Here is a 72,089-nt window from a genome sequence, read left to right as displayed (position 1 = left end):
ATTCATTGCACCACCTGGTGGCCTGAGTTTTTGACTTTTGAAAGTCTCCAACCTCAGAAGAATATCCAGTTAAACTATGAGAAAAATTGGTCCACAAATAAGGATTTTATCTCACTTTTACTAATGATTTCCTTTTTCAGATTTTTGCAGAGTTTAAAACCATATCAGCTTTTAGCGCCAACTGATGGCTTCAATTTCTTCTTTGATATTTCCCCATACTTGCTAAGCTTAGAGGAATCCAGTTATAATCTGAACAAAACTGGTTTATAAATTAAGATTTTATCCCACTTTTACGAGCGATTTTTTTAAATTTTACACCTCCTACATTGACTCTTTACATAATCATTTTGCAAGATGGATAATTTACTTGATCATATAGTACTAGGTATGAAAGAACCTGGTGGGTGGGCAGGAAAACATGAATCGCTGAAAAATGGTCATCTTCAACGCAATCACGACACCTGAATTTTAAATACAAAAATATAATTTGGCACCAATGGCACCGTTGCTATGTGACGAATTCTGTTGTGCAAACAGATTCCCCATACAGTAAGCCATTCTGTTGCAAATGCGAATGATTGAAATCGAACCGGTGTAGCTGGAAACTACTGAGCCTCGAGGGCGAACCCCGAGAGCCCTCCACAGCAACACATGAGCTGGAAAGCATTTGTATACAGTATAGGTTTACATCTACATTAATCCATATTAGTCTGTGACAGGACTGGACCTTCTATTTGGAGGAGGAGTCAAAGCCATAAATATTCCTTCCTCATGTCAGCGAGGTACCAATGGGGACGGAATACCGTATGTTAAACATGCACATCTTTGCTGCATGTGACCGAGTATCGTACCGTGCAGGCGAATAGTTGCCAGTATCATACTGTATATTTCGGTCTAATTATATCCTACCTGGTGTCATACATGACAGACTACAGTACAGTACATAGGTAGGTTTAGAAACTTTTAGCCAGCATTCATTGGAATATATTCCGTAACTGCACACGCTTCGCTGCTAGATGGAAAATGCTTTTAATCAACATTTTTTTTGTATTGCCGTTGTACACTGCTCGTCAGACAAAATTGCATTACATTTCAGTTCCATTTGGATGAAACCGAGATCATTTTTCTGCCCCTAGTGGAGGAAATACATTTCCACCTCTTACCTAAACAAATTCAATTCCGCTAAAAGTAATTTCAGTAACACTACGTCTCTTTTTCACACCAGTGCTACTAATCTCTTCCTGCCATTTTATTATTATATTTTTGCTACTGCTGTACTCAAAGGAGTAGTAATAGTTAAAAGACGAGGTAACATTATCTTCCAGTTCTCTCATTCATATCCACACAGCCATTCAACATTCGTCCTCTAGCTGCTGTTTTTTTTATCCTACCCAAACAAGTTCATGCATCCAATACCTCAAACCTGCCTAAAAAAAAATATTGTTGATCTAAAGGCCAAACTCTTACTCACATACGATACTTGCCATACAGTCTTTCAGTAATCCCAGAACTAATTCAACTAGCAGCTGATACACAACCACATACAAGTTAACCATACGCTGTCTTCAACCCCATGCCGGTCTAAGTCCCAGGCAATTGTCAGAATTCAAAACTAGCTATATTCATTACTAATACAGGCAAAAAAAAAAAAAAAAAAAAAAGGATAGGAGAGGCTACATTAACTACAGGTCCTCTCTCCCTCGCTCTCTCTGCACAGAGTTGACACCATATCACATGAAAAAATAACTCTACGAATATTCGGAAATGAAGAACTTCGCTCTATGCCGTTACAATTTTGTAAATTTAAATTCTGCCTCACTCCGAGGCAAGAATATTTTGCACACCTCAGTCAGGTACAGGTGCCCTTGACAGGAGCTGGAAACACTCGTGAGCATTAAATATAAAATGATTATATATAATTCTAGTTGCCTAATGGCAGTAAATAAACTCCGCTTGAAACAAGCGATGAAAATCTAAATAAACCGTTCAGTAACTGTACATAAACGAATCTGTACTAAATTAGTGCCTGATTATAAGTAATTAAAAAAAATTATTTTACAAGCTTATGCATGCAAAGCAATTACGTATAATATGCCCGAGCTTCGATTCGTGAAGAAGGAGAAAAACATAGTCTGTAAGATGAGTGAAATGAATTGTTGTAAAACATGTATATTACGACAACAGAAATAAAGGTAACAAACAAATTTGGATGCAACTAAATATATTAGAGAGTTGATTACCCATTTGTGATAACAGCACAGTCATATTCGTACTGGGTGCCCAGGTACGCAACTGAGATAGTTTTACACACACACACACACACACACACACACACACACACACACACACACACACACTGCATGTTGAAAGTCCAGGATAAGTTTGCAGAAAAAGTCGACTGTGTCAAAGTCATCTAATGCAGTTAGGGATATCAACGTTGCATCAGTTTGTCTGCATCATGCCATACATTTGCTTTCTACATTTTATCCCAATAATTAATACACTAAAATAATCAGAACATTCAGTTTTGTGTTCCTCGTACTGATTCTGACCTCTAACACAATATTTTCTCGGTTACCATGATCAGAGCTGCCGCATCATTATCTCACCATGTTTGTACAGCCTTTTCCACCACCACCACCACCACCATCACTATCACCAAATCAACTCACGAAGTTTGTATTTCCTCCCCCGCCACCTCCACCACAATCATCATCACACCAGCATCTCATCGTGTTTGTATGCCCTCTCTCCCTCATCATCACCACTACGTAAATTTCTCACCGTGTTTGCATTTGCTCCACCACCATCACCATCAACAACAGCAGCAGCAATATCAACTTCTCACCGTGCGCGCATTTCCTCCCCACCACCACAACAATTTTTCACCAAGTCTGTATATTTTCCGTGTCCATCAACACTACCCCTAGTACCTACCCATCAACATCAGCCTCTCACCGTCTTCTTATTTCCTCTTTCACCACCACCACCGCCAACACAACACCTCACCGTGTTTATATTCATGAGCAGACTTACGGTCGACTCACTGGCCACTCAAGAAGCCTCCTCCCGACTCCCAGTATCTGTGTGTTGCAGGAGATGAGGCGCGGGGAACCAGGGAGCCACCTCGCTCATGGAACTACACTCACCTTCTAGGCCGGACCAGGAGCAACATAGCAGCAGGAAGGATAAATTGGAAGATAAAGTGAGGGAGGGCGGCTTAGGAGGGAAAGGGGACACAGAAACTCGCAACAAACAGGGATTATCATTCAGAAAACATAATTTCCATTTCAAATGTACTGATCAGCACAAGCTCTCAACTCATTCCCCTTCTACGAGAACACGTCGACCTAGATAAAAATAAAATGTTTATATAGCACAGAGATACCGTGTCCGAACGTTAAACCTGAACTGTGACCTTTGCTTGACCTGCATTAAAGTAATTAATTTACTATCCCTAACCACAATGCATGTGGCAGTTTGATCCAGATCGGATCAGGATTACATGCTTGAACTTCGACATTGAACTCAGAGAAATGGGTTGCCACTGAGATATCCTATTTCTCCATCTGCTATCTGATCTATGAAGGATGACCTGCCGACATACATAATGCTTTTCGAACGTAGTAATTATATCCCATTTCTCCGTCTGTTGCTTTATCCAGGAAGCTTTCTTTTTTATATCTCCACGTGTCCTTAACATAGTCCTTTTCATTCCCTTCTGAGTACTCCGCAGTGTACTTTCCAAGGATTTTACTGGATTCCACGTTTCAATCCATTAATTAAAAGGGAAATAACACATTGATTATATAACCGTATTTTTACACGATTATAATTATTTATCCTTCATGTAGTTACTTAGTTCACCAAAATTCTCCCATCCCTTCCTATCCACCCCTTGATTTCACTGTCATGAACTGAATGTACTTGAACTGCCTGCTTTGGGTATATGTATTCCTCAGCACGCTGTAGTTCTTCATTACCTGTTTTTTATTGGACGGAATGAGTGTTTGTTATGCATAATTTTGTCTTTTCTACATTAATTTTCAAGCTTACCAATTGATTCTCCCTGTTCAAATGAACTATCATTTCCTGTAGTAGCTTCCCCGAGTCAATGAAGAGGACTATGTTGTCTGCAAAATCTAAGACTGTGAAATCACTCAGCACTGACGCGTATTCTGTTTCCTTTACTATCATATTCTAATATTACCCCATAATATTCTGAAAGCATCCTCTGTGCATACAGCGAATAACTTGGGTGAAAACGTCTCCTTCTCTAATATCTTCCTTTACTGGCTTGTAAAGTTTTATGATGGCGGTATTAGCTTTATGAATACATTTTAATACTATACAAAAACTTTACCTACATCTAATCCTCAAACTGATCTTATCACTGCAGCTGTTTGTGCATTAAACATTTTCCCTAAAGAAACAAATGTCATGCACACAGGTTTTTTATGTTCTGTTCTGGAGTTACTTCAAACACCTGACTGATGAACAAGGTTCGTTGTTAAGTAACCACTGCGAAATGTGGCATGTTCTTTTGGCTGGTTTGCACCTAGGCTACGACTAATTCGAATTGTTAGGACTTTTGTGAAAAGTTTCAATCCAACAGAGAAGTCTAACTGGACGCTGGTTCTTAAGCTTCTGATGAAACTTACTTGTGAAACACGAGAACATATGCATTTTCCCAAGATCTGAGGAATGCTTTGATTACTAAACATTTCTTAAATAGTTTTGCTGGTTCATTTGAAGCACAGTTACCAGAATCAACAATATAATCAATGGTGAAACCTTTATTACTTTCTGCCCTATCCCACTTCATTCACCTCATTTTTTTTCTCCGCTTTATTTAATGCAACACTGGGACTTACTATGCCCACTGTTTCTCCATCCTGAACTGACTCCTCGACTCTTATGTGAACAATTAACTTTTGCTGTTTATTACGTCTTTAAAACGACCGCTTGGTTGCTTTTCGGTTTCCTTCATTCCTCAAAGTTTCTTCTGTTATGTTCATGTTCAGTTTAGGAATTTCTTCATTTTTCATTCTCTTGATAGTTTTCTTTAATTCACCAGCTTCACTATGGTCTCTGCTTGCCCTTAGTCATCCGTTCTTTAGTTTTCTATATCTCATATTTATTCGGAAAGTTGATTATATACCACAAGTAAATCTGGAATTACAAGCAAATGATTAAGAATAAAGCTAAACAGCGATTGCCATTTACATAACCATAACCTTCGTGTTCTGACTGTAATATCTTTCGCATAAATGCCGCAGTGAAGTGGCATTACCAGAAATATATTGCAGACGGCGAGCTGGTCTGCCTCATATAAGGAGTCAAGTGTAGGACGCCGACACCCACTTCATCCACTTAACCTTCCAATATGACGACGTATTATATTATATTCTTGCTATATACAGACGATTTTTATTCGGGTGTGAGGATATGGGCAGGGATTAATGAAGGCTATACCTAACCTCTGCAGTTTGAGATCTCTCATATGCCGAATACGAAAATGTTGTATTAAAAGGATCAAGTAGAAATTCATGGATGAAAAATCTGCAGACTCTAAGGCTGTTACTTAGATTTCTTAATTTGGCAGTAAAACAGTACGTCGTATCTCTCTTACAGTTTCTGTTAAGCTACTGTAGTTTCTATAAATCGTCACATGACCAACCTCGAACAGGGCTGCCTAATAACTTGACTAGAATATTTTTGTTAAACATATTTTATATAATGAACGTTACCAATACTTTATGCACGGTAAACCAAGTGACACGTCAATTTTGGATGGAAGATGGGCTAGTTGGTCAAGCTTTCTATTATGGTTGTTACTTCGAAACATCAAGGTGCTGATGGTGTCACGGAGGGAAGGTGGTGGTATCTTGGTGGGACTGATGGTGGTGTAAGGAAGGTTAGGTCGAGGTGTAAGGAAAGGTAGTGGTGGTGTCAGGGAGGGCATGTGGCGGTGTCAGGGAAGGGATGTTGTGGTGTCAGGTAAGGTTGGTGGTTGTGTAAGCCAGAGGCTGGTGGCGGTGGCAGGAGAGGCAGCTGTGGCCACTGGACGCCGCGTCATTCTTAAAGCTGACCCACTCTATGAAAATATATATTAATTTTACTTCTTTACATATCTTACATAGAAGAAATATAATTTTGAAAGTTACTTGATTTATTCTGCCAGAATACATAATTTCTGACGTACTGAAAAGGTCATAATTATAATAGGTTTAGACTTGTTATTTGGCGTTTGTGCTGGATGTGTGGCAAGTAACTGTCAGTAACAGTTGCTAACGTTAAGGCGTCAAAACGTGTGACTTTCAGATACAATAACAAAAAAATAAAATGCTGGACAAAGAAATGAATGTTTGTTAATGGTGTCAGACTCACAGACCAACAATACCCAGTGCAGACTGTGGAGGATCTCGTTTCACACTATTGATACGGACCACACACACTGTCTGTAACTTCACCTGATATTCATCAAACCATGTGAGGAGCAAGATATGTTGTTTGTGTTGGCAGCGTAAACCGAGGAGAGGCACAACGTATGGTTGAGATTCAGTTTATGGTTATGGCTACATTATGGTAAAATGGAGCAAAGAAAACCGATTAGAGAGGCCTCCTGTTTAAGTTAGCCACGAATAGCTTGTTCATGGTCATGATCATACTATGGAACTGGTCAGGAAAAAGGGTGGAAGGTGCGTCGTGAAGATTAAATTTAAAAAAACAAATGAATTGTTTCTTTATCGAGGCAGCAAACACGAGTGACTTGGATGTAGAGATGGTGTGGATAGAGTGTGAATAAAAAGTGTAGTTATGCATATGACCAGGCATTCCATATTTGTCTTCAATAGCTCTCGCTTCCGAACAACAATTTTTCTCAAAACTCTCCACCATAGTTTATCTTTCAGGAATTGTTCTTTTAAACACACCATAAACCCTCACAACACAAATCACCAGTTCTGGAGACGTGACTCACCACAAACGTAAATAATTATCATTAACAAGAAGTATAATGAGTCGAAGATTAACTACAAATATCGTTAAGAGCATACAAACAGACTAGCTTTATATGTGTAGATAATTCCAAAAGTGTTCAGGTTTATCGTTAAGAGTAACCTATAAGTCAAGTTCCATCAGCCAGTCTAACCACCATCTATCTATCATCCATTTCTTTATTGCCCTATCATGTTCGTAGAGATTCAGGGTTAAGGTACTCAGACAGGACAAGTAAGATAAGAATGACCAGTTGCTCAACGCTGAGAGGTATTATGTAAGGAATAAACCTAAGCCTTTACTGGTCACATCCGGTTGGAGCGAATGAACGCACTAGATCACCAGGAGTTTTATTAATATTATGCTTACTACCCACTTCGAAAACATTTTCATGCATAAAAGGAAACCATATGACTGTTAGTGTAAAGTCATTCGAAGGCAGCAAAATACTGAGTGGGTGTATGGTGAGGCTCTCACTTGCCAGGGTTTGAAAAATTTCTGTGCATGTTACAGTACTATCAAATGCTTTAAAAGCAATTTTTTTCATATCTGCTAGCCTATGCTGATAAATACTTTATCATTTGATATCTAAAATCGGTGTTTTAACGGAGAAATTATAGTACCTTTTAATTTATTTATATTGTCGTTGTTAAATAAATAAGGCATCATAATGATTAAATTGGCATCACCTATTATTTCACTCATTCTGAAGTTGTTTAATAAATATGGTATAATAAGGAATGGGACTTATCAGCCTCAAAAATTATTACTACATAATGCTCCACTAACCACCTGCTCTTTCAGGATCAGTGAGTTATGACCCCAGCGCACACCAGAAGCGAAAATGTTCACATGTAACCTATCATTGTGAGTTCGATGTTGCGAGTTATGTAATATTTTACCATCGCTAGGAAACCTCTGTCCAAAACATATCATCAGCAACAAACTGACATTAATTCGCGCCGCCGTTTAAATCGCTTGGATATGCTGGGAGATAGAGGGAAGGTGATTAGTTAGGGAGGGTGATAGATGTGAATGTGCAGAGAATGGCCAGAGTCAGATCGAGGAAGACGTAAAGTGAGATCTTGCGTGAAGATCTCCAGGATATGGGTTGGACTAGGAAACTTACTGAAGATCGTGACACATGGTATACGTGTCACCAAATAAATAGACCTACACATGCTATCATGATCAGCGTTCTCCAAGCATAAAGTTACATTGTATAAAGTCCACACCATGTATTATGAGGGTGCTTAGTCTCTGACTTACTGTGTATCAAAATATCTCAATGAACATGTTATATGAGTGTAGTTGTTTTTAGCTTAACAATGATGCACAAAAATACTTTCTAGTCTTAAATAATGTTTTAAGAAAGTCTTATTTTGTATCCACATTAACTTATAAGATGTAATAATATGGAATGGTTAAAATAATTCAGGAAAATTCAGCCCTACAGTTTCACCCTCTGGCCATGACGTGGGTTTTCCGTAAATTCCTAAGCACTAAGCGATGTATTCAGCTTTGAAAGTACTGTGCCACCCTACTTGTGCTGTGACCTAGTCAACAGGCTCAGTTATCTCTATGTAGACTATTAAAAAAACGAAAGAGCACTGGAAGTGTGCAGCACCCGTGCTCAGGTGGAGGAAATCTTCAAACGAACGAACGCTCACCAATTGACTTTGACCTCTGACTGATTGTTTTCAAGATTCATCCCTTTGTTCTTACATTACCCTCAACACCTTCAAAAGGCTGGTCTAAATTGGAAAGAAATTGCTCAATCTGACCTTACTAGGTCAAAATTTGACCTAGCTCTGTGACGTTAACCTTTGACTTAATGTTCTAAAAAACAAATGGCTAATGCCGCGGTGCCTCCTCTACCCCTCCACCAAATCTGGTGAAGTTACCTTGCTCACAGAGAGTAACTGACAGAGAGACGGACTCCTCCCCACACACACGTCGAGCACAACACAACATTTGCTCTTGCTTCGTAAGAGAGTGTGTAATAAATATCTGCGGCAGTTGGGAAAATCTGTGCAATGACACCAACTGGAAATAAACTCAATAAATATTTCTTTAAATATACTGTCAAAAAATCCTGCAATGTTTCCTGATGTTGAAGGAAAAATTGCAAAAGCGTTCCCGGGAAATATGAAATGCATACTTTAAATATTTCTCGTTGTAGAATATTCGAAATATTTCTCGTTGTAGAATATTCGGGAGCGGGTGATGGTTGGACCGTTGGAGTCATCACCCTTCACAAAACTGAAGTGCATTTTATACTTCATATTTTTTTAAAAAGAAATTTGCACTTACACTCTCAGATATATACTAATAACATCCATATTAATTTACGATTATAACTTGACGTTACACATAATTTTACGAATTACATACAGTTCTCAATTGCCCAGTCACTCAGTCGCTCGTCCTTCATCCTGGCATCGCAGTCACTCAGTCTTAATTTAAATGAATTAGACCGTACATGTAACCCATGCGACAGGTCTTTATATTCTCCACCCCCACTAGTTAACATCCATTACCTGACCCTTCCCAGACCTGTTACATTTACTGCATCTCTCATACCTCATCATCCGTAATACATCAGTCAACACACGATACTTCCACCGGTCACCACCCTCACTATATCTAAACCTATCTCCATTCTCATTCTACTTACACTCCTCAAGAACCTTTGCTTTAACTACATCCCTCGCAATACATCCTTCATCACACACCGACAACATCCCTCACAACTCTCCTTCCCGAGCCAGTCACCCCACTACAGCAGCCCATCACATGGATGTGGGGTGCGGGCTTACTGCGCCCCGAGAAGTCCATCATCACACAGTACTGAGGAGCTAATATCTGTGCCGCATGAAGTCCTTGCTGTCCTAAATTTATCGTCTTCTTATAAATTATCTGGGTTGCTTTAAAAAGGTCTAGGAAAAAATGTTAATCTTTACAATAACCTCGGATAATCTGGTGTTATAATGACTAATATTTTACACTGCTTTTCAAATACAGAATTTCAACTTTATGGCTTGTCTTCAGTAAGCTACAATACTCTGAATGCTACTGCATTAATGTTAAGCGTACAGCAAGAGACTGGTACGTTAGACTAAGTACAATATTTGTATGCATTTTTTTATTGTCTTCTTTGTACTGCCCATTATATGAATAAATCTGTGGTGTTCTATCCCATTTAATAATTTATTGTCCCATGAAGAGCGTACTGACCCGTGGCTAGATTACTTACTATCCATTTCATGGACCGTGTATCATGGTTTTTCTCAAATATCTTTCAAACTAATCAATTGATCGGTATGATACTTTGACACAGTGTACATGACACCTCCCGCTAATTTTTGGTAATATACGGCATTGCCAAGTGGTGTTAGTGAAGGCGTTTACTCTTGACGTTTAAAGGCAAAGTCGCGTGAGCCCCGCAGGGCTAATCTACACAAACGAACGTCCGCTACCCCCCATCTCCTTCCTCTCCCTCCCTCTCTCCCTCCCTCCCTCTGTCTCACTGTTTCACTCTCTTTCTCTCAGCATTCCCCCCAATACCTGTATGTAACATACAATATGCAATAAAATACCGTTTACCATTATATTATTCAGTAGTAGCAGATAACTGGAAAGTTCTTAATGAAAAGGATATAGCGCAACAAGGGAGGTGTGGGAAGGTGCAGTGAGACGGTCCAGAGCCTTCGAGGATGAGTACTGGTGCACGGATAACATCCATAAGCGTGTAGATCCCGTAATTATCAACATCGAGAGTGATTCCGAGGATGATTTGTTCCTTGATAGTGACGAAGACTGTGAATAAACTTTCTGTAATATGCTCAGTTGTTTGCATCACTTTTCTACCTATTATGATATTTATTATGAGAGAGAGAGAGAGAGAGAGAGAGAGAGAGAGAGAGAGAGAGAGAGAGAGAGAGAGAGAGAGAGAGAGAGAGAATTTCATAAATCCATTACGGCCCTATTATGTTGTGTTGATTATATACCTTACTGTACTGGTTTGTAAGTTAAACTGTGTGATTTAATTTTCGATACCTTATCTTACCTGCTCGTAGTAAACACGTCGATATGGTGGGTAAAGGAATTAAGAGATCGTGATAGTAGGCACATTATACTGGGTGAATAAGGTGACGGTCATACGCTCTTTAGTCAACTCCCGTTTATATAACTTCAGGACATACAATAACAATGATTAAATGAACACAGACTCTACAAACAACAACATACTGTATTTATGATACCCGATACTAATCATTATAACATGATAGAGTGGACAGAGGGGGGGGGGCACGGGAAGGCCAGCAGGAATGAGGGTTGAGGGGGGAAGTGAGGAGGGGGAGGGGGGAAATGAGGAGGGGGAAGGGAGAGGGGGGAGAGGGAGGGAGGTAGGGAGGGAGAGGAAGGGGATGGGGGGTAGCGGACGTTCGATTGTGTTGATTAGTCTGGCGACTTACGCGACTTTGCCTTTAAACGTCAAGAGTAAACGCCTTCAGTAACACCACTTGGCAATGCCGTATATTACCAAAAATTAGCGGGAGGTGTCATGTACACTGTGTCAAAGTATCATACCGATCAATTGATTAGTTTGAAAGATATTTGAGAAAAACCATGATACACGGTCCATGAAATGGATAGTAGTCCTGGCTGAACGTGAGGGCGATCAAGGACCCCTCCCCGGAGTGGCATTATATGAACAATAAACTCCAACCCTCCCTAAGTAGTCCTATACTGTTATGGGTTACATCCGGCTGGGTTAATGTAGCTCACTAGACCAGCAGGCAGTCTGCTTCGTTATGTGGCTGCTACACAACCTAGTAAATGTTCCTAGGCTACATGCAACAGTTTGATTTGGCATGAAATGTCGAGCTACCTGAAGACTTTAACGAGTGAGTGCAAGATTGGCACCCTCGCCGATTTCACTAGTTTTGTTCAGTGAATTAATCACTTACCAGAACTACTAAAATACCAAATAATACTAACGTTGACACTGGTGTTGTACCTTAAGTATAAAGAAAAAAGAAAAAGAAGAAAAGCTCACAACAACAACAAAACAACAGATTGCGACCCTGCAGTGTAGCTCTCCGTGCCATCATGTCTTCCTGCCTTGTGTTGGTACAGGTATTATTGTCACATAATAGATATGTATACAGTATATATACCCGACTGAGATCACTGTCTTCTGTGATCTGTGATCCCTTTGTTCCCTGTCCTTGATCTTACCCAGTATGGTCAGACATGACGTAGATGTGTGTGTGTGTGTGTGTGTGTGTGTGTGTGTGTGTGTGTGTGTGTGAAAGGAGGACAGTACGAAGAGGCAGGAACTAATATTCACGCCAAGATGGAATATTAATGACATGAAGGGCAAATTAATTATTCCACGCTGAAAAGGAGGAGGAGATGGAGGAGTAGATGGAAGAGGAGGAGGAGGAGGAGGAAGGCAGCAGGGCAGTAGGGGGTGAAAGGAGAAAATAAGGTCTGGCTCCTTCTTGTATATTTTTCGGTGTATCATAGTTCGTACAAAGTATAGATAATATATTCATGATACCTCTGATAGTTCAATGGCGAATCAGTCTTGCCATTCACATAAGCTTAATCCATTCCAACAGGGGTGAGTTTATACCCCTGAATGAACTGAAATATGGTAGCCTAGTCTGGGGCTCCTACATCTCAAAGTTGACAATATAGGAAGGGCTGATCCTTGTTACCTTACAGAGGGCAAAGAAAATGGTGAACATCAAATGAATCAAACTCAGGCTAATTAAAAAGGATAAATGTCAATGTTGCTTAATGGAAACAAGGCATAAACTTGACTAATTACTTCTATTTACTAACTGACTGACCTATCAATTTATGTATTCAGTATTTACTATTCAATATTAAAATAATTTTATTTATATTTTAAGATTTGCATGATGTGTCCCCTTGTTGCACACCTGTACTTCATTTTATAATACAGTAAGTTATCTTATTCCTACACGGTGCGCGCGCCCGCCAGTGTGTGTGTGTGTGTGTGTGTGTGTGTGTGTGTGTGTGTGTGTGTGTGTGTGTGTGTGTGTGTGTGTGTGTGTGTGTGTGTTCTTCAGATCAGCGAATTAATGACCAGAGTATATTGTACAAATGCACACTCCTATCATTTATTCGCTAGCTTCTGCAGCGCGCGCGCACACACACACACACACACACACACACACACACACACACACACACACACACACACACACACAATGCAGAAATGATAACTTACAGTGTAATAAGAAGTAAATCCATTGCTAGGGGGCAGATCATGGAAAGAATCTTAAAATAATGAACTAATGAAAATAACTTGATAATAGATAAGTAAATAAATATCTAGTACGGTACCGAACACATTGGCGGTGGCTCAATCGGTAGAGAGGTGGCCTGTAGTCCTAACGGACCCAGGTTCGAATCCCGGCTGGGGCAGGGAACAGTTTAAGGATTTTAATTTCATTAAAATCAGGCTTTACTGATCTACCAGAAGACCCGCCGACATGTCGTAAAAATACCCCCGCTAATACCAATACACCAGTCCTGTATGAGACAGCCCTAGCATGTATTCAATATGGACGGTGGGTGTTAGCGCCGAAGTGGTGACATGTAGAGGTGTATGGTATGTAGGAGGACTGCTGGGCCTTGAGAGCAGGCTGTGAAGCCTATGCCCAGAGTCGGACACATAAAAAAAAAAAAAAAAAAAAAAAAACATAAATTAACTGGCCAGTCAATAAATAAATGGAAGGACATAGCACTGGGCTGGAATCCTGGAGAAAGCATATTAGGTTCGAAGGTTAACCGAAAGGATGTTTATGCAGATAAATATGATGACTACTGTTGTGGAGGTAAATAACAAAGGTAAGGATAGGCAGGGTAAGGCAAGGAGAGGCAGGGTAGGGTAAGGAAAGGAAGAGTAGTGTAAGGAGAGGCAGGATAGGTCAAGGAGATGCAGTGTAGGGTAAAGAGTTGCTTAGGTGGCTTGGCGCGCTACCTGCCCGGTTGGCCACGGGAGAAAAAAAGAGATACCTAGGAGAAACAGGCCAGTGTCGTGCCTCTACGTGTATGGTGGCTGGAGGGTGACTGTGATGTTTTACGTTCAGCCAGGATGGGGGGAAGGGGGGGAACCAATGTGAGCCATCCATCGAGCATGATCTAGCCCTAGGTGGCAATAAGTGAGCGTGAAAAATACAAAATGTCCCGTGCGCTTTCGAAGAACTGTTGCAACTGCCTTGACAGTCCTTCTGGAAGGACCATCACAGTTTAAAGGCTAGTGGGGCCTGTTAGCGGCAGTCAGACTTGAAGCACTCTCCCCAGCCAGTGAAGGCAAGACAGCCCAACTCGGTGCCGGTTCCAAGCCCAGATAAATGGGGAGGGTTGGGTCAGGAAGAGCATGCGGCTGTAAAAACTGGCCAAAACCCAAGTACTGATCCATATGACGATGATTAGTCAAACATATCGACGCTATATACAGTAGATATGGGAAACGATGGTCAATAAAGACAAAGAAGTATAGTCGTATTTAAAAAAGCGACTTACAATCATGAAAGGGAAAAAAAAGAAAAAAGAAAGAACAGTATGTGAATATCTAGTATTTTTGGGAAAGAGTGGCCAGGAGTAGAAATAGTCAAATCGGTTATGAGGTAGTAAGATCCCAACGATTGACAGTGAAATAGAGAGCTCGCAGGGACACGATTCGCAGAAAATGACAAGACAGAAAATAAACTTTCGACTGACGGAACCGAGAAGAGTTTATCGACTTACTGTATTTATAACTAACTCACTCTCTCTCTCTCTCTCTCTCTCTCTCTCTCTCTCTCTCTCTCTCTCTCTCTCTATATATATATATATATATATATATGGTATACTGGAATTACAAGGGAGTCCAGTGGCCAGTAAGTCCTGAGAGTGTATTAGTTTACCTTCACTCTCGTTTTGGCCAACATAGCAGGAAAGGCAAAGTCATTAGAAGCAACATAGAACTTTTAGGCCGGTAATAACATTAGTTGGGTTACGTTTTTAGCTGCCTCTACCCGGGGTAACCTGAGTTGGATGATGTAATAAGGTGGAGTAGGGACAGGGGTAATGGGGAGGGGTAGAGACCATTAGAAAAGAGACTGGCCAACCTCCATCTTGTGAAACAATGCAGGTAATCAAATAATTTGGATGCTAGACATCACTAGAATGAATTATCACTGTTCATTGCAGTTATGTTTTCTGGTCCTGGGATTGTCATATTAGGGGTCCTAGGATTGTCATATTAGGGGTTCTGGAACTGTCATATTAGGGGTCCTGGGATTGTCATATTACGGGTCCTGGGACTGTCATATTACGGGTCCTGGGAGGGGCATATTAAAAGGTCCTGGGAGGGGCATATTACGGGTCCTAGGAAGGGCATATTACGGGTCCTGGAAAGGGCATATTACGGGTCCTGGGAGGGGCATCTTACGGGTCCTGGGAGGGGCATATTACGGTCCTAGCGGTTCACATTACGGGTCCCCTCAGCTAACTGACTTTTCACAGCTGATGAGAACAGGGGTGTGAGGGGTTTCTTAATTTAATCTCAACTTTAATTGAATTTCTACCGGAGTCAAGGGTGTGTGATGACGCCAAGAGGGGAGAGGAAGGGGAAATGGAAGAAGTAAGGGAGCGAGGAGATAATATGTAAGACAAGAGGTGGTCTGAGGGGCGAGTGAGAGTGGGGAGGGGAGAGATGTAGAGGGTGAGGAAAGATTAGGGGAGAGATGGATGGCGGGAGAATTGAAGTGTGTAGAAAATATTTAGAGAAGGAAAGGTCGGAATGAAGCACTAGAAAGGAAGACGATATCAATGGTAGTTGAATAATAAGCAGATAAGTATATAAAAATTTACACTGTGGAGGGGGGGGGACACTGAGCGGAGTGACATATATAAAATTACTGCAAACATGAGTAAGGAATGTAAATAGCTAGGTAAACAGAAAGAGAGAGAGAGAGAGAGAGAGAGAGAGAGAGAGAGAGAGAGAGAGAGAGAGAGAGAGAGAGAGAGAGAGAGAGAGAGAGAGAAATTACAACTTCAACACAAAGGAACACACAGAGATAGCAACACCTACGCCTTGCATTAGTCAAAAGCCCAAACATTGATTAAACTTAAAACCGAATTCATTTTTGATCCACCCTCACTTTTTTCCAACAAACTTAATCCAAACCGGGTCAGAACTCTCATGAATTGACCTTTCTCAGTGACCATGACCTTTGACATAATCTTTAAATCGATCACTTCATCCCGGGCCAACCTTCAACATCTGCACCAAGTTAGGTTCAGACTGATTGAAAACTGATTGATTTATAGGGTCAAACATTTCACCTTGACCTATGAAATTGACCCTTAACTGATTGTTATCAGTATTGGAACACTTATTCCTTGCCTTGTTGTAAGCCACTGCAACTTATTTGGTTTTAATGGGATCAAAGCTGTTCAACCTCCCCTATGACCTTTCCACTGGACATATGGTCCTCGAAACGATAGGTCCAATCTTGGGAAGACCCCAACCCTTCCACAGAGTTTTGGTGGAAAACTAAAATTCACAGTAATATAACAAAAACATATGATTTTTTCGACAAACTGTGCCATTAAAACTGCTCTCTAAGAACAATGAAATCACAGAACGAGATACATAAGTAAAGGTGACTACAAAGGTAAGAGGAAGAACACCGTATGGCTAGCAGAACTAAATATATCAAACTCCAAGATTACGAAAAATACTTTTGAAGAACGTTAGAAACCAGTTCCTGCTTTGGCTCTGGGTGAGTCAGTGGGTGGATCTGGAGGACTTAGAGGGAGAAGGAAAAAGAAGTAGCGAGGGATAGCGCAGGATGAGTGAGGACTGGGCAATACATCTCGTGTGATCAATCAATCAATCAATTATTTCCTGTGGCACCCCACGGGATGCATAGGGCCTCAATGAACTCTCTCCACCAATATTTGTCTCTTGCCATCTCCTTCAGGTCCCACCAATACTCCTCTCCTGCTTCTTTTTTCATTGTCCTCAACCAGGTTTCCCTCGGCCTACCTCTACCTCTTCTTCCTCTAGCAGTCCACTCTGGCACATCCTGTATTAAACAACCTTCTTTTCTGTATATGTGCCCCAGCCATTTCCAGCGAGACAGTCTCACATATTCATTAACTGGTTCCACTCTCGTAATATCCCTTACTCTTTCATTTGTAACTCTGTCTTGCCACTTTACCCCAAGAATCCTTCTCAGTATTTTATTCTCAAATCCTAATACTTTCTGATCTGTTGCAATTGTACTGTACCATGACTCATGCCCGTAAATTAAAATTGGTCTAACCATGGACTTGTAAATTTTCACTTTAGTGTGTACCGAAAGCATATTATTATTCCAAACAGATTTCAACATTCCAACAGCTCGCCAAGCCTGTCTAATCCTCTCCTCAATTTCATTGTTTAATGATCCATTAGATGATACAATCGTTCCCAGATATTTAAAGTTTTCTACATCTCGTGTGAAGTAAAAAAAAAAAAAAAAAGATAAAACAGGAGTGGAGAGATAAATGAAATGGGAAAGAAAAGCTTCTGGGAAATGAGAATGGGAGAAACTGAGGAAAAAAAATAATATCGTAAGCCAGGAGGAAGAACTAGGGAACAAAAAATTGTTAAGCAAGAACGCAGCGAAAGTCAATCGAGAAGGAAACAAGAAGCAAAAGGGACGGACATGGTGATAAATGAAAAACAAAAAAACAAAAAATGAGGTTAGGAAAAGGATATGGTCAACATGGACAGTGTTATGCACCGTATGAAAATGAAATAAAAAAAATAAACGGAAAAGTAGTAAACTGGAAACGCAGAACAATGAAAAAAGTCATGATATTTGTACAAAGAAGGAAATCAAGTAATTACAGCTAAAAGAAAAGATAAAAGAGGGAAAAGGTGGATGCGGGGAAAAAATTATTATACTCTCAAATCATAGCAATTACTGGTTATATATCTGTCTTTGTGTGAATATATCTTTATCAATACCCATATCTGTCTATCACTCTGGTTTTCTATCTGTCTATCTATCTATGTACTTATAATCTCTCTCTCTCTCTCTCTCTCTCTCTCTTGGTGAAACGGAAAATTAAAAAAAGCAAAATCGCCGTCGGAGAAGATATAAAACTGGAGAGGATCGCCGGGACTGGAGGAGAAGCCAAATGAGATAAAGATAAAAAGTTATCGATGTCATTATTATGGCTCTTTCTTTTGTCGAATCTGGCACGGAACGAGGTCATTTCCACTGAGGGCGCGAGGGTGAGCAAGAAGCATTAGATTTCAGGACATGAGGGAAGAAGTTTCAGATGTTGCCAAGGTATGGAAAGCACAATATTTGCAGACAGTGTCAATTGGTTATAATTTAAGAGTATGTTATTAGACAAATCTTAACTGACTTCATAAAGTAAAAGGGAAGCACAGGTAATGAGGTTAGGTATCCGAGTATGTAATGAGAGAAAAAGAATGTTAAAATATGAGTTTGGAAAGATATAAAAAAGATAGGTTGGATTATGAAAACGAATGCTTGTGAAAGGACTGCCATGTTCTATGCTGGGAACCGCATAGAAATGAACATATTTAATTTGGTCGACGTCACCAAAGAATAAGAGTTACTCACATGCTTGAGGACTGTCAGTGTGCTATAATCACATGAAGGGATGACGGATGGAACAAAACTAATCAGGGAAACCAGAAGACAGTGCGGATATTACGTTAAGGCATTCTTCAAATGTCCTGCTCCTATGTGTCCAGAGGCAGCATCAAAATGGGGGTCCTTGGCAAGAAAGAAGATAGATTTTCTACCCGGCCACCCGTTGACCCAATTCCCATCAAAGCGACGCTGTGAACCAGCAGTTTCTAGAGTTCACGAAGTTAGTTTCGTTTCGAATTCATGTAAATCTGTATACAAGCACTGACTTATATTGCCAGCTGACAAAGTTTTGGCTAGTGAAGAGGAATATAAGGTTAATGTTGTGAACTGTACATGAGTTCGTACTGTTTACATCACTAAATGCAATTAAACTGAGAAACATCAATGTATTTTTCAGATTGTAAGTCAGTTACTCGTTCTTCCATTATTCCTTGAGTCCCATCTGAGGTGTCAGGGGCATAAAGCTCACGAGAGATTTCCTTTACGGAGAGGATAGGTTGACCTGTCCATAATGAAAAGAACTGTAGATCTAGGCAAGTTGGAGAAAAGACAAGGAAATAGAAGAAAATGCGGCCTTGAGAAAACAATGAACAAAAAGAACAATCAAAACCAAATGGAAGGGCAGTAACAGAGTGCGAGAAGGAAAAAAAAAAAAGCAGAGCAAACCGTCAGCTTCTCATCATCCTGCTCACATATTTGATACACACCGATACCCAGCACACTCTGGCTCGCTCCTCCCTTGCCTTGTCTGTGCTCCTGCCGTTGTAGTGACACCACTTCCTGTGCAGGTTCACGCACTCTGAAAGAGGCAACCACTCCAGCCAATCATGAATATCAGTCCTTACATCAAACTGGGGCACCATCATATTAATCGACTTTTCATGTATGTCATGGAGCCAACACTAAAGCATTTTACTTTTTCAAGATCTTTGCCATGAACCTTTCCTCGCCACGACGAGATGTGGCGTTGAGCTATTGCCATAGTTCACGACCTAGCAGGGCTGACACTTTACCTGGATTCATTCTCCCCTGATAATTCTTGTATACTCTTTGTTATTTATGCACGAAGGCATTACATGTATATATTTTTTCCTGTTCACCCTCTTCGACTTATTTCTGTAATTTTTCATTCCAGAATCTGTCTTCAAAATATGTGACATGATTCTTTCTCTATATGAGAATGTAACACACTCTACTTATTGTAAGTTCGTCTTACAGACTTCTTCCTCCGTTTTACTGAACTTCATGTCGTCCAGTTCTTCCCTTATATTTTACCTGTATTCTTTTCTTGGCTTGCTGCTTACTTATATGCCGTCTGCAAGAATAAATTCTTTATAATTTTTTCGTCATAAATTTTTTTGCATGTCATGTCTCAACTTCTGCGTCTCTCCCCCCGTTTCTTCCTCACTCTATCTTTCTCACGCATAACTTGACCTCTTTCCACCCCGTCGTGCCACGCAATCCCATCATATATATTCTTGTGCGTCCTCGTTTCATCAAACCCCCGTCTCTTTACTGTCCGTCACTCACCCAGGTGGAAGTGACTGAAATTTCCACTTCATTCTCTAACTTTGGTTTTCCTCCATCGCTTCTTTATTAGCCAGTTGTCATGAAATATTTATTATGAACGCCAAAAACAGTCACTGATGGGAACCAAGAGCTACAGCAATGATACGTTTCCTCTTTTAGGTTCGTGAAGAAGTACACTCATTTAATAAAGAAAAAGATGCATATTCCACGAGAAACAGTCTGACACTACAGAAGATGGATAATGAATTTACCTTTCATTTCTACCCCATCTTAATAACCCAGACTTCATGAGGATGAACTGTATTGCATCGTTTGCTGTGACATCTCTATCCTTACCCACTATGTGCACAGTAACATGAAAATACTGTACATTATTTTTTCTTAAATATCAAAAGTTGTATTGATTACTTCGGATATCACTGAGGCTCCTCCATGATCTTTTTTAATATTGTGTACGTGAGGAAGGATGACTTCAAGTGGTCGTAAGGAACGGTGACGAAATACGTATGAAAGGTCAGAATGCATTCTATTTGCCGCCATTTTAATATCTGTGATGAGGAGTCCAGTACCAGAGATATTATAAAAATTATGTACCGGTAGTGACGAAAAAGTAACTGAATCAGGGTCATAAAAGAACTCACAGTTGTCGTGGTTCGGTGGTTGGCTAATTAATTTCGTGATACATAAGCACAAAGTCGGGAGTTTGAGCCCATAACGTGGCCTACATAGAAAATTAGTTCTGCCAGTATGTCCTTTAATTTGCATGTGTAAGTTTCATTTTGGTTACTGTGAACTTGAACGGAAAAAAAATGTCATCATCAATATCGAACTGATTTTTTTCCCACCTAAAGACAGGGTAAGGTAATGGTAGAAATATATGTTACAGTTGTGATGACAGCAATTTGAGTCAAAAAGTTATGAAAGAACTAAATGGTCAACATAACCGCAACAGAAAAGATCTGGCATTGGTGGCCTAGTGATGATACGTAGACGGCAGTGACATATGCTCCTGTGAGGTACCAGTGTCAAGCCTCAGGAATGGACTGACTATTCATATGCAAAATAGAATAAATTAAATAAAGAAAAAGAAACACCTTGTTAAAACAAAAGTACCTAATAATACGTCGAACGTATGAGTGGCAGCACTGGCTGGGGTGGAGTGGCAAGGACCAGACCCACGGCGGCAAGCAAATTGGATAATTCAGAACTGATATTCATGTCTGCTTTTACTCCTGCATCTCACGGGACACTGTCGCCCTCCTGCATCCTATATGTCTTCATCACGTACTGCGCACCACAGAAAATGGATAACACTTCAAAAATGGCGTGAAACCCAAGGCGACTATGTCCGCCATCTGATGTGCCCCGAACACCTGTTTTGGGACGGACAGTAGTGTCATCCAGGATTCATTTAGGATTTAAGGGAAATAACCAACGCTAGACACTCTTTCTACACCTGCGGTGCATATAAAATGCATGCATTTTCCATGTTTCCCTCAAAGACTATTTGTAATAATATTTTTGTTATTGTGGGTTTGTCTGCTAGCATTCACATTTTGGTAAACGGGTAAGGAAGGCAGGAGGAAAGGGAAGAGTAATTTAGAGCATACTATATAATTATCAAATTAAGTACAGAATAGTAAATTGTCTAAATATCGGTACTACAAGCGACAAGTTTCTTGAATATGAGAAAAAAGATAAATTCATACAAATGTAGTGCAGAGAAATGACTGAAAAAAACATCGATAAGAAAAGAAAGTGATTGTTACTGAGCAAACTGCTGGTAGAAACAAAGTACACTGAAAGATCAAGAAAAATATTTTCGATAATGACAAAAAATTTCATAAAAGATAGATAACAGACAAAAAGTAATGGTAAACTGTATTGGTGAAAGACATTCCTAGTATTAAATGAGGCCGGAGAAGCCGCCTTCAACAAATCTGCAAAGAAATACTACTGAATGGCCACATCAAAGAAACGGCAATAATAACGAGAACGATAGAAGGACAATGGAAAAAATGCGTAGATTCAGGGAGGCGGACGCTACATTAAAAGAGAGAGAGAGAGAGAGAGAGAACAAGCGACTTTGTTCATTATTATATGTGGACCAGACACACACACACACACACACACACACACACACACGTCACGGAGCATCGGTAATAAAATCACTGCCGTTTGTGATATGCAAGATGTCACATTCAGTTGTGATGTTTTCGTGTTACTGAAGATTTGTGTATGACACCTCGACAGGGCCATACAGAAGAGACGTGAACAAGGTATTGTTCTCGGCAACAGCTGAGATCAAATTCGCAACCAGTCGCCAGTCCCTTACTGTATCCATTTCACCACCTCCTCCCACATCTATTCTACTTCCTTCTCCAACATTCATTACACCACCTTCTCCATCATCCACTCGACCATTACCTTCACCATCCACTCAACCATTACCTTCCCCATCCTCTCCATCACCTCCTCCCATATACCTTCAACATTATCTTCTTCATGCACTCCTTTTCTTTACCCTACCCACACTACTACCACCACCCTCTCCCCCAGACACACAATTTTTCGATCACGAAAAATGTTGCACATATTTTCTGGTATCGAAAAATGCCGCATGAATTAAATGAGTGAAATCCAATAATTTGTTTAATAAAGCATCAGCTGGCGTGTTAGGCTGCTATTCATTCCACATGAAATGATGAAAGTTTGGTAAATCTGCTGGGTCATAGCACAGCGGGTAGTAGTGGTAGTGTTGGTGTCAGGAAGTCATGATGTTGGTAACAGTGATGGTTTCAGAGGTGACGATGCTGTTAATAGTGTTGATGGTGTCACTGATAGTGGGATCATGGTGGTGGTGTCAGTGATTTTTTCACAGACCACAGTTATGCTGTCACATGCCATGATGGTGCAGTCACTGCAGTGTCAGTGGTAACGCTGGTAATGTTCGTTTTGTGTAACTGAGTACAGATGTTGTGTCAGCAATTACCTTTGTGTGTCAAAATGGCCTAGTGCCAGGGAACACGGTAGTGACATGGGCCACGGTGTTGAGGCCAGTGAACACTGTCAGCAACTTATTGTGTTGTAAGTCTACTTGTCTGAAAACTATAATAATTTTGGCTTCCATCTGCATACTATAATGTCTCTCACGTTGTTGGGTCCTTGTTGACTACCTTAGGACTACCATACTCGCCAGACCAGCTGTGATCACGCAGACAGGTTCATTATCTGGTCTTTTCCTTTACCACCACCACACAGCCCCCCACCAAAACGCAGCATTCCTCTGTCTTACTGCTCCCTGTACCACGCAGCTCCCCTTCACCTTACTGTCCCCTCCACCATAAATCATCCTTGTGTCAAGCAGCCTCCCTCCACCACACTCCCGCGTCCACAACACTGCCTCCTTTTCCCATACACTTCTCTGTGCCACGTTTTCTCCATAATCACAATGAATTTTGACTGCGGATCGACGGACTTGTTTTCCTCTACAACTTTTGCGCAAAACAAGCTCATCAGCTTTACATCCGCGTTTATTGGCATTTGGATGCGGATTTGGGAATTCAACAAACTACTGAATACCTATTTTAATGATATTGATTCATTACCTGGGTAATCCAACAGGTTACCAGATATTCCAGAGAAATATACGGGAGTGTGGTCTGGTCCTTTTTACCTCCGCCAAGGAAGTTATGTTTTTGCCCGCGTCGTTTATTTGTTTGTTTGTTTGTCTGTCTGTTAGCAGGCTTACTCAAAAAAGTTATGAACGGATTTTGATGAAATTTTGTGGAAGGGTGGGCCATGGGCCAAGGAAGAAATGATTAAATTTGGGGGCTCACCGGGGTCTGGATCCGAAGTATCCCGCACAATATCTCCAAAAGTTCTCAGTGAATTTCAATGAAATGTTGTGGAAAGATGAAACATGGACTAAGAAAGAATTGATTAAATTTTGGGGCGGATACGGATCCGGATCTTATATCCACGGATTCAGATCTGGATCCTTTTTAATTGCAATGGGATTGGTGGAGGTATGCGCTGTATGCGTGCTTTCTAGTGTTGGTTTCTGATTAGTACTGAATGACCTTCATGCTGTCTGACTTTCTTCATACTTTAAAAAGACGTTCACAATAATTTAGGTGGGATTCCAAAAAAAACTTGATTTAACTGTGTGCAGTGAACAGATTTTCTTGACAAGGTAACCAAAGTTACTGAAGTTTAAAAATTTGTTTTCTGTGTTCATTTGCAAAGGGCTCGACCAAGTGAATAGCACCCTGTTCTGCAGGCTAATATTCTAGTCTCATGGAGCACAGTGCAGTGTGCAAGGAGTCGCAGCCTGATGACAGATTCTATTAAGGATGTAAAAAATATCTGTCATCTCCATACAACCCATTATCCACTTTCCACGACACACCACCAGACTTCATTTATTCTCTGACCTTCTGCTTCGTTTTTGTTCTACCCTTTCCTCATCCTCTTCCAAACACCCTGTTCTACCAAACACTCACTGCACTCCATTTCCATAAGAACCAAACCGCCTTTAAATATTCCTCTCAATGTCTCCCTCCAAATTAATCCCCAAACCATGTCACATAATTAATAGCATCTTTAATTTGCTGTTTTCTGTCTTCACAGAGAGTCAGCTCCGAAAATAGATGAGAATGCAATCAGTATAGTACGACTGTGAAAAAATGATCAGTAATTCATCTCACACACCAGCATCATTAAAAAACCCAATGTTCAGTTTGTATGCATGGGTCTCGGTGTACTTGCAGCGTGTTCTATTGTATTTGAATAAAACTGTACAAATTAACGCCTGATAAATTAGTTCAGACTTTATCATGGCCCCCTTTTAAGCAGGATAATCGTCTACATTAATGGCTGTATGTGTGTGTGTGTGTGTGTGTGTGTGTGTGTGTGTGTGTGTGTGTGTGTGTGTGTGTGTGAGAGAGAGAGAGAGAGAGAGAGAGAGAGAGAGAGAGAGAGAGAGAGAGAGAGAGAGACCTTATTCCCCCCACCAACATCATGTAAGGTATTAGATAGCTCTCGTAAGTACATTAGAGCTAAGTGACCCATATATCTCCTTACTAAGACCTCGCCGTCACCTAAATTACAACAGATGGTAGTTCGTGCCTCACAGGGTAGAACTTAATTAGGGAAGCAATTAAGGACTATGCTATGTATATTAAAATCCTGTGCAGCTCTTCATCTACCGCAAATTAATCATGATGACCGGTATAATTAGTAATAAAGAATCTACCTGAACATAGCACTGCTGTCAAGTGTGTGTGTGTGTGTGTGTGTGTGTGTGTGTGTGTGTGTGTGTGTGTGTGTGTGTGTGTGTGTGTGTGTGTGTGTGTGTGTGTGTGTGTGTGTGTGTGTTTGTGAGAGAGAGAGAGAGAGAGAGAGATGAACCAGTCTGGCAACGAAAATATCCGTCTTCCATCAAGAACACAGTCAACAGTGTGGTCTGGTAATTAAGCCTGAATATGTGGAGAGAAAATCAGGGAGAACTACAGACTAATACTCTTTTACTGTCTCCAGCCCGAGGACGTATCGTAATTTGTATTTTATTCTCGTTTACACAAGACATTTTATTCAGTTTTGAGAGAAAGCCCTTGGGGTTAAGGTGTCAGCAAGTCTTCATAAGTCTTTTCAGGTTGAATATGTGGTTTGTGTATTATTCTGGTTTCTGCCAGGTGATTTTATTCAGAACAAGGTCCTTACATATAATAAGTTAACATGGTGACTGATAAACAAGGTAACTGTGGTTGAGCAGAATAATAACTTGTGTCCTATGAGGTACAAGGTGAGAGAAGACGAACAAAATATTACTAAGTATTAGCTATGGAACAATGTAAGAGATACTGAACAAATATTAACACCTTTATTATGTGATGGACAGAATAACTGATTAAAGTGGTCAGAGTACAGGGTATGCGTCAGATGAAGCGCACGCTGAGAGGCAGCGAATTGAACAAAGTTTTTCCATGTGTTAGCTAAAGTACGAGTTGAGAGAAGTTGTACCGAATATCAGCATCCTTTTCAAGTGTCAGTTTTGGAACACTGTGAGTTAAGATGAAGCAAATCATTCAATATTTCACTATTAATAAAATATACGGTGAATGTATGTACAGTACCTCAAAAAAGTATCAGAACAACTATGTGGTAAACAAACTGAAAATCCTACGATGTGATCCGAAACACACCTGAGGTGAACGTATGATTTCAAAACTATCTGCCCCTACGTACGGATACTTTCTTGAGGCACTGTACATGCTGAGACAACGGACAATAGCTAACGCATGTGGTAAGGTGATAAAGCCAGTCGAGGACCCCGTTCAGTGTCATGAAAGTTCGCCAAACCCAGCCCTAAACTATCTCAACAGGTCCGGAACAGCGGGAGAACGACATAGCAACGGCAGAAGGACATGGCGGTGACAGGGAAACATGATAGCTGCAGGGGAGACAGAGAGGTGGCAGGGGACAAGGCGATGGCAGGGGAACATGACAGTGGCAGATGGACTGGGCAATGGTAGGGGGACATTGCGATGGCAGGGGACAAAGTGATGGCAGAGGGACAAAGTGGTGTCACGGGACATGGCAGTGACAGGGGAACATAAGAATGGCAGGGGAACATGACAGTCGCAGGTGGCTGAGGGAGTGGCAAGGAAACATAACAGTGGCGGGGGAACAAAGTGGAAGCAAGGGGACATAACAGTGGCAGGCGGACTGGGCAGTGGCTACGGGGATATAGTGGTGGCAGGGTACAAAGTTATGGCGGGGGAACAAAGTGTCAGGGGACGTGGCAGGGGAAGGGGAAATTGACAATGGCAGGGGAACACGACAATAGAAGGTAGACTGGGCAGTGGCAGGGGAATATAGCAATGACGGGGTTATAAAGTGGTAGCAAGGGGACAAGACAGTGGCACTGGGCAGTTGCTAGGGGACATGGCGGTAGCAAGGGGACATTACGCTGGCAGGGGAACAGTGTGGTGGCAAGGGGACATGATAGTGGCAGGGAGAAATGAAGGTGACAGAGGGACAAGGTGGAGGCATAGAAACAGTACAATGTTGTAATCTAATCTGATCCTTGGCTGTAACGCTACTAGATAATTATCTTCAGTCAGTTTCATCACTGGGCAACGAGGTGAGAGGCCGGCTGGGGCGTTGATTATGGGAGGAGGTGGAGCTGGTGGGAATGAGTTGAGGGGATGTTAATGGTATTGGTGTCTGCAGAATGTGATGGCGTGGGTAATATTGGTGGATGTGGGTTATTAGGGTGTCAGTGGTACCGGTGTATGTGTGTTGGATGTAGGTGTATGGGTGGTACCGTTGTGGTGGAGCTTGCCGTAACAGTATTAGAATAAAAAAAATAATAATAATAACAATGATAATAATAATAATAATATTAAAAACACTGCTGCATGGAAAACTATTCAGGATAAATAAATTCCGCTTACATAACTCTCTCTCTCTCTTAGTGTCAACCTTTCTCCAGCTCAAGTTTCCTCCCTGGGGTGGAATCTCCCTTTGCCCACTACAGGACTATAGACAAAGAGGCTTCACTCTCGTGTCACTATTTTTCCAATACAACAGACCCTAAAGAGAACACTAATAGCACGTGGGAAAGGAGACGGCTCAGAGGGAAACTTGTTCAACAACGAAAAATGAACGAAAAATTTTGGAAGAAAGACTTGAGGAAGCTTACGCCCAGTTTTTACAATAGTGACAGCTAAGAAAATAAAAGTGTGCACAAGGAATCACTCCATGTGTTTATGCAAGGAAAAATGAACTAAGGTTATTTACAGAAACCTGCGCTTGATAAACGTAGTAGGTAGCTATTAATTATGAACTTAATCTTTTTCTCATTTCTTTTAAAGGCACTCCCTTATATCATTTCATGCAGAGTGATACCCTTTAATTTCATTTAAGAAGACAGCAAATCCTTCCTGTAGTTGTTTATTACTCTTCTTTCCACTTCAGATGGCTCTACTCTGAGTGACATGCCTGTTGTTTTCCCGTAATCCAGGTATGTTGAGTGATAACCATACAGCCAGATAACGGGCTGACGTGAAGCTTACTATGGTGCCACTGTTAACTGGATGAAGATACGCAAATGCGGCGTCCACCCACGAACCAAACTTGCATGCTACAGTAACCCCGGCGCCTCGCTTTCATGAGCCACTGTCAGCCCCATGGGAATGTTGGTTCACAGCACTGGACGTCCCTGCAGGGGCCGCTGCTTATCTGCGATGATGGGTCTGCTTCATCAGACAGACAGGAGTAGCACATCAAAAAAGTAACGTATTACGCTGATATATATATATATATATATATATATATATATATATATATATATATATATATATATATATATATACAATATATATATATATATATATATATATATATATATATATATATATATATATATAATATACATATATATATATATATATATATATATATATATATATATATATATATATATACGCTCCTGACCAGCAATCGAACTCGTGACTTCTAGATAGAAATCAGGCACTGATGCCACTACACCACGGCGTGAAAAAAGCTGAGCCAGCTGAATTCTTTGACGAACCAGGTAAATCCATTATGGGAGGATATATTTCAGTCCCAACACATTAGGATTATTTCTCTGCCCCACGCAACTCAGCAAGTGACAAAGCAGCTTAATCTATCCCAGACACAACACGAGCGTCTTTATATGTTGGAGAGACACATTACACGCGTATGTTCAAATGTTTGTCTTTTCACGCTCCTGACCGGGAATCAAACCTCAGACTTCTAGATAGAAGTCAGACACTGATGTCATTACACCACAGCATGACAAAAGCCGAGCCATTTGAATTTTCTGACGAACCAGGTAAATCTATTATGGGAGGACATACGAGTATTTTAATTACAACACATTAGGATCTTTGTTCAACACCACCCAACTCGGCAAGTGACAGAGCAGTTTAATCTATCTCTGACACAACACGAGCATCTTTATATGCTGGAGACACACATTACAAGCGTATACATACATACATGATATATATATATATATATATATATATATATATATATATATATATATATATATATATATATATATATATATATATATATATATACAGTAAACTCTCAATTATCAATCATCACAATATCTGGCCCAATGTAATATCCAGTGCTGCTGGCTTGGCTCTATTAAAGCAAAATCCGGCGAAATTATGAAATATCCGGCGCTGAGACAGGACGTAACCGGTGGTTCTATGCAATATCCAGAGCTAAGGCGTGTCAACCGGCTTGAAAGCGGTAGCCAACAGGCGTTCTACAACTGTTTTGCTGTACTGTATTATTTCTTTACTACATTGTGTCTAATTTTCAACTTTTACTTATGGGAAAGTTTTTAGGACTGAGGGTCGAGATGGACAGTATCACAATATCCGGCTTCATGCTGAATATTGAGCCGATGGGGGTACCATGCAATGTCTGGCGTTTTGCTTTATTTGGCGGAGGACTTGGCTGTATTACGATGGATAATTTATATATATATATATATATATATATATATATATATATATATATATATATATATATATATATATATATATAGTTCTCGGACCGAAGTTGTTCGGATGGGTTACGTTCCTGTTAAATAAGAGACTGGAAAATTGTAAATTTAAGAGAAAAAAACATTTTCCATTACAGGCAAGGAGAAATGGTGTGAGGAAAATTAGGTGAATCAAGGAGACATGAAATCAGAAAGAGGCGAAAGGTGCAGGCGCTGTGAGAAACAGAATACATGAGGAGATATGAGGAAGGAGGAAAGGGAAAGAGAAGGGAAGAGAAGAAGGAAAGAAGCAATGAATATTCAAGGCGACAAATGTGGCGAGATGGGGAAATTCTGTGATATACGCTACTGGCCTGAGAGGGAAGGCTGGGAGGGAGGAAGGGAGGGTGGGATAAGAGTGGGCGGGAACATCGTGCAAATTCATGAGAGTTGACTTAATAAGAGGGAGTGAAGGGCGTCAGGAAACCAGAGGGGATGATATAGCAAATATGACACTGCTAAATTTGGAAAAAAAAAAAAAAAAAAAAAAAAGATGGACGAACGGAAAAAGACAGTGGGGAGGGAGGGGGGGGAAGCCGAAACGTAGAAAGAAATGGAAAGAACACACTGTCTTGCCCGGCAAGTGTAAAATTAAGTTTTATCTTTTGGCTGGTAAGTTAAAGACAGATTTCTGACGAGATTTCTTGAGTTGGTTCTATTAAAGACAAACATTTATTTACTGTAACGCAAACAGTCAAATAATTGTTTACAGACACTTTGCATGAAAACTAGTTAACATTCAAGGACTTTGTAAGAAATAACTGTGATTAAAAAAAATGTAAACAAACACTGCTATCTGTATGCTTATTAGTGCTGCCTGATGCTGTATTACGTAATCTGTGGCCTATTACTACTATCTCCAGGTATCGCTATCAGTTATCAGTAATTCCTGTTCCTTTCACACCCCCTCACATACCTGTTTACATTGTTTCTCCATCAACCATCCAGCTCACCATAATACCCCATCTTATCTGTCTTCCACTCTCTTCGCAGCCTATTCCCACCAACACCTCCTCACCTACAGTATACACCCAGATACACAGCATACCACACAACACACATTTTTTTCCCGTGAGTTAGCCCTTACCCTCCATGTTCTGAAGACAGTGAATATAATACCCATAGTGCTTTTGCCGTAAAGTAGCAAGAGAAAAGAGGGAACAATGACTTCAACATTAAATGTTTTCTAGACTCAATCTCCCCTCCCCCCTCCAGCCAGATTACAACCGTCAAATTTACACCCCATGTATCTATAACAGTTCCAGGTACGAAGAGGCAGGAGTAAAGAAAATTTTACCCAACTAACCGTGAACTCGAACCTGGGACACTTCGATTATAACCAAGTACGCTTCCAATTTCACCATCGCCACCCCAAATAAAGAGGCATTCTAAATACCAGCCAAATGGAGAGTAGCTGCAGAAGCAGCAGTGAATCTGAAACTATGTTGCCATTATAAGCATAATGTAAGTACTTTCCTTTGTGCCTTTTTAGTGTCATTATAGTCTAATAATGATCCTTTGCTCCCTCATCTGTGTGGGTATTGTCAGGTGTGACATAAATCTGTAAGGATATATCGCCACGGTATCGAAATTTGATAATGGTGGCTATTGACCTGAACGACAGCCATATTGGTGGGTGTTAAGGCAAAGCAGTGTTGGGCAAGAGGCTCTCCACATTTGAACCTGCGTCCCATTTACCGCCTTATTCTTCCTACATTCATTTACAATACTGGTCTTTTACTACAACACTGTTTATTGCATTATCTTATTTCTACACACATTAACAGCACTGCCGATTGCATTTACTCCTACATACATTTACAACACGACACAATGGAAATAATCCCAAATTTAGTAAAAAAGAGAGACAACGTGCAACCCACGTGCCATGAGCAGCCTCTTTCTCTCGCCTGTTACTACATGAAATATTTATAACACCGAGGTATGGCAATACATTATGCAATGGGGAAAGCACTCCTAAACTACGAGAACTAGAACAGAAGAAAGCAGCAAAGCATTTAATATATGTTGTTATATGTTGGGCCACATAATTAAACTGATGAATTTACTCCTGGAAGGCTGAGAGAGTTTTCCTCTTGAAAAAAAAAAAAAAAAAGAGTGTATTCCTATGTTCAGCAGATTTACTCTAGTAGGACTCACTTTTAAAACATCCTAAAATGAATGAATAATTGAAAAGAATGTGTGGTGGAAAATGACAGGAAATTACACAGGCGTATGTAGAAATCTTACTCTAGAATATCAAGAAAAGAACTATTTGGTGGAAGAAATCTTGGTTACTTATGTGGGTAACATTATCGCCAACATCACCAAGAAAAGAAAATGCATCTTGATTTCCTCACATCACGTATGTTTAACCTGACTAAAAGAGTGTCGAGGCAGGGTGTGGCGTGGATGTTGTATTACACTGTCTTCTTTCACTGTTTTCATCTTATTCTTTCCTCCCCTCTTTTTATCCTTTGGTACTTGAATCTAGTTGGTTTCCTTTTTATTTCCATCCCTTCGTTCTCTCCTTCTCCCATTACTTACACTTCCTGTCATCCTCTCCATCATTCTTCGCTTCTCCCCACTTATTCATACATGTTTCCTTATTCCCTCACTTCAGTATACATCCATCCACTTCTCTTCACCGTACTCTTGTCCCCATTTTGCCCACCTTTCCTGTATCCTTTTTTTCCGTTTCTTCATCCCCTCTTCTCCTTTCCGCCTCACTTCGTGTGGGTTTACTGGATGGGGAAAATATTTGTTCACTGTCAACAGTTTTATTTTACCTCCTGGAGCCCCTTGCCTCCTTCATCCAACCCTCACGACTTCTTTTCTCTCTTTCATCCCCTACCCGCCTCTCTCTCTCTCTCTCTCTCTCTCTCTCTCTCTCACACACACACACACACACACACACACACACACACACACACACACACACACACACACACACACACACACACACACGACTCCATATTGACATTTGAGAGATGGCAAATATTTGTCCGCTGCCTCTGAGCTAGGCGTTGATTAATTAACAGAAAATTTGGTTACTCTTCGCCGTTCATTGCTAAGCCCGTGTTCGTGAGTAATTACAGCGCGACAGCAACAACAACTACACATTAATGATTCTTTAATATATGCTTATGTTACCGAATCCAATGATATACCGTACTAAAACGTTCAAACTTTGTCATCTGAATTTTCCACGTATGTCATGACGGACGGATATTTGGATGTCCAGCTGTAGTGCACTGAAGATTTTTGAGGGGCATTTAGTGGAGTGAGGCACCGTGCGGGAGAAAGGAGCTGCGTGGGAGTGGGACAGGGAGAAGAGGGAGAAGATAGCGGAGGGAGAAATGGGATGAAGAGGGCTGAGAAGGACATGGAGCAAAAATGGAGTAGGAGTTGGGGAAATAAGAGAGGTGACGGAGGAGGAGTGGAAGAAGACAGAAAAGGATGTACAGAAAAAAAGACGGTGGGAGAGGGTTGTGAGAAAGGCAGAAATGATATGCGACCACTGGGAGCAATAGGGGAGTGTGGGAAGTATACTGTATAGTTGTGGGAGAGGGTAGTACAGCGAGGGAGGGATGACAGAGGGTGGTGGGGGGAGAGAGGGGTGGAAGAGGGTGGAGGGGGGAGAAAGAGGCGGAAGAGGGATGAGAAGGAAATGCAGTTGACATATGGTGGGGGAGAAAAATGGTCTGGGGAGGTGACGAAGAGGGGACTCAAAGAAGAAGATGAAGGAGGAGCAGGAAGCAAGTGGGAGAAGGAGGGGAGGGAGAAATGCCAGAGGATGGAAAAATAGATGTGGACAAGGATAAAGAAAAAGAAGATAGAGAAGAAAGAATAAGAAGTGGAGATGGAGAGAAGAATGAGAGGTGGTAGTCGAAAGGAGAGAGAAAGGAAGTGGTACAGAGGTAGTAGGAGACGACGGACCAAGAGTGCGGGAGGATGGATTGACAGAATGGCAGAGGAGGGAAAAAGATAGACTGGAAAGAGAGAGAGAGAGAGAGAGAGAGAGAGAGAGAGAGAGAGAGGAATGGAACATAGAATGGGAATTCGTAGCGAAAAGAGAAATGAACACCTTGTATGAAATAATGGGGAAAAAGAGAACTAGCACAGGAGAACGAAAGGAGAGAGGAGCTAAAAATTCGTGTGGAAGAAAGACAGTGAGGAGGAAAGAAGAGGGACTGCATGGTACTGGAAGGGGAATGAAAGGGGGCGTGATACTGAGATGAAGGAGAAGGTGGGCGAAAGGGACACCAAGTAAAGGAGTAAAGAGACAGCGCTGACGGCAGTATGTAGTGAGAGAACCAGGCGCGGAAAGGGAGTGAGAGGCTCAGTAAACACGAATGGCAGGTGGGGTTGGCCAAGCTCACCTGACCAATACACTCCTAACCATGAAATCTTTTGGTCCAGATCTTCAAATAAGTATCAAGACGGTCATTGTACTTTCTAGTGATTAACTCTGCCGCAACTCAATCATGTACTTTCCTCCTCTTCTGTGAGTTGTAATCAGTTACTTATTCCACCTAGATTCAAGTCCGTCAGTGATGTGTCCCTCTGGCATGTTGAGAATTATTTATTATAACCTCCAGACGACCTCCCGGGACCTGGCTGGGCCCCAATGATCACCTCCATTTACCCCTCGTCTCTTGCACCTGGCCTCTAATTATCTCTCGTTAACTCTAATTGCCACTGCAGCTTCCATCCCTCCCTCTTTAATACCTCTCACCTCCCCCTGGTACTCCGTGTCCTCATCGACTCCCGCCCTTCTCTCAGTATCCCCTGCGTTCCAACACACAACAACAATCACTGCCACGCAGCAAATCACCATTACAGCCGCCCTTCAGCATACCACAACATCGATCCACCAACAAACCATCACAGCCACCTACCAACACCACCACAGCCATAGCATTAGACTATATCCAGTGTCACCGGTGTTGGACCTCACGTGCATTCTTGACTAAGCCAGTTGTTAAATTTTCCCACTATCACGTCATAACAGCGGGCAGCACAACCATACAACCACTTAATCGCTAGGTGATGCATATTTTTATGTAAACTCCTTTCACTGTGTTTTGGCGAAAAATGTCAGTCTTCAGGCGTACCTGAAAGATTCATGTGTGATGGTTAAAATGGTTTGAGGTTCCTGTCTAATGAAGGTCATGCTCTCTAGTCGCACTGGTTCGAACTACCAAGAGGAAGGTGGAGCGATTTCGATTTCTTTATGTCGATTGAGGGTATACCTGTCACCTTCCTGCAGTATTATGGACGTCGGTGGCCTACCTTCGGAAATCCATGCTATAATGGCTGGCTGTATTATCGGAAATATATGAATTACAATTCGTCTTTAGATTACACTTCCATTCACCAACAAAGTTGGTCAAAAATTATTCACTTTGTTTACTGCAGAAATAACTTTCATCGACTTCAGCATTGTTTGATGGCAAACTATACCTCCAAAAATAAATCTGTCTTGCTTACATTGTCTGTAACACGATAATAGTAGTAAAAGAAAGGAACAAAAATTACAAGAGATAAAGACACACATATGGCATTCTTCTCGTTTTACTTAACTGCTTCAGTATTTAAAAATGCAGACATATTGTGCAAGACCATCACTACATATTTTACCGATTGAAGAAAAAAAAACATGTCTAATAAAGTGTTTTATTATTATTATTTTTTTTAATCTTTATGAGTTGCCATGGCAACGTGGGTCTCAGTGTGGACTTCATTATTAGCCTCAACTCCTTGTTTATCTCAGCCCTTACACTCTACCATTATAAACTCTCTCTCTCTCTCTCTCTCTCTCTCTCTCTCTCTCTCTCTCATACAAAGACTTTTACCGAGACATTTAAACCTTCTCCCCTATAGTTATTAAAGTCCAAATAACCAAAACTACTGACATATTCCTGGGAGAAATATAATGGAAAGGCCCATCTACGCCCAGAGACGAGAAAAACAACCAAACCACTCAAACATCCATACATCATCACCTCCCACTCACTGCAACACCCTGAAACCCTCACCTTCCACCCACTCCAATACTCATAAACAAACCCTAACCTCCCATGCATCCCAGCCTCTACAGTTCCACCCACAGCACCATACACAGGCCCTCACCTCCTCCCCATTCCAACACCCAGAAACCCACCCACTCACTTCAGAACCAACAAAAACACTTCTCCACCCTTCCTCCAAAACCCATCACCCCTCATCTCCCACCCATTACAACCAGTCTTACTACTGATGGTTAATGGAGCCTGATGAAATCCCTTCACTACGAGTGCGGTAATGCTGAAACGCTAACACTGAATAATATTCCTTTGACGGTAACAAGAACAAAATGCAAACGAAATCCTTGCACTAACTGGATTAATGGAGACTTCCGTAATTTTCAATACGAAAGACTCCGTTACAGCTAGTAGCCTATAATCGCCAGGCGTTATGTATGTATGTATCGTAACGGTAAGACTTTACAACGATGACGTCATCATAATGAAGAATATAATGGAAATTTCCACTGAAAGAAAATTATTATGCAGGCTTTTAGATTTCGGGTATTTAAGAAAAAAAGAAAATAGCGCTCCATAAACAGTACGATAAACCACGAGGGAACTGCATAGCTCTCCAATTGGATATTACAAAAACAGCTCATAAACTACGTGACCAGTACATACATGACTAATATTAGTTCTGAGAAGGAAAGGTAAAATACTTATGATGCGAAAAACAACATAGAGAGGATAATGGCGATTTTCCACGCAATAAAGACATCAAGAGTCTGTAAAAGCAATATGAAAAAATAGTAAAGGAAGCTCTTGTCCTCCTCCACAAAGACTCAGGGTAACATATACAAACGACGTTAACAAGAAGACTTGCCGTTATTCCCACGCTCAAACTCAGTCGCTCACGTCAAGAGAAATATCCAGGCTTAAAGTTTAATGGCTTGGTTTTTCTCTTACATCACGACCGACATTTGTTGCTCGTGTGTCGCCTCATAAGTTGGGTCGTATATCTGTGAGTTTGTGGTGGTGGTAAAGGTGAAGATGGAAGTGTAGATTGTGGTGATGGTGATGATAATGGTGATGGTAAATGTGGAGATGGAGATGGAGATAAAGATGGTGTCCGTAAAGGTGGAAAGGAAAATGAATGTAGTGATAAAGATGTTGGTAATGGTTGAAACTAAAGATTGGAGTGTAGGTGGAGGTGTTGCTGTAGGCTGAAGTTGGGGAGTGGTGTGTTGCTAAGGGTTGAAACAGAGGTGGTGTTGGCTAAGGTAGAAATGGATGTGGAGGTGTTAGTAAAGGTAGAGAGGAGGCGGAGGTAGAGGTGGAACTGTTGGTCAAGTCAGGCTCTTCACTCCCAGGACATTTCTATACTTTGTCAATTATATTTGGTACGTACTAGTAAACTGTGTTCAACTTAGGGAAGACTTCTTGCCAAGGGTTAATGAAGACTGTATCTAAATCTTCAAGTAAAAAATATATCGCTTAAGGCGAATGAAATCGTTTGGAGACTGCAAGTTCAAAATATATACTACGTCCTCGGACTTAGAGGGTTCATGGCGAAGGTACTGATCAAGGGCGGAGGAAAGTCTGTTACTGATGATGTTCACGGTGGAGGTGGTGGCTTGGATGAATTTAGGGTTGCTGGAGGTGCTGTGATGGTGAAAATAGTAGTTGGGATCATGTTTAGGTGTTGGTGAAGGTAGCACTACAAGTACTATGGTGCTGCTGAGAGAAGGATGGTTGGTGTTTGTGACAATAATGAATGTCATTAGGACGACTATACGTATGACAAAGATCCAGGATGAAAGAATTTGGACGAACAGATATCTAATGTGGGGACAAAGCAGACAAGGAGCTATGAAAAAATCCACAAAAATCAAGTCGTCGTTTCCAGGCCAACCGTGAACCGTAAATACAGGATGGTTAATTCGAAACATCAGAAAGGGCAGCATTTTTCTCCTAACATGTCAAGAAAAGGTATACAGCAGGATAGTGAGGGCCTGAGGGTGAGGGAGGATGGTGTTCACGGGTGAAGGTGCTGTCCAGGATTGACGACACGACTTTTGTGGATGACTGTACCAAGAATAGAGAGAATCAATTAACGTTAACGAGATATTGCCGACTAAGACACTGAAGGAGCATTTGATAAAGAAGGCCGATTGGCAGTGGATATATTTTAAGAGCTGCAGTTACCGGAGTTAATGGCTGGTGTGACACAGAGAAGCAGCGGATAATTCACTGGGGAAGAAGAGGTGGGAGCGAATTTAATGGAGGGAACATGTTTTTTTTTTTTTTTTATGCTAGGAAAAAGGAACCAAAGGCCACGAGCCTTCAAACTGTTCCTTCCAAGAGAAAAACAAGATACAAGAGAGAGCCAAATTCAAGATTCGATCATTTCGAGATGCCTGGACACACTGCGTTTGAAAGACTGGAGATCATAGGAAGCAGGAAATACAGACAGAGGGAGACAGTTCCAGAGTTGACCTGTTGCATAAGTGAAGGACTGGGAGTAACGGTTAACTCTTGCATTACAGAGCTGGACAGAAAGGGATGAGAGTTTGTTGCTTGACGGGTGTTATGCGCTCGTCGTAGAGGTGGAGGAATGCAAGCAGACAGTTCAGAGAAACAGTGACCACTGAAGTACCGATAGAAAGGAGATAAAGATGCAACAGTGCGGCGAAGAGACAGAGGTTGAAGGGAGTCAGTAAGAGGAGAGTTGATGAGACGAAAAGCCTTTGACTCCACCCTGTTGAGAAGAGCTGTATGTGGGGAGCCTCCCCACACATGAGAGTTGTACTCCATACAGGGGCGGATAAAACCTGTGTATAAAGTCAACAACTGTGCAAGGTGACGAAGATCCCATGAAAATGTAAAGGGAAGGTTATTTGTGTGTTTTTTATATGTAAATAAGCATGTGTGTGTGTGTGTGTGTGTGTGTGTGTGTGTGTGTGTGTGTGTGTGTGTGTGTGTGTGTGTGTGTGTGTGTGTGTGTGTGTGTGTGTGTGTGTGTGTGTGTGTGTGTGTGTGTGTGTTTTTACATTCGAATCTGTTCTTTTATTTAAGAGTGTACATAAATACGTCAAAGCATCGCTTACTTATTACTAAATGGTGTAAGCTGATACAGATGATAACCATGTACAGTGCAAAGAAGTTGATTAATTAACAGTGCGTGCATGTACGAGTATTTAAGCAATTTCCCACAACCATTCGTATTTGCCTGTGACACATGACACGGACTCTAATGCTCTACATTAGCAAAGTTAGCTAGCAGAGGAAGGTGGAAAGAAGTGTACAGTGTACTGGGTGAACTTTTGACCCCGACTATACAAATGGCACAGTGATTATATAATTCCATAGTCATTCACGTGTATCTCGCTGCTCAGGTATGCCCATGGTTGTAGGACTCAGTTGCTAGGTGTACTTTCTAGTCAGCAACCTAAAACAGATACAGTATCGTCAATTATACCTCTTTCAAATTTTAATGCATTCTTCATTGCTGAGAACTTAGGATCTTATTTTGTCTGACTAGGTGTGGGAGACAATATTATATATATATATATATATATATATATATATATATATAGATAGATAGATAGATAGATAGATAGATAGATAGATAGATATAACTGATGTAATAAGTGAAATGAGGTTCAATATCTATCACGATTAATGAAAGTTCTGTCAGTTTAAAAGCTCATTACTTGGACCAGCGTCACAACTGCTGCAGCCATGCTGGCCGCTATATATAAAAGGATATATTTTTTACAGGACTAAAAATATTTGCCAGAATATTGGCCTGGGAGAAATACTGCTGGGACTTTATTGGTGTCTATAAATACCGATGATTATTTTATTACAGTGTTCAAAAATACCGCAATTTTTGACAAGCACATGAATGAGAGTGCAACATTCATGACCAGCAAGCATACGTAGCAAGAGCTACAATGGCTTCTTCACAATGTACCACAAGATAGTTATTGAGCTGCATTTCAATTTCTAATACATATTACATAGTCACAAGATCATTTTTTTTCCTTGGTGACTTTGTCTTCTGTAACTTCTAGTTTCTCTTTCGACGTTCTCTTTTCTACACTCCAGTGCTCTACTCCGATCCAGTAACAACGAGCCACCAAATTCTTTTTCCCCTTCACCACCAAAAATGATTTTCGTCAAACATTCCCGCATCTTAACGTTTCCAATAATCTCTTTTCCATTTCTTGCCGTCCCCAGATAAATTTAATTTTTACTGCCTATACCTTCCCTTCCCACCTTCTCATTTCTTCATCATACCCAAGCAGGCCCTAACACTTCAGTGACAATTTTCCTCACTCCTTTCTCTTCACCTCCTTTACAGTTTCTTACAACTCTTCTCCCATTAATACCATTACATTCACTACCCAAGATTCAATAATTTCTCTTATCTTCACTCCCCAAATAATTCCTATCCCGTCACTCTTTTCTATTCAAACCGTCCACCTCTCAACAGCCCCTTGCTTTATTCTGTCTTTCTCTCCCTCCCGTTCAGTCCTCTCATTTCTCCTATATCTCCTACATAGTAGCCCCTCTTTCCTTTACTCTGTACCATCCCTTCTCATCATTCCGAACTCCTTCTTACTCATCAACCCACTCTTCTCTCGACTTCCTCCCTTCTCAATATCCCTCACTCCACTCTTATTAGGTAAGTCTCTCTCTCTCTCTCTCTCTCTCTCTCTCCGCAGTTCTTCTCGCATTCACCCTCCTGCCTCTCCTCACTTGCTCAGCTTCACTGAGCTCTTATAAAAAAAAAGTAAAAAATTCTGAATGTCTCGAAGTATCAGGCCACATACCAACAATTTCCTACTCCCTCCCCCTCCATACAGACACTCCACATTCAGAATTTTTAGTGTCCCTTTAAACAAGTTCGTCATCGCTTCTTTTCGGAGTGAATGTGCATAATGTTTATTACAGTTATGCCTGTGTTAACCTCAGTGCATTGGTAGGTATGCGAGAGTGCGATTGTGTAGGCGAGCTAAACCAAATATCCAGTATTACGGCCAAAATCTAGTGCAATGATCTCCCGACGGACATGACCCGTCACCATCAAAGGCAACACTGCAACTTTCATTCGACAAAACGCAACTACTCTGCTTTTTTAACACACACGCGCTGCACACACATTACAACACAAACGGTTCTGAATTACACAAACTCTTTGAAGCTGTGCGTGGCGTGATGTTTTACAGGTCTGCGGGATGCTATAGAAAATATACAGTTCGAATTTTTTAAGGGTATGATGGATTAAACGATGCTCCGGGTGATGTGGTGTGGCGGTTTGTAGAGTTGATACACAATATACCGGGTGTGGTGTTGTGTGTTGTGGTGCAGTGAGGTGGTTTGTAGAGCTGGATTTGCGGGTGGTGTAAGTATTCAGTGTGGTGGTAATAGTGTGTTTGAAGAGCTGGCATTTTGAGTTATGTAGTAGTTTGCGTCCAGCGTGTTCGTGGTGGTGTCGTGTTGTGGTGATGTGTGACGGTGTTGTGTGTCCGGTGGTGTGGTTGTATTACTGGTGGCGTACTGTACGTGTGGTGCGGTGGTGGTAAGTGTGATGTGCCGAGATGGTAGTATGGATAATGTGATGGTGTGCAGAACAGGTAATGTAGCGCCGTAGTGCTGCTGTGGTTGTCGTAGTAGTAGTAGTAGTATTAGTAGTAGTAGTAGTAGCAGTAGCAGTAGTAGTAGTAAAAAAAGTAGTAGTAGTAGTAGTAGCAGTAACAGTAGTAGTAGTAGTAGTAGTAGTAGTAGTAGTTGCAGCAGCAGCAGCAATAGTAGTGGTAGTAGTAACGTGTTTGTGGTGTTGGAAGCGTAGTGATCGTATTTAGAACCAGTGTTTAGGTAGTGTGGTGGTGGTAATGGTAGTACCTATGTGGTGTGGATGAAAATATCGTAGTAGGCAGTGTGGTGGTCCTGAGGGCTGGTGACGATGTGGGGAATTGTGATGTCTGAATTTGTTACGGTGTTGATGAGAATGGTGAATACGAATGGTGCTACTGTGGTGTTACGGATGGTGTGTAGAGGTAGTGTTGTATTTCCTGTTGCTGTGTTGTGGTGGTATGTGAAGTCGGTGTTATGACTTAGCATGCAGAATATTAATTTTGTATTGCTGAGGTACTGTGATGTAAGGGGGTGATGCTGTGGTGTGGTGCAATGGTGTAATGATGGTATAACACATTGGTGTTTCATATTGTGGTGATGAGGTGCTGCAGAGTGTTGTGGCATAACTGTGGTGTGATGATGAGGTGGAGTGGTATACCAGTATGGTTATGTATTTTGGCAGTGTGGTGATTTGGTGTTGGTAATTTGTAACTATGTATGCATGTAAGTATCTATGTATCAAGAGGATGGCTCTTAAGATTCACTTTTATATCTCTTTCCGCTGCTGAATCTTCCTCTACATTTGTATTCTGAACTGAAGACGTTCGAGAGGGAAAGTTCGCATATACATTTTTGAAGGAAAAATACCTACATATATAAAACTAAAACTCCCGACATGACACTGTTGATTCTGACACATAGCTGCTCTCACACATTAAGTCCGTGTTGTTTCTTCACATTTCACTACTGTCGAAAAATGTAAACTTGTTCTGTCAAAAAAAGTACAGTAGAAAAATGGCTCTATGAACGAAGTAGGAATAGTTGTAAAATTTTCCGTCAGTTTTGTCCCCCTTTTCCCAAATCATTACACACAATGGAGATTCGACGTGTCTGCATGCTCTCTGTCCACTACCAACAACCTCCTACAAGACTAGACAGATTGTATGAAAGCTGATATAGAAACAGATCTGGAAAAGAAGAGTGTCAATCAAAAAAGGATAAATCTTCTTCCCTCACAACATCTGCCTCCTCAGCTACATCCACCAACACACTCGCCTTCCCTAACATCCCCCCAAAATCAGAACTTCTCACCAAAACATAACGTATTTTCGTACAGGGGTTTATAGCCACGTACGAACTGTCTAGAAAATATTTGGAATATACAAGTTCATCTCTCTCTCTCTCCCTCCCTCCCTCCCTCCCTCTCTCTCTCTCTCTCTCTCTCTAAGCTGCATATATATATATATATATATATATATATATATACATATATATATATATATATATATATATATATATATATATATATATATATATATATATATATATATATATATATATATATATATATATATATAAAGTTTCACGTCGATGTCAGGCTTTTCAGTTTTCATATCTACATATAAAGGCGGTTGAGGTTAAAGCTGTATCAGTCAAGTTCATGTTTTAGAAGTTTTCTCATGATTTCGTGGAATTACTGCATTTATTCGGAGACCCCCTCCCCCCCCCTCTCTCTCTCTCACACACACACACACACACACATGCACACACACTAAAACTGCACATCCACTATATATATTATCAGAAATGAGTGTACCCAGAAAACTAATTAAGTAATGTATACACTCAGAATTAATGCTCTAAGGACCTACTGATGAGAGCAAGAACACTGCAATCCCGGGAGGAGGCCACGCGTCATCACCAGGGGTACAGATTCGTGTGAACTTTAGTGGCTTATGCACCTCATCTCTAGCATTTACGTTGCATACACATCGTTGTTAATTTCTGGTACCTAATTTATGTTGCTTTGACAAAAACATAATAGCATAAATAATCTGCGAGAATATAATGACGTCCCAGATTCAGGAATTAACCAGTAAAGTGGACGTGCTGCAGAACCAATATCCGCGACGTAGATACAACCTCAACACCCAACAATGCGGTGTGACTGGTGGGGCGCTGAACAAAGGAGCGCTTCCCTTTGTTTGCTTTCAATTCACTATACGCTGCCGGCATTCCTTTCTCCAGTGAACAATTTTTGCATACCCGAGCCTTCAACCTCCAACTTCCTCTCCCTACAAGCAAACTATTTCCGCCCCTGGTCTTTTGCGTCAGTGTTCAGTTTTCTTAATACTATTCTTTGTCGAATATTTCACTTTCTAGACCTTTTCACTCACCGCAATATCAAGCTTTTCTTCTCCAGCTCCTCTCTACACAATTCATACACAATACTGTTGAATGTAATGCATGAAAAATTGTCAGTGTATGATATGTAGGGCTATCCAAGTTCTAGACGATAAACTGGAAAGTGTTGACTGGAAAAAGTCGCCTGGATGTGTGCAGGAGGTTTGTTATCTGGGAGGGACATGCTGAGTGTGGGAGGTTGAGCGGGGACTAGCTCCATTGTTAGAATGAAAAGAGGATTAAAAAAAAAAACTTTAGGAAACTGTTCACTCTCCTGATCATAAAGGGGGTTTTCATTCATGCTGGAGTATTCTCCACAAAACACGTGAGAGAAGTGTTACGCTGCGTAGCAGTGAGAGTTGGCTTGTACAAGAAGAGGATTCATGCTGAACACAAAGAAATCTAAATGACTGAAGGGGATCCAGATTTTGTTCTTGTCTCAAAAATTCTATCCTCTCTCTCTCTCTCTCTTTCTCTCTCTCTCTCAGTGTGTGTGTAATTCACCGGGTCGGTCAGGATCACTTGATGGTCGTGATCGTCAGCTTTTACCCTCCCGGAAGGGAGCTGAGAGCTCATATAGTCCGATCTAAGGGCAAGGCTGTGACCTTCACACACGCACACACCCGTCCCCTTGCTCAAGGGGGACAGTAACCACCCACTTCGTCAGTGAAACTTTTCGCAACCTGAGCGAGGCGCGAACTCCCGTCTACCAGATGGCAAGCGCGCGCGCGCGCGTGCGTGCGTGCGTGCGTGCGTGCGTGTGTGTGTGTGTGTGTGTGTGTGTGTGTGTGTGTGTGTGTGTGTGTGAGAGAGAGAGAGAGAGGACAATGTGGGCTATAGCAGGAGAAATGGTGAAAGGGCAAGAAGGAAGAGTTAGTGCGAGTGTTTGTCAAGGGTTTACCCGTTAATGACGATGTGAGTCTCAGATGTGGCTGGATTTCTGCAAGGAAGACAGCGAGATAAGGAACGATATGAGACAGATATAATACAGAGAAAGAGGAAGGAGAACGAAGGGAAAGATGAAAGCCATAAGTTGTTGAGAATGATGTGTAAAGAGAAAGGAGATAATGAAACACAAAATGCACAGGGAGAGTGAGAGATAAATAATCCTCAGAAACTGGGAAAAGTAGGTCAGAATGAGTGAGTATCGAAATGGAGGTAAAAAAAGGACATAGGAAAACTGAGAGCGTGGAAAAGTAATATGGGAAACTGGGAAGAAACAACACAGAAGTGAGGAGCAAGCACAAGAGCGAGGATCTTGAAAGCAAGGCGAAAACATTACTCAATAAATTTCTCAGTATAATCTCAAGTAGATCATAGGTTTCACACTGTCATCATCATCACCGTTATAATAATTAACATCCTAACTATACTTCCTCATTATATCGGGTGAAGAGATCCAGAATCAGGAACAGAAAAACACAACAACAGATAACATGTACTGTACAGTGTCCAACGAAATGGGTGATTCATTCCTTAGCGCGTTCGTTCTCGGCTCCATATCAGAGGCCTCACAATGCACGCACAGTGAGAGACTTCATAATGCCTGTGGACAAAGGCCAATCCGTAGACTACCAACAAGCGCAAAAATGGCACTCGCGTTTCCACACACCATCCTTTCTACTCCTACTAATATCTTTGGCTTTGTATTTTTCAAAATTGCTCTAATTCATACTCATTCGCTGTATCCATCCACCTTTTTTTTTTTTTTTTGCCTTGAACACTGTCTCCTACCCTCAAATTCATTTTATTGCACTCTTTTGGTGGACATTCCCTCAATGTGATCATACCATCTAACTACACTCGCTTCTACTCTTTGAGCCAGAGCCAGTTGTCAGGGCTGCATCGGGTAAAGGCCCGGAAAACTCGATATCTTTCGAATTTTGAAAATTTGCACCGGATGAAAGCATCACTCAAATGCATTTTTTGCATCACGTTAATGCACTCTTTTCCACAAGTTTCATAACTGTATTCTGATTTTCACTTTTTTTTTTTTCCCCTAGGAGACGTACCTTTGGCGAAAAGTCTGTCTCCATGTGTTTATGTCAGTTATTCATCTCTCAGATATCACATCCTGTTTTGATCACTCTTGCAGCAAAAATTGCATTTGGGTATAAAAATAATTTACACGATACTGGTGCAAACTGATCAAAGATCAAACTCATAGGAAAAGATCAAAGTTCAGGGCGCTGAATCACGGTATGGCATCTCATGAATGTCTTTGTCAGATTTCAATTAAACTTAGTGACTTGATTTTGGTATAGATTCATCTTAGGTTAAGGCCACGTGTCACGATCAGAGTTCAGGTTACATCATCAAGGTGTATTATTTCATGAATATATTCCAATCTGAATTAAACTTGGTACATACACTGTGTGTGGGGAGGGGAGGAAATTACATGCTTTTGTGCAGACTGATAAAAAGTTGAGGTTACAAGTAAATGCTAAGGTTCGACTGGGTATCATGCTCAATTTATCAAGATAATTTTGTTTGTGTAGGCTACGAACATCTGGATCGAATCTGCTGTGTCATTTTCTGCTCAGTTTGATTTATTAATCTTAAAATGAACTTTCTGATAATCATCAAGTTTCGCTTTGTGTTCATACAGGCTTCACTTTATGGGGTCAAGTTCCTGTACACATTAAGGATCTTTCATTACCTGCTAAAATTATTTCTTGTTTAATTTAAAAAAAGGCACCAAAGTATCCCTAAGAACCCCTGCAGGTCTTCCACCACAGCGAGCCTTTTCCTAGACTTGTAAGATCCTGCCTCCTCAAGACTAGCAGCACTGCCTAGTGCAGGCTTGAACTCAGGTCATATTGATTCAGAGTACAGCGCTTTATCAACCGCCCCACCAGCTTAGAGTTGTTAATATAGTAAAAACAGTAATCGTATCGTATCGTTCGTATTGTTTATGAAGGCTCCAACATGCTAGCATGGTCAACCTTTGTCACACAGTGGCAGCTCTCGACGCTGATCGATCTCTGCTGTTTTGTTTAAAAACGACTGTAGGCTGACTAGCATGAGCTGAAGGCCATTAATATAATAGAACTCTGGGAAATTACTAAACCTGACGCTTACATACTCGGCATATGCTGCAGTTGTATATGCTTCGGGTTAGTAATCTTGCACAACAGCCAACCAACGGAAATACACTCTCTAATCCCGAATCGCTCCAGGAAATAGCCAAGATGAGTAATAGTACACACACACACACACACACACACACACACACACACACACACACACACACACACACACACACACACATTCTCTTTTTCTCTCTCTCTCTCTCTCTCTCCCTCTATACAAAGAGAGAGAGAGAGAGAGAGAGAGAGAGAGAGAGAGAGAGAGAGAGAGAGAGAGAGAGAGAGAGAGAGCTCTGAAGATAGTCCCGTTTGGAAAATCTTTAAAAGAGAAGACAAAAGCAAGCTGCCAAAGAGCAATACAGTAGGCTTTGTGACCTTGTTGGGAAGTGGAACATGAAGGAAACTCTACCCTCAGACTTACCCTTCATCTTCTTCTTTCACTTCCCCTCCCTTTCTCTCCCCTCTTTCACTTTCTGTGTGTGTGTGTGTGTGTGTGTGTGTGTGTGTGTGGAAGGTGGTGGTGGAAGGAATGGTGGTAAGGAACAAAGGAGTAATGGAAACAATGGTAAAGAAGCGTGTAATGAAGGGTGGTGAGGAAAATAGCAGTAACAAAGGAGGCTGTGAAGGAAACGGTGGTAGTGCGGAAAACAATGGGAATAAATAAAGAAGGGAAGTAACATGATGAACTGTTGACTATAAACAATGTACTGAAATACTATTATGTAAGAGTGATAGAGAGAGAACAGTGGTGTAAGATGTGAGCGGGACATTAAGATAGAGAATGAGTCTGACTGAAATTATTCCTTAATATCGAAATGGGAAAGGAGTAACATGAGCAGGCGATACGATCACAAATTAATTTTTGAATCCCTATACGTTTTCTAAAATAAAATTCGATATGCTTTACTTACCTTATTACCCTTTGTAGTAGTCCACAGATGATGGGGGAACCTTTTATGAACAAGGTGTGCGCTGAAAGAAACAGAAAAATGAATGTTAACATACTGAAAAGGTTAGAGGATATATATATATATATATATATATATATATATATATATATATATATATATATATATATTTTTTGTAACCATATAACCAAATTTTGGCGCCTGGTGGTTTAGTGGGTAATTGAGGCGCTCCAGTCGGATTCAACCGTTGAAGGTTTATATCCAAGGGTTGGTTGGGGTTTATTGCTCACGTAATGCCACTCAGGGATGAGTGAGGCTGGTCACTCTCATCTTGAATGTCAAGACTAACTTGCCTAACCCTGGGTTCCTACGTTCCTCATGGGGCGACATAGGATTGGATGATGGATAAAGAATGGCGCCCCTGAATAGGAAAACAGAAGGGAGTATGAATGAAAAAGATGATGAGGAAGCCTTAGAGAATTTTGGTAGAAAAGCAAAGAGGAAGAATGAAGAAAGTGTGGAATGAAGACTTAACGTACTTTGTTGATTATTCGGTGATTGCTTCACATCAAAACCGCACTAATTTATGACTACTCCTTATAATTACCCCAGTCCCCCTTGTTATTTTCACGGTCAATGTACTCGAGTTATTTACTGGGTCATGGTTTATTTTACTGGAAAATTTTCCGTACAGGTAATCAGGTAATTAACCCCCTTCCATTTTACCGTACCTTCATTGACTTTCTTACCATCCTTGTCATATATTTTACATTTCATGCCCTCGTCTCCCACCCACAGCCTGTTTTGTCTTTGACTCATGTCCATTCGCCATGCCTGGCATTTTCCTTCTTCCAAGAACAATGCATAACATGAAAAATCTGCAGCAGTCTTCCTTAGTCGATCTTTCCCTTACCTAAAACCTGTAATCTTTCAGGCATAGTTAGTCCAAGCATCTCGAAAAAGAAAGACTTTTCTTTTGATCCTTACAGTATCCTATTAAAAGAATGAATAATTCTGTTAGAAATATTTGCTCCTGTCCATCTCCATAGAAAAAAGTGAGTGCAAGTTATCTTCCTACGTTAATGCTTCCCAAAATGCCATCAAATTCCTTTCCTTCCCAGGCCGGTTCACCCGCCTCATTATCACCTTCCCTCGTCTGCTCGACTGTAGTTAGAATGTCACAAAAATTTAAACGTTATAAAACAGGCGTCTTCTCTCTCTCTCTCTCTCTCTCTCTCTCTCTCTCTCTCTCTCTCTCTCTCTCTCTCTCTCACACACACACACACACACACACACACACACACACACACACACACACACACACACTGTAAAACGAAGTCTGGAAGAAAATGTGCAGTTTTCTCGGAAGTTACCCTTGGCGCTCGCTTACGTCGTATATATACAGTATATATATATATATATATATATATATATATATATATATATATATATATATATATATATATATATATATATATATATATAAAGTAAAGAAGTGCAGCATTTCCTTTTGCTTATTTCCTTCTTTTGGTTTTACGCTGAAATTAGTTCGCTCTGCTAAAACCTGATTGCGGTAAACGTACGTACGTGTGTGTGTGTGTGTGTGTGTGTGTGTGTGTGTGTGTGTGTGTGTGTGTGTGTGTGTGTGTGTGTGTGTGTGTGTGTGTGAGAGAGAGAGAGAGAGAGAGAGAGAGAGAAACTCATGATCAATATCTCGCACAGTTCCCAGCCTCCCTTCATCATGCAATCCTTCCCCCACTCTATTTGCACCCCGTTCTAGATCTCTCTCTGCTCATTCTCCCTTTAGGCTCGCTTCAATAAACTTTTAGTTACGGCCATAATACCGTCTGCCTGGCAAGTATAAACAAAACACGATACAGTGTTAATCAGTTTCCTGCGGCGCCTTATTACCATATTCGGGACATAACCATAAACTGCAATTCATCCATACTTTTCGTACACCGTCCAAGCTACTTTGCATGTTAACACGATGATACTCGATTTTTTTCTCGTAAATATAATCTCTATGTTGCTTGTTGTCTTTTTAACTGGACCGCTGAAGCATATGGTGTAGTAATTTCACGTGATTTTTTTTTTTCCCCAAGCTTTTACTACTGTTTCATGTCAATCGATGTCTCTTCATTTGTTAAACGCTGTTAAACTGCTTGTTAATCAAGGTATGTGTTGTTGAAGCTTGTGTTTTATCTATAGGTTTTTCAGTAAGTCGACAGACAGCAAACAATATATAAATTTTTAAGTTTAGACACCATGGGAAGAATATACAGAAGCCACTGGTGACAGACGTCGTTTTAGAAAATTACTACCTCGGTCCGAGCTACAGTTCGTTGCCTCAATTCGTGAGGGGTGGCTAGAAAATAAGGTTAAATTAAGCAGCATTGTCTGTGTCCGGGTCAGCTTTAAGGTCCAGCTGCCATCACAGCCTCTTCTCGCCTCTCCTACCCTCTCCTCACCTCTCCCAGCCTCCTCTCGCCTCTCCTAAACTCGTCTCCGTCTCCCCCATCTTCACCTCGCCTCTCCCAGCCTCCCCTAGCTTTTCCCAGCCTCGCCTTGCCTCGCCTCTCTCAGCGTCTTTCTCATTGTTAGCTGGCCTCCCCTCTACTCTCCTCACATATCCCAACCTCGTTTCCACTCATACATATTATTGTTTTTTCTTTTAATCAGTGACCCCTTACTTTGAACACAAGGCAGATACATGACTGGATAAATTTCATTGGTAACTGGAAGGCTTTTAGATTTCGTGGAGCTTCAGTGGCTAGGTGGTTGGTACACTCATCTCGTGATGCATGAGCCTGAAGTCTAGGATGTGATCCCAGGTCGTGGCAGACATTATAAATGGGTGCTTACAGTATGTCCTATACACGTACATATGTTTGTACATAGTCATTTCTGCGAACGACACATACAAAATCTGACACATACAATCACAACCATTTCAACCCTTCCACTTTCGCACATATCACTTTACCTACAGACATCCCTTCCCCATTCGTATTCACCAGCGTAGGGAATGGTAAATTTAGGCTTTCGATACTCTGGTGATCGAACAGATAGAGTGTGTGTCTACCAGTTCTCCTGATCTAATTAAGTCCACCAGGAGGTGGACATACAAAAGGGCAAAGTAATATGTCCTTTCGTGTAATCTCAAATGTTCGCACCATTTCTAGGTTACTTTGCTGGCACACAAGCCTAGTCTCTCCCACTCACAACCACAGCCACTCCAATACATGTTTCCAAATGCAGTCCTCACCCTACAATCCATAAGTCTTTAACACCTATACCAGCGCGTGAAGTTTTGGTGGGAGTGGGGCATTTCTCCAGGATCATAAAGTGGTGTACCTCGGCCCTCCAGATCATTTTCCCTTCAGGACGGTTAAAACACGTCTTGAACGTGTAGTGCAGATCTACACGCCCTTGTGAGGCGCGTTGAAGATGGCCAGTTCAATACACACATTCTCTCCCTCCGGAGAGAAGATCCAGTCCTGCTGTGGACCTAAAATGAACAAATACAAGAGAATCTGATAATGTTAACATACTGGTCAGTTTACATTAAAAATACTGTATACCTGCCACACGGTATACATAATGTAACGTAAAATTTCATTATTTTCAGCCTCTCTCAGAGGTAATAAAATCAACAGAATCACGAGCACCGTGTGTCACTCACTTGAATCGGTCACAAAACTACTCCAACATGACTTCTGTGTGTTTTTAAATATAAGCTGTAAAGCCGAGACTAAGCTATTTGGTCTCTTCTTCCCTTCTCCCATAGTAATAAAGCAGTGCTGTGGGGATTTCAATGCTCAGTAATATTGCAGTCACCTTGGCTGCCCCTACGAAAATGAAGCAGGAGGCTATTATATGAAACTTCCTTCTTCTCTTAAAATAGGTCAGGTGATTAAAAAAAATAATCAAATAAAAAAAAACGTGTACAGGACATACCTACACATGTGATATTTAGTTATGACGATGCTGATCACAACAGTCACACTAAGAAGGACGCATTCCACTCACTCACCACCACATCTATACAGTCTATACCAGACCTTTCAGTAAAACCAACATTACTCCCAGACCCTGCCAGAAATGTATAGTACACTCATTTGCACTCCTACCTCTCCTCCCCTCCATCCCTTACCTCTGTACCGCCCTGTTATGGGATGTCGGCCCAGCTCCGGAAGGAAGCAGGCTTAAAGACAGCCAAGTAGGGCGAGGGCTTGGCGGAAGACAAGGAAAATAAACTGGAAACTTCTACGGGTCACGGTTAATTCTGGTGAGGTTGTGTCCTGCCAACACGACCCATATTCTCTGGTGTCAAGTTGGAGTGCTAAGGTAAGGTTTCCGAAAGTGATGTTGATACACAGCACAAGTTTTTGGAATTGATGCTAATATACAGTATAAGACGAAGATCACTGGACCACTATTGGCATAATCGTTATCATCATTTATGGGGAAAGAGTTCCAATTCAAATGATGCCGGAAAACAACAAAATCACATGGTAGCACCGATATGACCAGGTGGTTCAACAGCCTGGCTATACAAAAGTCCATTAACTCAGCATCCCACGTCATAGACCTATGAACACATGGGTGCGGTCGAGCGAGAAATGATCACACTGCAAGGTCCTGGAATGTGATATTAGTTCATGAGTTTTCATGTTTCGGTGTGGATAGCTAGGATAGTTGAAACCCCACTGATGATTCACAGAGCAACTTTTTGAGAGCAGAAGTGTCATCTTATCCTAAAACACACTTCTCATAAAACTAATATTGCAATTCAATGGTATGTTTCAGACTGTGCCAAGCATCCGAACCAGTGACGGGACATCGTTATGGAAGGCAGGGATTTGGATAATGAACGCTTGGTTCATCGAGCCTCTGCCAAGAGAAAGTTTTGAGAATTCTTCTGTATTCTAGATTCGATGAAAAAGTTTCGCACAAGTGGGGTACGATGATATACTGTGTAGTACATATAAATAAGAAAGCAAGTGTATCAACGTGGGGATGTATTGAACATTTCCCAACAACCATCGTCAATGATCTCAGATTACTTCGTGCAAAGTGTGCACCAATACATTTTTTATCGACTCTACTGTACATGCTGGGACGAGATTCTGCAGAACTGAGTTGTTGAATCGTTCATTTCCAGTTAGTGCCCACATGTACTTTGAATTCAGTTCCCTTCTAGACTATACTGCCACGGACATTGTTCTATATTCTATGAAATGTAATGTTATGGGCTTGCATGAAACAGCCTTGTTTTAGCGCAAATTAAATCTGCTTGGTCCAGCTGAAAGATTTCCTTCCAACACCAGCACCAATCCTGTGAGAGAGAGAGAGAGAGAGAGAGAGAGAGAAAAAGAGAGAGAGAGAGAGAGAGAGAGAGACAGACAGAGAGACAGAGACAGAGACAGACAGAGAGAGTATGTGTGTGTGTGTGTGTGTGTGTGTGTGTGTGTGTGTGTGTGTGTGTGTGTGTGTGTGTGTGTGTGTGTGTGTGTGTGTGTGTGTGTGTGTGTGTGTGTGTGTGTGTGTGTGTCTCAATCCCTCTGTCTGTCTGACTGTCTGTCTCTCTGTCTCTCTGATCATAGTATACCTTTACCACTCTATTCATCTCCATCTCCAACACAGCTTTCTTCTCTGTCCTTTACTCACCATGTACGAATACCACCCAGCCATCACCCACCACTCCTCTCACCCATCACCCACTTCACCATCTACCGACCTCGGCTTATGGCTACCGTTTTCTTTGTCACCCTCCTTTGTGTCCCGTTTCAACATTCACCTGCTTAACCTCCGCTTACCTTTCCCATTTCATTCTCTTTCCGCTGACTGTTCACTTCCTTATCCCACTTCACCCCTCACCCAGTCACCCTCCAATTCCGTGTCCCATTTCTTTCTCTTCCCATTCACCGTCCACTTTCTTGCCCAACTTACTCACCCTCCATTTCATATACCATTTCCCCCTTCACCTGCTCGCCCCCCACGGTATTCTATTAACCTCCTTCCACTCCAAAGACCCCCAGACCCTGACCGTATTCCCTCCACAATTAATCATTCACCACTCGCCCCACCTGGCCGCCACCACAACATCCATCACATTCGCCATGGCTGAGTGAAAGCAACGCAGACAAAGAGGTACAGCAAGCAAGGGACAGGGGAGAGGTTAAGCCGAATGTTATACCTCAATACTGTAAAAAAATGTTTGCCTCTGATGCTGTCAGCTGCGTCACAACAGTGTGTTTATATTTTCAACATTGCCCATGACATTTTTTTATTTTTCAGTACAGTTTTCTCTTCATATTTAGCGGATTTTGCGTTATTCCACAACCATTACGGAAACGCACACTTGCCCTTTAACAGAAAGAGAGAGAGAGTCATGCAGACAGACACCAGCTTTCCTCCCCATCTCTACCACTCCGCTCTCCTACCACGCGCGCCACTTGCTTTGTCTATTATTCAGAGCTCTGAGGGTCACTTGTTGACAGTGCCTTCAGGCAGTTATAGGCACAATCCTCCTGTGTGCGCACATCTAGTTCTCCCTCTTGCTATATTTTTTCTGAAACCAGCATGTATGTACACAATATATGATACATATGCTTATGTATAAATAACAGTACATCCTCTTTACTTTTGTAATGCTTCGAGCATTTGGGCCCTTCCGTTGAAACTACCTTATCATTATTCCAGTTTGTTTTAATTCTGCATACTCTCATTCATGATCTTCTGTTCAACACAAAGGTGAATAAGTCATATATGATACTGAATAACTAAAAAAAATGTGTTGCTCCTTCGAGGGAAGAAAACTAAGTATATATCCTTTTCACGCTGTATTTATATAACTACTGTGCATCGTTATCTGTGCTGTAATCAGGCCTATTAAGTCAAAGATACCTAGAGTGAAAGCACTTCCTAGTGCACGAGTAGGATCGAGAATAAAATTTCATTATGATGTTCAAATACTTTACGAGACCTCTGGTAAAAAAAAAAAAATATTCCCCTGTTTACACACACACACACACACACACACACACACACACACACACACACACACACACACACACACACACACACGCACACGCACGCGCGCGCGCGCGTCTCAGTATGAAAATAGAACTTTGTGACAAGGCATAATACATGAAAATGCGCCATGGTACTTTTAGGAATCATAATTTTCTAAAAATTGCCATGAAAATATTCTTATTAATTCATGTGATGAATCCCTTAAAAGTTGTACCAATAGTATCAAGATATATATATATACACAACATGCTCTATAAACTGTTACTAAAGGCGGTATTATATGACTGCAACTGGGGCCAGCACTTGCAGCTTTAGCTCCTAACTGGCTATGACCTTAAACACCATCATTCCCATTTCCGAATGTTTTCCACACAAATATTTTGCGGTAAGCATTGAGGTGGGGTGAGTTTCTCTTCCAGTGATAGAAAATATTCCTCAGGTTTCTACCACTTGTTCTTCATGATCGCAATACACTGCTTAAAGGCGTATAGTAAAGCTGCTCTCACAAGTCATACGTGTTTAAGCCGGCTACTGTTAGGCTGTGGCTACACTTGCTCCAAACGTGTGGTCGTCAAGAGGAAACGAGACTCACGGTCCATCGAACGTTCAGACTTAGATATATCAGTATCCCTAGCCCCGTGCTTCGTTTCATACTGTCGACCACATTTTTCGACCAAGTGTGGCTGCAGCCTTATACATACATACAGTACATACATGCAGTTTTTCAGATGTAATATGTACTGTTCTACACAAAGCAGGCTTCGTTGATTTATGATTTACCCCAGTCACTTAACTTCTTACTTCATTTAGATTATATCAATGACGACGAGTTATCACATCCATCCCTCCATGGACAACTTCAGTGCAGTTTGCTCTGTTGTATACACGGCTCTCAACCTCATGAATGCTTAGACTAAAATGCTTCTCCTCGGCCTTCCCTTTTCTCCTACTCCCTCCACTTCTAATTTGTATGGGTTCTTTATCAATCTCTCATCACCCATTCACTTCACACCACCATACCATTTTAACACACCCTTCTTTGCCTTTTTCGTTACACAGTATATTACCAGTACGTCTGCTTCCACATATCTCTCTTAAATAGAGATGATTCCTGGAATTTTTTTGAGGTTTCCATGGTTTCATGACAGAACCTCCTATTTATTTTGCAAGAGTTCGAGTAAGCTGCAAATGGTGGTGGGGGATGATCGGCTTTCCGAGTAGAGGAAAAAGCTTTCACTAAGCAGATGCCGCCACTCAGGTGTGTCAGTAAGCTGGTGGCAGCTTACTAAATACACCTGGATCCAGGTGAAGTAGATCTACTTGTTCCCAATTTAAAATCACTAAAAATGCATGGATTGTGTTGGATGCTGAATATGCTGATATGTAGTCATGGGACTTGAAAGAGATAAGGCGGCCTAAGAGATGTAGAACACCAGACACGAAGGGTTGCTTAGCTTGCAGGAACTTACACTGAAAAACAACCAAGTGACGTGCACACCAACTTATCACCGCTGTCACAGATCAAATATAGACGAAGAAATAATACGGTACTCTTTATCTTTGGTATCTTCTTAACTTGTCCATCCATCCATGATCCAATGCTATGTTGTCCCATGAGGAGCGTAGAAGCCCGGGGATAGGCAAGTTGGTCCTGACATCTAAGTTGAGTGTGACCAGCCTCACTCATCCTTGAGTGGCATTACATAAGCAATAAACCCCAACCACCTCTTACCCACTAAACTACCAGGCGCCATAATTTGGTTATATTGTTACCACCCGGCGTAGTAAATGGTTTCCTGGTGTACAGGAAATCACTTGGCTTATCACTCAGTGGAGAGTCACCTATTGGCAGAAGGATGAGGAAAGAATGAAGGAAAGAAAGGCAGAAGAGGGAGTGTAAAGTCACCCATAGGCAGAAGGAAGAGGAAAGAATGAAGGAAAGAAAAACAAAAGAGGAAGGAAGGAAGGAAGGAAAAGGCAGACACTCAAAGCACCATTACATCGAGTGAGTGGATGGTGAGCGCCCCCACCTACCACAATGAATCAGATAAAACAATGGGTACGCAAATGCCCATCCTGTGTACAGTCATTTCTCTCGGGAAAAACGCACCACGGAAGTCAAGATTTTCCTGCCATGGCAGTCTGTAAGGAACGGCTGTGTTGTGAGGCTGAGTACTTACTGTGTTGTAAAGCTGAACTGGTTGACTGTGAAGTAAAGCTAAGTGGTTGAATGTATTGCAAGGTTGAAGTGGATGGCTGTGTTGTAAAACTGGAGTAGATGGCTGTGTTGTAAGGTTAAGTGGTTTGTTGTAATGGATGACTATCTTGGATCCTGGAGCGAGATGGTCGGCTGCACCAGCTGACTGTGTTGGAGGGTTGAAGTGGATGACTGTGATGGAGAAATGAATACATGGCAACAGTAAATGGCTCTAACAAATGCTTAGTGGAGAGCTGTTGTGGATGGATGAGGTAGACGTGTGTGGCTGTGATATCAAAAAGAGTATATGAATCTACTGCAAGACTGACGAGATTAATACTGTGCAGGAAATTTGTAAATGCATCTGAAGGCATTTGACTGAGGAAATATGAAGGGAAAAAGAAAACATATGAGGTGGGGTTGGTAACGTTGTTGGGGGAAACAGGGCCGGGGCAACGATGATATGATTGCCTTGTAGCAGGAAGAAACATTGTGAAGAAAGTACGTTAGCGTGTTGGTGGTTCAGTGTTGTAGAGATTTTCATACAGTACAGTACTGATGATGATGATGATGATGATGATGATGATGATGATGATGATGATGATGATGATGATACTAATACTAATAATAATAACAATATTCTCTCTCTCTCTCTCTCTCTCTCTCTCTCTCTCTCTCTCTCTCTCTCTCTCTCAGAACCACCTAGTCCTTTCTAAGAAATTCACTCATGTGTAGCTTTACAATTACGTGAATTCTGGCATCACGCATATACAGTACAACAAGAGAAGGGAAGAGCAAATACGAGCAGTGAAAGGGGAGGGAGAACTAACGATTAGAGACAAAATGAAGGTCAAAGTAGGAGTGAGTCATTATGAAGACAAGAGAGGCGGATGGAAACACAGCAGGAAATTATGTAGGAACAATTCTGGGGGCTTATGCTGGTGGATCTGGAGGACTTGAAAGTCGGCGCGTGGGTAGTTGAAGGAAACAGTATTTTAGAGGAAATATAATGATGGTTACATATAAGATGATGCGTTTTAGGTGAAAAATAACACTACCTTCATATGAAATATTTACAAAGAGTTTTTTATGCAAGATAGATTTTATTTTCTCTAGATTAATTTTAATAACTTTATGGTGGTGGCCTAAGGTATAAATATTTTCAATACACACATCAGAACGAAGAAGATAAATCATTACTGGTATATTAGATGTATTACTCTATCGATCTTTATCAAGTACCGTACTAAGAGACACCTTCAAAGCACTGACATGTATATCTAAGTATAGCAAGAGTCTAACAAGTTCAGCCCGAATCTCGCTGCGCCAATGTATTCAAATATTTGCTGTGGAGATGACTGACTGTACCTGATAACTCTGTACAGTGAAACGCTGCATAATAACAGTAACGGCTGGTCCTCGAAAGATGTTATCCTAATAAGCTGTTGGTATTCCCTTTTTATACAGTAGGGATATTTTTGACTGTTGATTAATATTACTTGTATTGTAAGATATCCTAAGTGTGAGGTTTGTTTAACAACAGGAGTGACATATCTGACTGTAATTTTTTTGCTTACAAGCGTTGACTTCCCTCTCCTAGTCATTGTAACAGTTGTCTGTTTTTAAAACCAAAGAGTTTGTCTAAAACTATTTTTGTTTGATTGCCCTTGAAAATATTGATTTCCTATACGATAAGGCGTTGTCATGCTCACTGTCTTTGCCTTTGCCTATGGCCTCTAGTCTTCTGGAAAAATAGTGTCCTAGGATTTGGCTTTCGCTTGTTCACTTTTCTTTTGAGGCGTTTATTTTGCAGGCTAATGGTCTTCGTTTCCTTTTTTCTATATAAAGTCAAGCTGCCCCATATTCCCTTCTTTCGCTTTCCTTCACCACATTTTTTTTTTCCCATCTAAAAGAAAATGAGGCGAAATATAGCTCTTAATGCTGTTTTTTTACTTCACTTTGCCCAGGAAGAAAAATTGATGGTGAGTTAGTTTGGGTGGTAATGTACCAGTTTGTTCCTATAATGGCTTCAGTAATAAGGCTTTTCAAGGGCGGTCCAGCCAGTTCAACTTAGGACGTGGACTGACGGCTTTATAAGGCAGAACTTGGGGAAGTATGAAGGAGGGAGGGAGGGTTTGGATGGATGTGAGAAAATACGATGTTGTTTTGGTTTATTCTCGCTGTCTCAAGATGATATTTTTTCATCCTACAAAAGACCTCTTGTACCTCGAGTCCGAAAAGTCTCACCTAAACAGAAATAAAAATCATCCTACCAGCAAGAATATTGCAATAGACGTTATCACAATGTGGGGTTTGGGTGTGAAGTTGCGGTTTGCGTGCTCTGTGGGTGATATTTAACAGTTTTGTGGTGGTGATGCTGATGATATTAGAAGTGGTGTTAGTACAAGCTGATGTTATTGTTAAAATACGTAGAGGTGTCAGTGTGTACTTGTGGTGATTTTCACCAGCATGTTGCTCTCCACATCTACGTGATTTTGAATGGTTTCCACCTAAATTACCCAAGAAACTTCAGACATACTCTTCAATCAGCTTTCTCAGGTACAACTAGCGTCATTGATGTGGACAATATTTAGCTGCAGAGATATTAGTAGCCCACGTAGGCAAACAAATGCCTTATCTACTCAATTGGTTATCACCTCACAGCTGGAGAAAATTCTAGGTGATTTTTACCTGTTCAGAATATACTAGAAATTTACCGTAGCAACAGAATCCCCTCCATCAGTGCATCAAATATTCCTAGCTTACCTACCATGAAACTTAAGATTAATTTTCATAAATGAGAAGTTAATTTTATCTCCTGAATATAAAACTAGGATCCAGCAGCACCTGGATGTTCGGGTGAAGGATATGAACACTTTGTTTAGGGACACGAATGAAATAGTGCTGTTAGGTGGTGTCTGCTGGACGGAAATGATGCTTTGAAGATACTTAGGTCAATTGTTTGGGGCTCCATGTTTCGTTGTCGGAGATTTTAATATTCCACTTACATTACACTATTCCCTATTCTAGTTCTGCCCTTCTATTGAAATTCTGATTTTCTTTAATCCACCTGTACCTTCTCTTTTTTTTCTTTTTCTTTCACCAGGCATATTTCCTCACCTCCCTAAAAGTCTTACGGTACCTTATTCATGGTATGGGGGAATATAGTGGAAATAACAGTTGGGAGGGGAGGGGAGGGGGTTACTGAGGAAAGTTCTAACCAACTGGTAATGAACTCATGTGTCTTACTTGCTGCATGATTATATATAGCTCACGAGGGTTTTAATACCTCTGATTTAGTGATATGGTGATGGAGGTATTGTACTTTCGTGAACAGAAAGTAAAAGAAGGCTGGAGTGAAGGAAGACTTTAGTGTCTGATTATGATGAGAACAGCAATTAAGTTAGGAAATCAAAGCTGACAAGGCAGCATCGCTTCTTGTAATACTGCTTGTAAAATAATAACCTAAGCGATCAATGGACCAACAATGAAAGAAAAGAAGAATGAGGATTTATTTATTTTTTTTTTTAATGAAACAATGCATCTGTTGTTAATTCCACAGCATAAAATGTTGGAAGGAAGGGAGTTTCTTTAACTCAGGAAAAGTCTGGGCGAAAAGTTATGAATCTTGCAAGTGAAAGTCGTGAGAGGATGTGGCACCTGATGCATGTGTCAGGGTACCGGGGAGAGGGTGTAGGGATGGTCTTTGATGAGACCGGGTGGGGTGGGGATGTAAAAAGTGCATTTGTAGTTGTGGTGGGATCGATTGGATGGATGCTATTGTGGTAGTGCGTGCATGAGGTGAATGTGTGGCTCATCTCCACACACACACACACACACACACACACACACACACACACACACACACACAACACATACACACAGAGTAAGCGACACCACCTCCACAAACTGAGAATTAAACCGATCAAGCATTCGGCACCGCCTCTTGTCAGGTGCTTAATTAATATTACGCTACTAAGGAGCCTGTGTGAGACGACCTTGATTGCTTGTGGGCGTTATCTCATTCTCGCAAACACGTGGTCTGCAGTCATCCCCTCTCTTCACTTCATCTCTCCCACTAGGTTACTAAACATCTACCTTCTCATATACTTATTGATCATTAGCTACAATTGTTATTCTTAGTCTGTTCGGGATTGGTGTTATGTCAGTTCATGTCGACAGTATGTAACTAACAAGGAAAACAATATAAAGTTGTAAGTCTTGCCCCAAGTCAGTGAGACGACGAGGGAGATGAAGAGGTAAAGTTCAGAATGAATAATAGTGAAAGATTAACCCTCTATACAGCATATAAATATTTCGACAGGATATTCTCTCAATTGATGAAGCTTTTGATTCAGCAACTGATATATTCTAAATCAGGCTGAAATTGTAAGCATGTGTAACAACAGACATTTTCCAAATTTTTGAAGAATTCCTTTAATTTAGTTGCGATTCTTTATGTGATTTTTTTCTCTGCAGTCAGTTAACCACATCCCAATGCATTCCCCTACTGCTAAAGGGCTGCAACTACGCACAGGCAAAACTAGACTCTTAATGCTATCTTTTCCCTAGAACACACTCATTGTTGAGATCCACCCTACAGTTTCACAGGATACAAGTTTCAAGGTACAAAATCATTAAACACACACACACACACACACACACACACACACACACACACACACATGAGAGGTAATCTGATCTTTTCATGTGTGTGTGTGTGTGTGTGTGTGTGTGTGTGTGTGTGTGTGTGTGTGTGTGTGTGTGTGTGTGTGTGTGTGTGTGTGTGTGTGTGTGTGTGTGTGTGTGTGTGTGTGTGTGTGTTGTACCCTAGTAGCTGCTGGTACTCAACACCGCCTGGACTAGGACAGTCTTGACTACTGGGATCGCAAAAACACAGAAATACCTAATTGGGATGAGATATCGCGGAGACAGCTTGCTGATCACTTTAAATAGCCCGGTATCTGGCAGGAAATGCTAATCCAAACTACACAGGGCCACTGAGAATTATACCTTGCTAACAAACAAGTACACTAGGCTATAACTATGGCAGCCCACATGGAAGAATATTGTCCTACACACTCCATTCATCATCACCATTATCCTCCTCCTCCTCCTGATTCACATAATCATTCCATTCCTTATTAACGATTTTCGAGGAGTTTCATGGATGTTGTTCCACCTCCATTTCTTCCACAGTCAGTTCTAACTCTACGTATCCTTTTCCACGCTGTCTTCCTGATTCACTCTTTCACCTTCCCATTATCTGGTCAGGTTCGAAAATGGACCTGAAAGATGGTAGCATCAGTTTCCCATTCCCTTCCTCCCTTCCTCGTCCAGGGTGAAAAACTATTTACCAAACACTAACACAACTATCTATTCGTAGCAAGGCGAGCAACAGGCTATACCCACCGGAGTTTATTTTTCTCTGTAGGGAATATACTCGTTATATTTTACATGGCTGGAGTTGATAGTGAAAACTATGTAGCCTTTCGGCCACCAGCATGCGAACAATTTATGAAACCTTAGCCGGGCTGGTCCTCTGACCCATATTGGCTATATATATATATATATATATATATATATATATATATATATATATATATATATATATATATACAATCATCTCATCTCATCGGCCGTTTTGTGTGTCCATTGCAGGACCAGCCTATCCCGACCGAAATGGGGACGATACAGCCAATGTATCTTCACCAAGTGGCTTAGGCTGTCTACTAGAGATTGTATGTAGGGTGAGAAGTGCTCGTAAGTGTAACTGTAGTGTTGCAGCGGCTTTGGATGTGTGTGTAGTTTGTGAACCAAGTGTAATCAGCCCGCGCAAGCCGACTGGGTGCAAGCATACTTTCTAGTATGCGACACTGGTTCAACCACAGCACCCCTTGTGTCCGCCAATGCAGTACATGGCCTGAAGAACGCTCCCAAAGTTTATTACCCTGGTGGGGCGCGAACCCTCGTTCTTCAGTGTACGAAAACGCACACTTTACCACTGTACTACAGAGGCTATATATATATATATATATATATATATATATATATATATATATATATATATATATATATATATATATATATAGACAGCTAGATGGGTATAAGGAGATGTATTAACTTAGCGGATTTGTAGTACAATAAATTATATCATGAACCTAAACCCTTACTTAAACGCAGGAAATAACATTAAAGTTCTTTAATATCTTGATATGAAGTCCGATTATTTAATACTAATATAAATATTTATTACTAAGAATTTCGACCGCGCTTTTGAATTACTGAGAATTTCTTTGTGGCGGTGGCAAAACCCACCTAACCGAGCTTCAAGCGGCATATACCACAACAGGTTTTGAAGTGCTTCTCGACCAATTTCATTGTTTTAATTTGTCAAACACCAAACTACAGAAAAGTTCCATGGCTACATCCATTTATGTATGACTGTTAAAGTAACTCTGTTTTGGAAGTACCATTTAACATGCAATTCTGACATAAAAATACAGGGAATCGCGGAGATACCACACACGATTAAACGATCATGTATCCTATTGTAGATCACAACTCTACCCTCTTATTCTATACAGTGCCGTGTATCTAGCTGGCCCAAGTTGTCAGTCATTCCATACAGATTCCTTTATTTATGCAGCTTATTACAACACTAAATGTACTATTCCATAGCTATGACGCACGATGAGTCTCATGTCATTTTATATGAAGGGTCAACACAGCCATTATACATGAAGGGTCAACAAGGCAATTATGCAATGATATGCCAACAAAACCATTATACATGGCCATTATACATGAAGGGTCAACATGCCCATTATACATGAAAGGTCAACATGGCCATTATACATGAAGGGCAACACAGCCATTATACATGAAGGGTCAACATGATCATCATACATGAAGGGTCAACATGGCCATTATACATGAAGGGTCAAGATGAACATTATACATGAAGGGTCAACATTATCATCATACATGAAGGGTCAACATGGCCATTATACATGAAGGGTCAAGATGAACATTATACCTGAAGGGTCAACATGATCATCATACATGAAGGGTCAACATGGCAATTATACATAAAGTGTCAACATGACCATTATACTGTGCATTGAGGGTTATCATGGCAATTGTTCATAGAGGATTATCATGACAATTATAAACAAGGGGTTATCATGACAAATTACAGTGTTATCATAGCCTTTATAACTGAAGAGATATCATGAGCAGTATTCTTGAAGGGTTATGATGGACTCCACTCAAGAATAGTTATTCTGTTGCACACAAACACAAACTATCCAGGAAACACAGACAGCAAGGGGGAAAGTCTCAGAACTAAGACATCACATCGTGTGTTTAAGTAAAGGCGGATCCAATAACCGAACACCTTAAGAAAAAAATGTTTCGCTGTGTAAGCATAAAAACAGCGAAAATGAAGAACAGCTTTTTCGCGCTACCTGGATGCATGCGTTCTTAATACTGAATATGACACGAGGGGAGGAAAAAAGACTGATGAAGACTTTCTGGAAAAGAAAAAGTTGTGTACGTTTTACTGATTTCAGTTGCTTTGAGAAACGAAAAAGACTTTTCAATTTTCTAATTAGATGCAAGTTTATTCCACTATGCAATTTTAATTTCTGAAATAAATGTAATTTTAGTCTTTGTAAAAATGCACAGCAATTTCGTATTACTATTCCGAGTTGAAAATGCCTGCATTAGTAAATCGAAGATGCGGATCCTGAAGGGATAATGAGAAAACTGCTGCGTCAGACTTTCGCTCTGGTTAATTACTGTCACTGTCGCAACGATTAACCGGTAATTTCAGTCAGATTCAACGAATAACGGATAATTCCGGTCAGATTATCCCACAGACTAACCCATAACTAAGGTCAGACTGTCCCGTTAGGCTGCCGGTAATTGTCTGCCACATGATATCCTGGGGATGGAAGGGGGAGGGAGACGGGGGGAAATACAGGTCCTCCCAGCCATTACCCACTTTTATTACGTGACATTTCAAAGGTGACGCCGCAATTAGTGTCCGGACGTTGCTGTTGTGCCTGTCGGGGTCATGGAGGAACACCCCCCCCCCTAACCTGAGGAGTGGCATGACATTATTTTTCTGTTCAAAATGCAGACTATTAAACAACAATGATTTATGTCACTGAACTTACGAGAAATCAAGCCCAGTCTATTTCTTTCAGTGTTTCTGATGAGCAAAGTTTCACTCCATCATTTTTTGGCACAACTGCGTATTAAATGAACAGTTGGACGAAAAAGAAAAATAAGACCTCGCACATAACTACACAAATCACACAGGCTTTGGCGTCCTTATTAGGCTGGATGGTCAGGCAAAGGAATGGTGGAAATGAAAACGATGTCTTCTGTTATATTGGAATAAAAAACCTATCATGGCTTAAGAAGACAATTAAACACAATAAAAAGTGGCCAGTAAACAAAGAAATGACGTATGGAAAAAAATCAATTGTTGGGCAAGTTGGAAAGGGAAACTGAACACCTCTTAAGAATGAGGTGAACATAATGTTGAAATATGAAGCACCAAGTGAGAGCAACCTGGAAAGAGATGAATGAAGTCTGACATTGAGGATAGTTACTGTTACTGTCTGCTTCATCCAAGAAAAGGGAGAGGCAAGAGGAGGGTTAAATGGGAGGAGAAAAGGTGGAAGCTAAATAAAATTGACTCCAAAGAACAGACGAGGAGTTAGGAAAGAATTTGGAGCGCGAGTGGAGTGATATAGTGAAGGCATAATGATGTGATGAGCGATGGAGAAAAGAGAACAGCAGTGACGTAAAGCAGAGGAAGAGGATAAGAAGAGTTCAAAAAAGAGAGAGGGAGGGGAAAGCGGTGACTATCTATCTCTCTTTTTATAGCCTGACGCCATAATCCCGTAAGGGCTGGCCGTTTGACTTTTCATTACGGAGAGGGACACTAACCCTCCGCCAACCCACTTGTTAACACGTAGGGAACATGTATGGGTTGGTTATATGACTACCGCCCAGCGTTGTAAATGGTTTCCTGGTTTACAAGAAACCATTAGGCTTGTCACTCAGAGGAAAATCACCTGAAAGGGAATGAAGAGTAATAAAAAGTGAAAGATGGGAGAAACAGGAAGAGACTAGGGCAGACACAAAAAAAGAATGATGAAGGTGAAGAAGTAGACAGCACTACATCACACTACATCAAATAAGTGGATGATGGTCGCCACCAGCTACCACCAAACATTCATCCCTCTAAAACTACTTTTCCCAGAGAGACAGAAGTGCACTCAACCCCTTTACGATGTTGCCATCAACCTTTCCCGCATCAGTACCAATACAAAATTTAAATATGCCCCCAGGTCAGTTCATCCTCCTAAATCGCAACGCACCTACCACAAGTGCCCCACTTTCACAACGCAGAGTCCTTTAATATTATTTCAACGAAAGATCTCTTGAACTCCGGGATAAGGTGAGCAGTTCCCTGCAGTTCACTGGGTTAACGTCCAAAGGAGTCTGTGGTAATAAAAAATACGGGGACCAAACTTGAAGCATGTTTAATTCAGCTGCCTAATATATTATGCATCAGGACTACCCTATCCCCACCACTTCCATCTTTTTCTCCCTTCCCCCTCTCCAATTTAATGCATTTCGTTTATTTTTCCCCTCCCTCCACCCTCCAGTGGTTCCCTTATAGGGTACGCTCCACCTCTTCTGATTAAGGCAACATTTCCCCTGAATTCTTATCGCTGCCCTCATTCTCTGCCTTTCGTACCCCTTTGCCGTCTTCCTGTCTCATCCATCCTCCTTCTGGTACGTTTCATGTTTTCCGCACTGAGACCAAGCGGTCATACCTGGTACGACACACCTTTACACATAAGCACCAGGGGGTTGTGGCATTAGCGGAAGTGTTATTATGACAAATTTAAGGAGTTTTTTTTAGAATATCGTTTAAGAATTTTAACGAAATATAAATCCCTATATTGCTCGTACCCAACCTGGAATAGAACTCGCCCACTTTCGGTCAGCAGCCAATTCTACTGTCACTTGACAACCATCTCCCCACACCGTCCTCTCCCATCTCCATCCATACTCTCATCAATACTCCTTCCTCCTCGACCCCACTCCTCACTCTTCTTTCCATCTCTCCTTTTTTCACTCCCTCCCACCGATCAACGCTCCTCTGAGTTCGTTCCATCATCTTTCTTGTACCCAGCTCCTTTCCTAATTCCACCTACGTCTTTCCCTTTACCACTGCACCTTTATAATTCCACCATTCCATTACTCTCCAATTCACTCGCCTTCCTTCTTTCTTCGTCCTCTCCCGCTACCAATTCTGTTTTTAATTCATGTTCATTCACACCTCCACCCAACCTTACACCCTCCATAACTCCCCAATCTCGAGTCTCCCTTTCCCCATGTGCCCTGTCCGTCCTTTCTTCTCTCTCAGGCTCGCAGCAGATATCAGATTATTCTTTCATGACGCCTAGGTCACTTAGGTTATTCCCGCCCATCCTTCTCCCAAACCCTTTCTTCAGCTCCATCCACCTGCACCTTCTCCCATCCCCCAGTCTAGTTAGTCTATCATTTTTCCTTCCATCCCCTCTTTAGCTCTCCTTTCTCATCTGTTTATGGCTATCCCTTTCCCTTTCCCTACCACTCCCCTCGCTTATTTCTCTTCCCTCCTATGATTTCCTTTACACCATTCAATCAGTCCATTCTTTGTCTCCTAGTTCTTTCAACTCCCCTTTCTCTTTTCCTCCTTTTCTCTTCCACGGCCATTTTCCCCTTCTTCTCTTCCTCCCCACCTTTTTTTCATCGATTCCTTAGTTTTTGCTCTCATCTCTCTTGGCATCTCACATGCTTCTCTTCTTCCTCCGGTTACACCGCTCAGCCTCTCCTACCCAATTTTCTCCCCACCCATCCCCCTTTTCCCTAAACCTTCTGTCCCTCATCAAACCCAGGTCACACAAACCAGCAGGCTCTTCTCTTTCCGCACAGAATGTTCCCGTCATATACATGCCCTCCATGAACTGAATACACAACGCTATCTGGGGTTTCTCTTCAGATTCCTATATACCAGTGTAAGTTACTTCAGTTCCATACGTATTGCCAGTCCTTTATATCAGAGTTCCTCAATTACTTTCTGTGAAGGTCCAGTCGTATGTCATCCGATGTGGCAGAGGTCCAGATGTAAAATCTTGCATTTAATATTGATAATGGAATAAAATACTTGCATTTATTTTAGGATGCAGAGTACTTAGTTCTTTCAAATAGACCGAAACTGTGCGGAAAATTAAATATCTTGAGCAAAATTGAAATAAGCTTTAAAGTATTCTTGTTAAGGTGGCTAAATAAGACAAATTTATTCTCCACACTCCTACCTTTTCAAGGAGACAAAACGATTCTTCTGTTGCCCAAATTACAATTACCATCCCTATATAAGCACAGTTACTTCATCACTACCACCACCACTTTAGCACTGTACCGACCACAAGTAACCAGTCTTAACACTGTTCATTATCTCCCCGTCAATTCACCAACTGAGCAAGCCAATGGAAACAATCAGTGTGCACGAGTACATGCAGTGCAGCTTGATGAATACAGAATTCCTACGACTAGGAATCCTGTTTTCACATTACCGCACCAATATTTAATGCTGACGAGATCAAAGTGATAATATGCTATTTAGTATTCAGAAACTCACGTAACTTTGACTGATGTGAGCACCTAGGGAAGCTGGAAAAATTAGTGGCCTCTGTGTTCATCAATTAGCTCACTCGTCTGCTTTGTAACCTTCAAGTGAACGGGTCGGTATTACTGCAGCAGTTAAACATAACTGGCAATCGGAAGAAAATATATTTATTTGAGCAGTGTTGTGGACTTAAATCATCCAGAAATGCTAAATATTGTGTTTCTTTCATTCTAGGGCGATACTGAACATTCAATGATGGATGTCGATGGGGTCCGTACCAAAACTCGGCAAGGTCCGGATTCGCACCGCGGTCCCCCATTTGAGTACCAATGCATTGTGCCACTCTGATACCATGACTATATTGCTGGTGCGTAGGCAATTTCATACTTGTTTAACGAATCTTCTCCTTTACTCTCTATACATTCTTTCTCTTCTCTATCACTTCCCTCCCTTCAACTCATATCCCTCCTAAACACCATTTTTCACCAGCAAATCTTATCATGCTTTATCCTTCGTGCCAACTTCCACTTCCACCCGTCCCTCTCCTCGCCATCCATCACTTAAATAGGCTATTTGGCAATTCTTATATTTTTTTCCCTCCTGTCCGTCGTTTCTCCTCTTTATTTCGTCTCTCACCTCCGTCCTCTCACAATATACCAACTTTCCTCATTTTTACTCCCCCCCTCTCTCCCTCTAACACACACACACACACACACACACACACACACACACACCTAACACAATTATCCTCTCCGTCCCCTCGTAACCTTCCCTGTCCTCTGTATTTATTGTCTCTACCATGTGGTGGAGACCGTATTGTATTTTCTCAGTTTGTTTCTTACATTTCTTTCTTCCAAATACTTGACGAATTTAGTGCCATTCCTTCATTTCTTCACCCACGCACTTTAAATTTAATGCTCACATTTCCTTGGCAAAAAAAAAAAAAAAAAAAAAAAAAAGCCTATCAGTTTTCTACTTAATTCGGTTAAAGAGTGTTATGGGGTCGTAGGCTTACCCAGATAAATTCCTGAAATAAGGCAAGACGCATCCGTAAAAATACCATCTTTTCGAAGATTTTTTTTTTTTTTTTTCCGCCCTGCATTCCCTTGCGAATATTGGCAGTTTTAACGTAATCACTATTTGCTACCATTCACAGCGCAGCTTCACCGTATCTATAAAAATGTTTACCCTTTATTCTTTAGCTTTTTGCCCTTAACTTATGAGACAAATGTATATAGGTATTATTCATGTAACTGGGATCACTGGAACGAATATTTGGTGTCTGCTATTTTAATTGACACCAAGGATTTAGCTGCTATGAAATAATTAGCTTTGTACAGAAAAACAAATATTCCCAACTATAAGCTTTCCTATATATACTGTGTATATATATATATATATATATATATATATATATATATATATATATATATATATATATATATACACACACACACACATACAGTATATTAGCGATACACAGTGTACAATACGCTTACAAATAAAAGATATTTCCTAAGTCTACTTATACCAAGTCGGATCACTTCCATCTAAAACGGGTCCCCGCTGGCGCAGGGGTCGAAGCATCGGAGTGACGTCAGCTGGCACGAAACCGAAGTTTAGGTGACGCCTGACCGTGGTGGGGAGTGGATGTATGCTGCACTCTCCAGATCATGACATATTTTCGGTCCGAAGTGGGGGAAGGGACTGAAACGTGTGAGGGAAGGCGTAGGGGTGTGAGGGAACCTACTGCTACGTTATACGGTTAAATGAGTCTTCCCCTTCTTCATTTTCCCTTATTATAAATGTTTGAGTCTGCCCTTTTATACATTTTTTGTTACTTAAGCCGACTGACGTCACACACAAGCCACGCCTCCCTGCGCCCTGAGGAAAAGTGAACCGACTTGGTATTAGTAGACTTAGGATATTTCATTACTGATCATGACATCATGTCACTGGCAAATGTGTTATGGGGACCTGTGTTGTAACAACTATTTCTCCTAATGGATCTGGAGATATGGAATCGCGGGACTCCTGCATTTACCATCCATGAAACTGCCACTCGGCTTACAACATTCACTTTGTGGAACTCCCACTGCAACATCTTTCACAGTAACAAAGTCAGTTGCGGAAAACCAAACAAAACGTATGATTGTAAGTGGGCCAGTAGTCTAAGGCGGTATTCTAAAGGTTTGGCTGCACAAACCAGATATTATTTCAGAATTATCGCAACACAGTTGTTAGTTTAACTACCCTGGTGGGTACTGGTTTCTTGGGGATACTTGTTTCACGTTGGTAACCCCTGTAGTAAAGCTGAGAGGCACAACAACTGCAGAGGAACTAAGTAAACTATTTAAAATCTACCTTAGTTCAGTTTTGTTGTTTTGCAACTTATTTCACCTAGCTGAATGGCAACGGCTCTACTTCCTTTCCAAACATTTCTTCGTGACAACCATCATATTCTAGTGAAAATGTATTCTTACAATTCAGCATTCATGACACAGAGATGGCAATTTAAGGCGAAGTTTATACATAACAAGAGTACTCTGTTTTGTGTGGTAGCTACAGCAATGGTGACCATGATATAGGCCTAACCATGGTTGATGCTCTTTTACACTGCCCATGTGCGTCAGGTTCCCTACACTACAACCACCACATCATCACCACGACCACACCACCATCACCGCCACACCTACTACTGTTGTGCCAAAGTTACAACTGTTACTACTACAACTAGTATTATTGTTACTAGTAGTACTGCTTGTCTTTCCTGGTCTAAATATCACATTTTTTCATTCAGCCTAATTGTAACGCAAAATGTGCCAAAGGAAGAAATCCTCAGCGTCGCTGTCCAGTTCAGGGAGACGATATTAGTGATTAATGGTTCCTGTCCCTGTCTTGCCCAGATGGAAGCACTGAGAATTAATGAACGTCCGAGGATAATTGTGTGTGTGTGTATGTGTGTGTGTGTGTGTGTGTGTGTGTGTGTGAGAGAGAGAGAGAGAGAGAGAGAGAGAGAGAGAGAGAGAGAGAGAGAGAGAGAGTAGGGAAATACAGAATCTCTTATGACAAACTAACTTTTTCACCTCTAGTGGAAACACAGAAACTCAGGAGGAAATGACATCGGAACATAAAAAAAATTGAGATAGAAGAAATGAAGCAAGGCAGGGAAAAATGAAAAAAATAAAAGATAAAAACAATCCACAGATAGCAAAAGAATGAAGGTTGTTACTGAAAAGT

This window comes from Coenobita brevimanus, chromosome 51 (genome assembly GCF_032717465.1).
Source record: "Coenobita brevimanus isolate Jiangsu-jjx chromosome 51, ASM3271746v2, whole genome shotgun sequence".
NCBI lineage: Eukaryota > Metazoa > Arthropoda > Malacostraca > Decapoda > Coenobitidae > Coenobita > Coenobita brevimanus.
This window is presented reverse-complemented; position numbering follows the sequence as displayed.